Source organism: Ochlerotatus camptorhynchus, unplaced genomic scaffold, assembly GCF_037179485.1.
Source record: "Ochlerotatus camptorhynchus isolate MF236.1 unplaced genomic scaffold, CSIRO-AGI_Acam_v1.1 ptg000351l, whole genome shotgun sequence".
In the NCBI taxonomy this organism is placed as follows: Eukaryota; Metazoa; Arthropoda; class Insecta; order Diptera; family Culicidae; genus Ochlerotatus; species Ochlerotatus camptorhynchus.
The window spans coordinates 407,810-466,129 of NW_027040839.1; the positions used below are offsets into that span (position 1 = coordinate 407,810).

General features: G+C 40.8%; 2 protein-coding genes across 7 annotated transcripts; one reads left to right on the plus strand and one right to left on the minus strand.

Moving 5' to 3' along the window:
* Window positions 1-1,750: 1,750 nt before the first annotated feature.
* LOC135709140 (protein split ends-like) lies at window positions 1,751-57,561 on the plus strand. Of its 6 annotated transcripts, none has more exons than XM_065231344.1 (8): window positions 1,751-1,949; window positions 2,559-2,861; window positions 23,678-23,993; window positions 24,062-24,415; window positions 41,047-47,256; window positions 48,065-48,172; window positions 48,253-48,694; window positions 55,278-57,561. In XM_065231344.1, the coding sequence occupies exons 3-8, from the start codon at window positions 23,904-23,906 to the stop codon at window positions 55,391-55,393; spliced, it is 7,320 nt and encodes a 2,439-aa protein (XP_065087416.1). In that variant the 5' UTR covers window positions 1,751-1,949; window positions 2,559-2,861; window positions 23,678-23,903; the 3' UTR covers window positions 55,394-57,561. The 6 variants fall into 6 exon arrangements, with proteins under 6 accessions (XP_065087416.1, XP_065087417.1, XP_065087421.1 ...); XM_065231345.1 differs by having other exon boundaries at window positions 1,751-1,882; XM_065231347.1 differs by having other exon boundaries at window positions 1,756-1,846.
* Window positions 30,515-31,383, minus strand: LOC135709147 (uncharacterized). The gene is made up of 2 exons (XM_065231362.1): window positions 30,969-31,383; window positions 30,515-30,900 (listed from the first exon to the last, which is right to left on the minus strand). Exons 1-2 carry the CDS (start codon window positions 31,381-31,383, stop codon window positions 30,515-30,517), a joined length of 801 nt encoding a protein of 266 aa, XP_065087434.1.
* Window positions 57,562-58,320: the final 759 nt, after the last annotated feature.

Genomic DNA, 58,320 nt, shown 5'->3' on the forward strand with positions numbered 1-58,320 from the left:
TATCGACTTTAAAAAGAAATCAAAAAAAATAAACATCGCCTTGGGAAGGGAAGGGGTGGTATGTCTGTTACGGGTGAGTCCTTTTTTTACTGGTTACGGATTGAGATTCGATCCGGAACTTGTGAGAAATGTAGGCCAACTCCCCTGCACTCGATCTCCCTAGGTTACGTCTCCTTGGTGGTTGAACGTCGTTGATAAGTTAATGCATTCGACTGGAGAGAATCGCCCATGAAATATGCTTCCACCTGAGAGTTCCTTCCTGACATCTTCAAGTGGTGGAATTTTTTATTATTATTGTATGATTATTGACTGCGCGGAAAAGGTCTGCATTAAGCGGGATTTAGATGAGGCAGGTGAGTTGAATTCAACTCAAATCGATCTGGTCATAGGCGTTCAACTGACTTGGCAACGAATAGAGCAAGTCCGATATCGGTCAGATTTCTGAACGTTCATTTCGCAGTTCAAGTAATTGAACCATCTTAACCCAGCTTTAGAGAGGGTCTAGGATAAGAGATGAGCGGACGCGGACAGGCTGGTTTTGAGCCAAACGAACTGTGAAAGCCAAAGCCATACGAGCAGCGCCTATCTTGATTACATTGGCAGTGTTGCTGAACCCTCTCATAGTCTGCATGCTTCAATCAGATTTATTTTTATTGTTCGTGAAGTAACCCACAATGAAAACACACCAATATTTAATGTTACAAATTTTTTTATTGTAATAGAGTTGTTCATTATTGTTCATGATCGAATCATGTTAACAATAAATAAATGAAAAATACGATAAAAATCATTGTAACAACATTTTATTATGTACATTCATTGTACAGCTAGGTAGCAGTTTTGCCGTTTTCGGAAGTGTGCAACATTATAAAAATCATTTTTACTGTCGACAATAAATATTAATGTTAGAGCATTGTTTCCACTGAAAATTTCACTGTAATTTTTTTTTCGGGTGAGCCTCGTTCTGAGCCAGGAGGGATGTTTTGCCAAAGTATGTTTTACTGCAATAGAAAACTCGGCTGAGTCATAAAAACTTTCATCACCGACAAACCGACATGACAATTAATTCAGACTTATGCCAGAAAAACGTAGACGGCCGATTTAAATGTGCAGTGATCCGAACTATCAAAACCATAGGATTTTTTATTTAGATAAAAATAATTTGTCCAAAATAGATCAGACATGAAACAATTCATAACTTTTGCATGCGGTTTCATGTGGCATAGTTAAATATTTCCCGCGAACACGGAGCCAGATGTCAGTAGTGTGCTTTGGTCAGAACTTTTATTGTTGTTGCTAGGGTCATTCATGTCGGTTTGTTGGTGCTTTCATCGTTGAGTGTGCTGATTTTTGTCTTCAAGCTTAAAATTAAGAATGTGTTATGAAAAAGTTTGGATCATATTTATGATATTACAATGCTTGACGATAGATAAAACAGTAACTGCAATTAGGCTGCCGTTTGACAGTTCGCACTAGCTCCCAAGTGACAAGCACATTGAGTGAGTCCGCAGTACTTAGGATATTATAGAAAGTTTTATTTCCAAAAGCTAATAGGCCCTTTTCAATTTTTGGCCGAAATTTTTATAAGTAATTTTAAGTGGACCGAACACCAAGTGGCATATTTTGACAGATGCAGAACTTATCTAGATTAGAGATCAGGTTGCACACACACAACCACGATTTTTACGGAAAGGTTCCGCGATACTCCTCTTTTGATGAGTGGCAACGCCATTTTTGTAGACCTCACAAATTCGTCTCCTGTCACCAGCAGTAGCAGCAGAAGTGCTTACAAGCAATCGAAAAAGTTTTGATTTATCGGTGTGAAAAGTGTCGAGCGGTGCTCAAAGTAATTGAATTTTCTCGCCCGAATCCCGCCGTGTCGGTTAGTATCATTTTGTGACGGTTTTAATCGCGTTTCTCGAGTGTTTTTTTCCGTCGAAAGTTGGAAGGTAATTTTTCTTCACTCTGCCCCACAACCCGGTCGCGAAGATCGTGATTTTCTTCTTGTTCGGTGTTTCTTACTCCTACTCACACAAAGCAGAAAGAGAGGTTCTCTTTTTGTACGTCCGCACTCCGCATAGCAAATGACGACGACGACGACGGTTTGTGTGTATCAGTGAGGTGTTTCAGCCTTTTTGTTGGAAAGAATCGCAGTCCAAAAGTGAAGTGAAAACGCTTTCATCGACTGTTCTCCATAGAATCATTCCACTCAGGTTCCGTGTCGGAATATCAGGCTTGAATACGGGAATCGGTTCCGGACGATCCGTTTCTGTTTTCGAAGAAATCCTTCGATTCGAGTGCAAAAACAAAAAAAAAAAAGATCAAGCGCGTCTGTTGGTTGTGTGCGTGTACGTATCGTGTGTGTATAGATCAGAGCTAGTGGGTCGTGTTTCCGGTGGTGGTGCGGTGGAAGCACTCGCGTTTTTTTCTTTCCGTCTTTTTCGAAGGGGCAAGTGGAAAAGCGAAGAAGAGCTAAAGAAGAACCTTGCAAACGAGCAAAGATTTCCCGTTACGAAGCCTGAGTCCATAAAAATCTGAATCAGAAAATCATTTTCTAGCTCCAGATTTTTTAAGAGAAAACATCGGATTGATTGAAAATTCTAATTCCGTCGCAATCGTTGAGGGGCGGAGGAAAAGTTTCTGTGTAAAATTCATCGCCCGTATCTAGAGCAGCAGTAGCAGCAGCAGTCGTCTGAGGAGAGGCCAGTAGGAGTGAAAAGATTCCCATTGTCCGAAAAATCCGCAAACGTCATCTTTTGCTTTCGGAGAATCGTCTGCCGTCGTACGAACGGCAGTGAAAGGAGAAGTGTAAATCCCGGAAGCAACCGAAAGCGAACGCTTAATCAAGGACTTTGGAAAAAGTGAGTTTCGCGTTATTTTATTCAGATGTTATAGGTATTCTAGTACTCTAACTTTAGATTGGTGTAATGGTATACGATCAATGTATGCACTGGGGTTTTCCCAAGACTTGTAGATAATTGGTAATAATTGATCGGATTTGCTGTTTCTTGGGCTGCCATATAACATCAAGAAAGATTGACGATTTTCATCAAAGTATGGATTAAAAATTGAAATTCAAGATCGAGAACAAAGATGGGTGAATATAGGAAATCTGGGCCACCAGGTTTGTGGAGAATGTGTGGTCTAACAGAATCTTTTACACCTGTGATTTAGAGCGTTGTAGGAATAGGTGTGAGACAGTAAATATTAAATTCTAACTAATATCTTTGGCCATTGGAGAACCCGGAGAACCTAAAGGAACGCATCTTGCAACCAGGATCAGTGCATGAATCCACTGGAACTGTTACTGCACGGAAAAATAACCCAGACATCGCGGCCCAGTACAGTCTGTTTGTGAGCCTGGGAGATGGGAAACTCGGAGCACTAGCAGCTCGTCGTCAATAGGTGGCATGTGACCAATACTGGCAGGTTGAACTCAATGTTGAACAATGGTGTCTCACATATTATATTGCAAACTTGATCAGTATGCATTACATATTATTATCTTTAGGAAACTACCTTAAAATTGATTTGGTCCAGGGTTGATTTGGTAATGAGATCTTTGAGAATGTTAATTAAATTCCAAAGCTGAGAAAGTTTGGATTACAATGAAGATTTTGTTTTCCTCAGGAAAAGTTATAGATTTTTTTTTTAATTTCTATTCAATTTTTCTACAGATCGCTAAAAGTTTGGCAAATTAGGAAAGCTAAAATAATATTAAAAATCTGCAAAGAATAATTCCTGGTAGGGTTAACTACCCCATTTCCGGTCTATTAAGCACAACCCGCTCTTAGTCTTTCTTAATCTAGTGCAGTTTAGCAGAATGTTATTATTACTGATGGCTTCCAAATTTATTTACCTTTCCGTACGTACCAAAAGATTTGATAAAGAGAAACCAATCGTTGAGATATTGTCCAAAGTCTAACACTGCTTCTTGACGCTAAGCTCGGCCTACGGTTTCTAAACTCGGCCTAACACATTGAAACGCCAATGAATTCACTTCGGCCTATCGGAAGAAGATAAAAATTGATTCGGTCGGAGCGCTTCTTTAGTTTTGGGGAATAATGGGTGCAAACATTCATATCATTGACTTTGTTCGGAAGCTTTTTAACTAAAGTATCGTACCAAACGCATAATTGACTTGTTAACCCAAAATGGGCGATTAGGCCGAAGTAGTTCTCTACCCTAACAGTGCAAAAGACTTATTTTTAAGGAATTGTGTAAGGGTGTACTCGAATAACTTTCAACTTATTGAGGCGTTCTTTTATTTCTTAAACACGTTCAAGTACGTTTATAATTTATAAAGTCACTGACAGGTGCGATACTCGTGGGTTTTGCCGTAATGCACTGTCATATAGACAAAGCTAGTGACAGTCTAAAATACTTGTATTAAACAATTTAGGCAAACTACTAAAAAGTGCTCTCTTCAATTATGTGACGTACTTTTATTGTTATTTCGATGCCAACAGTTCATTAGGGCGAAACGTATTCTCGTTGGTTACTTTTGACACCTTGCCGAAGGTGGAAGGACTTAATATTATGCTGTATGCCTGCATGGGAGACCAAGAATTTGACCAGTAGTGAAAGTATCACATCAGGCATAACATTTGATAACGGCACAAAAGCATATTGGTTTGCGTGGGCGTACTTTGGTTCGCGTGTAAAGGGCCTTAGAAAGTTTGTTTACAAATGCTTTTGTGCCGTTATCAAATGTTATGCCTGACATATTCTGCTCTTTTATTTATTTGCCACGTCGTAGTTCTTTTATTTAAAGGCACTGACATCAGGTATGATACTGGCGGGTTTTGCCGCAATTCACACTTATATAGACGAACAAGATATTAATAATACTTTATAACAAATAATTTAGAGAAACGCCAAGAAGTGCACGTTTCAATTGCGTGACATTCATTGTTATGTATTCATTTATTATTATCGAATAAATAACCAAAATTTAATAATCTTATATATTATTATTAGCAACGACAACGGACAATGATTCGGACCAATATCATCTGGACTCAAAACTATACCTCGGCAACAAATAATGACTCGGACACGTATGAACGAAGATATCGACACAAGGAAAGCACGTACAAGGACACGGAAATGGACGAATAATGGCATTAACATTACAGCAACTACAAAGGAACAGGACACGGAACTCGACCACATGACCACGATTATTCAAAAGGACAGTAACATCGGTAGCATTAAAGAAAAATTCCCAACTCTGAAATATTAAAACTCTGTTATTATGAGGACTCCCTTCTGGAGCTACCGTCCATCCCCTAACTGCGTATCCTCAGGGTTCTCTTCTGGAACCTCACCTAATCTTCATATTAGCTTTATGGTGGAAATTGCCAACGGTTCGGGAAATTCCGAAATTATAATCCCGGAAATAAAACGACCGGTACTGGGGTGTTACTATCCAGTTGATTATTACTTTCTTGTAAATATCATTGGTTTTAACATGTTGTGATGTTTATATTTGTTTCAGACAAAACGGTCCGTGTTTGTACCTTATGTTATAAATGTTTTTTGTTCAAGTGCTCGGTGTCTGCTCATCATATCTTCAATCATGCATGAACTTACGTTTACTCCCCTTTTATGTGTTTCGTGTCCGTCAGCCTAGACAGTTCTTCTAGCTCTGGTCCTAATCGTCTGCTGTCGACTGTCTGGCAAATTTGTTCGTGCAATCACAACATTTGCTTATACTATTCAACCGTACTGTAATATATTAATTATTTAAAAAATAATAAATTAAGAGGGTTTAACTTACACTCTTTGCAATTTGTAGGCTTAGTTTTAGGTTAGGAATCTCGGGGAATTCACTTTGTAGGCATTAATCACTAAGTAAATAATGTTAGTTTAAGTATAATTCAATTTCAATCCATGTATGTTTTACCTAATAAATTCAATAGTATCAATAATCCACTAGTAGTTCTTTTATTTTAATTGTTCGAAATTGAAAACTAAATACAACACGGTGCTATGATTGATGTACTTTTCTACTTTCAATGTTATCTACTTTTCCTCTACCTTGTTTGTTTACTCTGTTTATCTTTAGTTTTCTATCCACTCACAACTACTGACATGACGATGTTCAGAGCGGTGCGCATTGGGTTGGTTGCACGATAGTCGAAGCCGAGCTGCAGTCGACCTACAGTAGCGGCGCGTTGGCGTGGACTCGCCAACAAGCTCTGTAATTAGGGGGACTCCCGTTAGAAGTCCCCACCCCTCGTTTTTAAGAGATGAACCAGCTCAAGGCTGAAAATCTCACTAATAAAGAAAAAAAAAACATATAGGGTTAACTACCCCATTTCCGGCCTATTAAGACAAATCCGCACTTAGTTTTTCTTTATCTAGCGCTAGATTTGATTTTGTTAGAGGAGAGAGTTAATACGACCGGTTGGGTTGAAACATGAGACTAAACTATACTTTATTGATGCAGTACTGACATTTATAGCATACTAGGATTATTATAATTTCACCGAGTTGCTTCGATCTCCTTCACTCCTCCTCAAGCTCGGTGAGTTGCTTCGATTACTCCTCCTCAAGCTCGGCGGGCTGTAGACCAATTTTCAGGCGCATCTTCTCCATCTTGACGCGAGCCAATGGTTTTGTTAGACCATCGGCAACCATTTGTTCACTGGGGCAATAGCGAACGTCCATCACACTATTGTTGACCAACTCCTTCACAAAATTATAGCGAGTGTCGATGTGCTTTGTTCGGTTGCTACCGCCGGCAGATTTCAGCATCGCAATACTGCTTTGGTTGCCTTCGTGTACAACTACAGGAGCCAGAATTGGTTCCCCGACGTCCTTCAGTAGCTTCATCAGCCACATCAGCTCGCGGCTGGCTTCGGAAAGCGCCACGTACTCCGCTTCGGTAGACGAAAGAGTTACGCATGGTTGTTTTCGGGCTGCCCAACTGATTGGTCCTCCAAGACAGAAGACGAAACCGGTGTTTAATTTCCGGTCTGTCTTGTCACCAGCCCAGTCTGCATCGACGTATGCTTCCAGCGGTCCGGATGAACCTAGACGTAGGCTCCAATCCACTGTTGACTGGAGATACCGGAGCGTCCGTTTTGCTTTGGTCCAGTCTGCTTTTGTTGGTCGACTCTCCTTGCGGCCCAGAATTGAGGCGCTTATGGCGATGTCCGCTCTCGTGTTGACCGCGATGTATAGAAGAGCACCCACCAGGCTCTGGAACTCGTCGTTTCTGGGCATGGGCTCAGAACTTCGATCTCCTTCAGATTTGACGAAAGAGACCAATCGTTGAGATCAATATAAAGTCTAACACTGCTTCTTGACGCCAAACTCGGCCTACGAATTCCAAACTCATTGGCATTGAAACGCCAACGAATTCACTTCGGTCTATCGGATTAAGAAAAAAAAAATTGATTCGGTCGGAGAACTTCTTTTGTTTGTGGGAATTATGGGTGCAAACCTTCATATCACGCGTTCTCATTGACTTCATTCGGTAGCTTATTAACTAAATTATCGTACCAAACGCCTAATTGACTTGTTAACTCTGAAATCATGGATTTATTTGAAGTTTCTGCTCGATAGGCCCAAAATCGGCGATTAGGCTGAAGTAGTTCTCTACCCTATTACTTAATTTTCGAATAGGGTCAAAGCCCAATAAGGAGTTAGAGAAAAATTAAAGCCTTTAGACTGAACTTATGAAAAATAGAAGGGGGGAGGGTTGTTTGCTTAGGGAGGCAAACAGTCTTGAAAGGTGTTGAATAAATCTTCCCATTTAGTTTATTTTTAATTTCAGTCAGTAGTAAGTGTTTCTACATTAGCAGGGTTTGTTGTTGTCGTTTCGTGATGAGTGTATAAGTGAAGACCACGATTTGTGTCGATTTCTTCAATCAAGGCGCTATGCACCATATCTGGAAACCACACAAGTGAATCGCGTTCTGATGGAAAAAGCTAAAAAAGCAGAGGATAAGGTGCTTTTTTTGTATTATAATTCTTGACTAGTTTTAAGATTTCTTGTATTTATTGAATTGAACAAGAAACCTCGGCTCTGTAAAGTTCTTTAGAGTGAGCCTAATCAAATGAAGTAATTAAAAAAAAAGCACTTTCGATTCAATTATCCACGGCCCATACAAATTTTAAAAATTGTTTGTGGACAATCGTCTAAGCCAGGGGGAGGGGTCAATAATCTCAAAAAACTGTCTACGTAGCTAATGAATAGTCCTTTACTAGGCCCTACGTAGTAATATCTTAGTTTTAGAACACTCCAAAGTCGTTGGAAAATCCCGGGATTATCGGAAGAAACCTACAAACCCGAGGAACTTAAAGATACATATTCGTCATACTTGGGGTTGAGACTATTTATAATGTATAAAATCTCTAGATATTCTTGCATTAGAGCCCCAGAAACCCCACTGTGGCAGAGTTAAGTGTGATATAAGAATTAGTATTTCATTCAAAAGTTCTATTCTCAAAGATTATCGTGGATTATCTTCAGTTCTCAGAGTTACTGGGGTTTTCTGGTGAACCCGAAATTGAAGCATTACCGTGATGTCCACAGGATAGTAGGGGAAGGAAGGGCGTAGTGAACAGATGGGGTATAGTGAGCTTCCTGTGCTTTAACCTTGGATTTATTATGGTGCGAAACAAGTGAATTGGTTTGGTCATGAATCATTGCAATGGTTCCTACTACCAATTAATTTGTTTCGAATAATTAGAGGCTTATGACTAGAGGGCGGAATGCTCATTATGCCCCACCTGTTCACTAGGAGGGGCACTCTTGCCTATTGTCCGTAAAAATTATCAAATTGTCAGCTTTTTTCCCGGTTTTGTCAGCCTGCAGATACTTGAACTTTTTGGTTTTTAAGCATGAATTCTCAAGCATTTTGCTTCAAATAACACTTAATTTGAGTGAACACCGAGAGTGAACACGGATTGTCGGAGAGGCAGTTCGGATTCCGAAAAGTAATTGCAACGGAGGATGCAATTCGGACAGTGGTCGAGAGAGCCGAGAATGCGTCGAAACAGAAGTGGTGAGGAGATCGATATTACGCCGTGATAACGATCGACGTAAAGAATGCGTTCAACAGCGCCAGCTGAGAGGCCGTCGCTACTTCCAGGCTTGGGTTCTGATCTACGAGACAAACATGGGACAGAGATCGATCACGGTGAGAATTTCACAAGGCTCCATCCTTGGTCCAACGCTCTGGAACGGTCAGCGGTCTAACGCTGAAGCTGTCCAAACGAGTTGAGATCGTTGGCTTTGCGGACGGTAACAGGTAATCGACATGATTGGAAACTGGCTACATGGAGCAAAGCTGCAGACAGCCCACAAGAAAAGCGACGTGGTATTGGTCAGTAACTTTTAAGCGGTGCAGCGGACACGCCATAAACACGAAGCGCGTGTTGAAATGCCTGGGAGTGATGATCGACTACCGTCTGGCTTCAATAGGCACGTAGAATAAGCCTGTGAAAACCATACCGAAAATGTCGGGACCAAGCAGTAGCAAGAAATGGCTTCTGGCTAGTTTATCTACTTTAATATTGAGATAAAGATGTCCAGCCTTGGTTGCAGCGCTGGAAACCAAGCAGAATTTAAGCAAACTGAACAGTACGTACCGGCTCAACAAACTGTACGCATACAGTTTTGCCTTTTCGAGACGTTTGGTGTGTACCCTTTGTTGTAAGAATAGTAAACATTTATTAGTAAGTCCATTACCAGTGGATAAATAATGGTTCATCTTGTTTTTAAAATCATTTTGATGGTTAAAATATTGAAAAAGCGAATTTCCCGATTTTGTCAAACTAAAATTTCAGATGGGGCTGACAAAATCGGGAAAGTACTGTGTAATCAATTTTGGGTTGTAGCTGTGATATTAGAATCATATTGTAATTGTAAAAGGTTTAGAGTTGTGACCTAAATAAAGACTCTGGAAATCAGTGGATTAGAAAACCTGGAATATCCGTACCATGCATGGCAGTTTGAAATTATTTATGTTAGCGTGGCGCTCTAAAGTGGCAAAATTCCGAAATCCCAAGATTTTTAAAAGTCCTGGTTTCTTTGAATTTTTTTTAATCAGGCTTACAACAAATTTAAAGATCCAATGCCAACATTTAAAAATAGGGTTGGTTGGGGCATGTGGTTAATTTTAGACATTATAGTTTGACGTGATAACCATGTTCCACTCACGTCCTGGAATGTGGTCTTGAGACTTGAGATCTGGGGCTTTCATAAGACCCCCTTCTGTCAAGCAAAATCCAAATGCCAACATTTCAAAATTCTGTCCCGATCTGTGAAAATATTTAAGCATCCCAGGCTTGGGAATATGTTACATTACATTTTTCGTAATTTTTAGAATTTGCAAAACCTGCACTGAATTCTTTTCATAATTTAAGGCTGAAGAGCTTTTAGAGTGGGTGGAGTAATTTCTTTTTAATTCCGTTGTAATTGCCTATATTTTGACAGATACGCGTATTTCGTCCACTACATGTAGACTTCCTCAGTGCCAAGTACTCAAGCACTCTCGCAAGCACCACTGTTCGAGCCGTGGGCTCTGTATTTGCCGGGATTCGGAGGTTTTTCTTCCCGTTCGTACCGCGAACGGCGCACAGAAACCAGAGGAGCACTTTAGCACCCGAAAAGTACTGCTGCTACTCCACCTTCCCAGTAGAAGATGTGAGTTAGCCAGTCAGTCACTTCCACTAACGTTGGAGTCCGCGATTTTCACGTTAATTACGCACGGACACACGATTGATCAAAACCTGATCACACTGACGCGATAACATCGATTTCGGATCACAAGCAAAATTTCGATTTCTACTTCACTTTCCTTTAATTTATTGCAACCGACGGATGGTTGACGATCGAGGAATAGAAATTAAAGAACACCGACAATAGATGTGGTTGTGCACGCTTGGGGTATCTATTTGCTACTACTCGTATTGTGTGTACAATTCGGTTCGTTTGGTCAAGTGCAATGATTGACCATTGGAATGAGATCATTCTCTCTCGTGAGAATCGGTGATCATCTTCATTAGACTGGTTCACAATGTTAATTCATGTTTATATAAATTTAGTTGTAGTTTAGTTTAAGATCACTAGTTTTAAGATTTGACTTTAGTTTTAGCCTTAAGATTAGGATTAGGTATATACAATATTTACAACACTAAAGATTTTATTATAATCAGTGGCTACTGATCAACCACTATTAAGACTCTAAATCTTAGAGGTTCGATATAATTGAAGTCTAAGGAGGTTTTTAATAAAAATGTGTGTATTCCTAATTGTATATTTGGGTTGTTAATTTATTTTTTTCTATTGCGTGAATTTGGCATCCTTACGCGGACGACCAAATATCGTGGCGTGGATTTTTCGGATTCAAAATAGAAATTTCTGTAACAACCCTGCATTAGGCAGGATAAAAGATAGTCATGTTTCGATCAGGACTTTGTAAAGTTTGGTAAAGGAAGAGTTCCGCAAAATGTTGAGGGTGAGTTTAGCTTTAGTTTGTTTCCGGTTGGGTGGTTTTAACGGTTGGTCTGAAATTTTATTTGAGCTGATAAGCTTATATTGGGTGATACAGTGACATTTTGTTCAACACGAAACGAAAATCAATTATTTTGTTCATGTGTATCTCTTATACATTGTTGACAAAACATCAGCCTTATCACATTCCATATGCAACCCACATAGGTCCTATAGGAATGCATAAACGGTATGCATGACCATTTATACATTTCATTTGACACGTGATCTTCATTAACTTTTATGCAAGGCTTATTAATTGACTTATACATTTTATGAATAATCAAGAAAGGTCTGAAAAAGGTAAGGTAATAGTTCTGCTAGAATACGGCAGTATGAAAATGGAATAGAAGTTGAAAATGAGCGAAGGACCACTAATGCGACAGTACTGGTCATACGCACACTTATTTACCTAACTCCAGTGGCGTCGCGTAACCTCACTTTTTACCTGTGCACCAACTTTCAAAACAAGATTTAATGCCATATTCATACTCGAATCGGTTGAAAAATACACTTAATCTTCTAGTTTACTCGATATCTATCCATTTGCAAGCTATAATTGTATGTTTTGAGAGTTGGTGCACAGGTAGATTGAGGTTAAGGAAACGACACTATCTAACTCATACATTAATGGATGAGGAGATTGAAGTATTTCTTCAAATACAGAAATACTTCAAGACTACAGCCTCATGCTCGTTCTTTCTACCTACCGGCTTGTTTTGTCTCTTTCGTTATCATCTTCTACATACCAAACCCGTTACTGTAAACATAGAGGAACTGGCTAAGTGGTTCCGGGGATAAGGACGGAACAAGATCCAAAATACACGGATTTAGGGAACTAAGTCGTGTTTCTCGGCAATCACTGAACTGAATTGGACGCAACAACCGCCAAATGGAAGGTATTGTGGTTTCATAAAACACTTGAATATTTTTGAAACCGGTTAACAGATTCCGGAGATACGGCCGGAACAAGTTCCGGTGAATACGGGTCGTGAATCTATAATCAGTCTTAATCGTTTTAAACACATCATAAGACACCTCAAATCACATGAGAATTTTAAAAGAAGATCAATGGACCAAATTGGCCACTTCCGGACATGTTCTGTGCACCCAAGGGAAGTGGACAGCTTCTGACTTGGATCAAAACCCGTCACACGACACCGCAAATCACATGAGAGTTCTAAAACAAGTGCAATTGTACCAAAACCCATCACGTGGCACCTTGAATCACATGATAGTTAAAAACAAAGTGTAATGGTGGTTATATCAAGATCCCAGGATCGCATTAGACATCCGAAAATGTTCCGGAAACACCAGTTCCTTTCAAGGGCCAAAACCCATCACACGAAAAATAAAATCAATACTTAAGAAGGGTAAGATCTCACTATTTCAGTATTTTTGTTTTTTCAGATGTTAATAAAATTCACAAATCTTGTAATGATATAGCAAATTCTTAATGCGCTTGTTCCCAATAGAGAACTTGTTGATTCGTTCCATCGAGACTTTCCATCAGTAACAAGCTCATGGCATGTCTGACGAACTGATTCGTAACGACAATGGAAAGAGCACAACCGGAAGTGATTATTAAATCAATAGCAATCAAACAATGACGTCCGCCTTGGTTCACCATAAAACGATGACCCACAACCCATGGGTGGCACCATCGAAAATAGAACGAATCCTGAACCAGTAACGCCGATGGCAAATAAAACAACTCAAGCACCCCCGAAACGCCTTCCATTGATAAGTAGACAATAGAGAGAGTAAAAAACAGCTCATTCATGAGAACTGTCCCATCTTTTTTACGCGGCTCGCTTGTATGGTGTTGCAAAAGGAAAATATATAGGTAGGTATAGGTACCTACTAATCGAATGACACCGAGTAAAACAAAAATCAAAACAGCCTGTTCTGTAGTTTCGCGAGCAGGTTGCGGAGACGCTCGTTAGCTTCGTCAGACATGCATTTTTTGCAAGCTAGGCAAAACATTAATATTAGGTTGTGCTTTTCAATATTTGCGAGTTCCATTTCACATTTGGTTGCTTCATTTTGGAAGAAAATTTCGAGTCACTTATTTTCGCGAGGAAGTGGCTTTCTGTCATATGTACCTAGTTGATTGAATTGCTCAATACAGAAATCAGTGCTGACGATTGGTGACGAGTTGTATCACTTGAAACTGCGTCAGTAGTTGTGAATCATCTTAGCGTAACAAAAGGAATGGTTCGTGTTGAATAAAGTATGTGCGAAGTTTGGTTATATAGGGATTGAAAATGAAGGCTATGAAGTTGAATAGGCAGCAATACCGAAATGAGTATATTCCTAGTAATGCCTTTTAGATTTGATGATATCAGCTTTAAAGTCTTTTTGAACATGATAATAAATACAGTCAACTCTCCCTTACTCGATATTTTCCCTAACTCGATGAAATTCAGCAAGCAATGCTCTCTCCCTAACTCGATACTTCTTTTAATCAATTGTTTTGATTCATGTTTCATATGTTTTCACCTCCCTGAGTCGATGTTATATTATTCTTTTGTTAATATTGTTTCACTCAATTGAAGAAACTTGGTTTTACGTTAAGCAATTGATAGAGTGGGTTTAGAGTTCTTTGTAGACACGCAAACAATAGTTAAATCACAACATTTGAATTCACTCGATGAATGTTCAGGAGCTGCCATTGTTTCTCGTTTGGTTTTTGAGACACAAAAATGAGAACAGTTTTTTTTTCCTTGATTTGTTTTCCGTGCTGAGCACCAATGCTACCGACGTCAGGAAGGCAGCACCCACAGCTAGACCCTACCTATCAACCCATAAACGCATGAACCGGGGACCAACGGCTTTACTTCCCTTGGACCGCGTGCTCAGAGATGTTATGTCTTAGAACATCCCGGCGGTGCCGACTGGGATTGTACCCAGGCCTGCTGGGGTGAGAGGTAATCACGCTTACCACTACACCACCGGTGCCGCTGAGAACAGCTTTTTGCGTAAACACAAATCTACTGTGTGTTACGTACCTATATAAAGCTAAAAATCTTTTCTATATATTGCTTTAAGAAGAGCCAAGTGAGTGCCGAATTATTAGCAAAAGAGTAATCTGTGCGAAAAATTGAGCATACCAACCCTGACAACAATTAAGTCTGAGATCTTTAAAAAATAGCAGTGTCTCAGAGTCTGATATTTTTAAAATGTTTATTAAATTCAATTCAAGACTTTTGACGTCACCGAAATGTATCCAGTTCTAGGATATGAATGTATGTTCATAGAGAATTATTCAAGTTTGAGATCTAACATTCCTTACTGTTACACTTTTGTTAAATTATTAGTCCCATTATCTTGAACAGTTTTCTAAAACCTGCATTTTATTTTTTCTCAATCAAAGTCTCAGAATCTTGTGAATTTCTGTTAATGTTGTTGCATCTTGAATTTCGTTGTACAGAATCTGGCAAATTTTTCAATGTTTTGATATTCATATATTGTGTGTTTGTATTTTTCAAGGATTTCCTTCGGATCATTCCGAAATGTTTTGAGAATAACTTTCAATTTTAGAATTCCCCTTAACAATTGTTTAGTTCTGTCTGTGTTCTCTAGAAATTTTCTCCATTACAGTTTTGAAATTTTGTGCAGAACACTTAAGGGATTCCCTCCAGAAAACTATTGAAATTTGCTCTACATTTAGCTTCGTATTATTAATAACTCAAAAGTAAAGTCTGTTCCAGTTAGTATTTGGCCACTTCTTTTTAATTACTGCAGCGTCTCTAGTTGTCGCAGCAAGAAACTAATGACAGCGTTTTGATCCAGAAGAATTGTATATTTAGTAGTGGATTCATATACTTGTTCAAAAGTTTTCGAAGATGGAACGTGACAGACGTGAAAAAATTCTGCACAATCACATTTTGATGGACGCTGAAGCTTACGTAAAAATGAACTTTGGACAAATCCCAGGCCAAAATTTTTACTTCGCTAAACGTAAGGGGGATGCTCCGGATAAATTCGCTCGCAAGTTGATGATTTGGCAAGGCATCTGCAGTTGCGGAAAGAAAACAAAAGTTTTCATCACTGGAGCGGCTATGAATGGACAACTTTACAAGGAGGAGTGTCTCCAGAACATAATTTGGCCGCTCATTCAACCACACTCTACACTTCTTCTGGGCTTTTCGACCGATTTGCGGTTTTTCTTGTATACTTTTAGAACACCCTTTTTTTTAAAGAAACAACAAAATGAAATTTCATATGGCGTCTTACGACGGAACCAAGAGTGACGGATGCACGAATCGGGGAAGGCTAGGGCTGCCTTTGCGCGTTTACGAGGCGTTTGGTGATCACACCAGATAGTTTTGCGCACCTGGGTCTGAGTTCTCAACTCGAGTGTGGGGTCTGTGTTGCTGTACGCCAGCGAGACATGGGGCACCCAGGGACTGGAGGTGTACTTCAACCATTGCCTGTGGTACATGATTCATGCCTGATAGCCTCACAACTAGATATCAGGTAGTGAGCTACGTTGTCGATGTCGATTCTGTATAACGACCCATTCAACCCTATAGCGATCGGCTAATTGACCTTCCATGACTCTGTTTCATTGTAGATTCTGGTGCTTTGAAATCATAAAAGGACTCGTGCTTGAAAAATATATTCAAATTGATACTAAGTATCAAAGTATCTAGAAAATAATGGAGATAAACTAGCCTAACAAAGAATAAATAAAAATCCAGAAAATAACAGCTGACATTCGAGAACGTGAGTGGAGGTAGGTCGGCCACACTCTGAGAGGGGAGGAGGCGTTTTCAAATACCGTGTAATAATCTGCATTTCAAAAGCTAAAAAATAAACTAATTTCATGTTTAATGCGCGTTTCGTATACAATCTGAACTAATAAAGACATTCGCATAAATTCCAAAAACTGCGTAAAAACCACAGATATTCCGAGACTGTGAAAACCGCGTATATTCTAAATTTCACAAAGACACTGATAATAGAAATTACAATGACAAACAATATGACAGGAACGCTGACTGATACTTATTCACAACAAGAAGGTTGTGAGAGCTGATTTCGATAGTCTGGTGTTTATTCGGATGATAATTTTTTTAAACCGACCCCGACTATTGCAATCCTATGGGGATAAAAAAAATGTTGGGCATTCGGGAAAAACCGGGAATTTAATTTCAGCGGCAACTCTGCAAATTAATACCTCACAGCCGGATTTCTGATCAAAACCCTAACTACAATCCTAAATAACGTATCGATACTTCCCTAGGAGAAGCCTCTGCATCCTAACCTTGCTACTCACCCTGTCCAATGAACCATTTAGTCGAGCTTCTGCATTCATTTTCTATCAGATGTCATTACTGTTTTTTGAGGTCACATCGATCCGAAATTACGCATAATCAATATTTTTTCCGTTAGTTGTTCACAGAGGACAGTGGAGTCAAAAAACCTATGAATCCCTTTCAAAGACAACAAAATACAGTACCTGACACTTCCAAACATGTCTGGTAACTCTATATATGCATTTAGATTAACAACCGAACACCCTCCTTTTTTTGCATACAAAAAATACGTTCTAAGCCCCGCCCCTAACAAGAATTCCCGCCGTTTTTTTATGAATGGACCGAGGCTAATAAAGTATCTTTTGTGCGTACTATATATACCTGTCATCTTTACAGTGTCAGGTACTCTATTTTGTAGTCTGTGAGAGGAAAATAAAAAATCGAGCGTCATCAAAATACGTGGTATGTTAAGAGATTGAGATATTTAATTTTTCTGGCTTGCTTTTTTATTTTTGTAGCTTATTTAACAATAATCTCCAGGATAAAAATTAACGAAAAAGTCGATGAATGATTTCTTTAGGTTGTTGTCAACTTTTGTTTGACCTATTTACAGTTTTCCAAATTTATACATGGGGATTTTGATTACTTACTACCAATGGAACAGTGCCATCTGTGTTAAAAATAGCCTTGACTAAATGGTTCATTCATACACTCTAAATAATCCACAAAAATGCTACGTGGAAAATTACGTAAGGTTTCAATTTTCCTACTTCTGCCTACTTTAGTGACTCTCCTAAAAATCATGCAATCCTGAATGCTAAAGAAATACTAATTATACCCATTTTATTTATCCAATGAAAATGACGTGATTATTCTATATGTGTTTCACGTAAGTTTTAAGTGAATTCCGAGGGGGGCGACACATCTAAATCTCAATTCTAGATGCTCAAAAAATCTCACACTAGCGAATCAATCTTCGAAAAATCATCTTTCATTTCTCGCATCTACTTGCATCGTGCGTCATCTTTTTGCAGGAAATCTTCAAAATCGACATAAATCTTCCTTCTATCTACTCAGCGTGCGTGCAGCTAGCCACAGCAAAACACAATCTTTTCTGCATCGTAGATAGAGTCGTCCCCCTCGGTGAATTCCACTAAAAGGGTTGAACGCGAAAAAATCCAGACACGCTTTTAGAGTTTTTAACGCTGCCATTAAGGCGAGGGGGCGACACATCCAAATCTCAATTCTAGATGCTAATAAAATCTCACACTAGCGAATAAATCTTCGAAAAATCTTATTTCATTTCTCGCATCTTTTTGCAGGAAATCTTCAAAATCGTGATAAATCTTCTTTCTATCTACTCAGCGTACGCGCAGCTAGCCACAGCAAAACACAATATTTCTTGCATCGCAGATAAAGTTGCCGCATTAAGGCATTTTTTGAGTAATTTTTTTCAAAAATTCACTGAATCAAGCTAAGAGTGTACAGAACCACAGTAGGCATTGGTTATCAGGATAAGTGCATTTGTTTACATTAAAGAGCCTGATGAATTTATAAAGAGACGACATGTCAAAATTGGAACAATCGATTGTCTGTCAAGGTCATTTCAATCGAGCAGAAACCTGTCAAATGGATAAGTTTACATCATGGCTTCACCGGAGCAAACACGTAGCGATTCGATCCTGCATGCTCGAAACGAAAATCCCGGTCTATCCGCTCCAGGCAATTTTCGATCAAATTACTGGACAGGAATTTTATACCTCTGTTGGCAAGCTCAAATTCCACCAAACAGTGGTACAGAGAAAATGGCGTCACAGTGGTTCCCAAGAAGATGAATCCGGCCAATCCTCCGGAACTAAGGCCAATTGAGGAATACTGGTCAATTGTAAAGCACATACAGAAGTAAAAGGGTGGAACTGCAATTGACCCGAAGGATTTCAAGCGGAAATTGAATTTTGCAGGTAAACAAGTGGGAATAGGGTTTTTGATCTAATTTCCGTCCTACTAAGCACAACCCGCGCTTTATCTCTCTTTTCTGAACGAGTTTAAACAAAAAATGGAATATTTCCATCAAAGATGACTTGCAAATTTATTCACCTTTCCATACGTACCGTTGGATTTGATAAAGAGTCACATATTGATGAGATATTGTCTAAAATCTAGCACTGCTTCTTGCTTCTAAATTCGTTCTACGAGTTTCAATTCCGTCCTAACGCATTGAAACGCCATTAGATTTTCTTCGTCCTATGGATAAACGTAGAAAAAGGGGATTCGCTAGGAGCGCTTCTTTTGTTTTGAGAACAATGAGCGTAAATATTCATATAATGCGCTCTAACAGGATTTATGTTGTAGCTAATGAACTAACGCATCGGAACAAACCCATTATTGATTTGTGCACGGTGAAATCATTGATATTATTGATCTTTTCTGATCGATAGAACGGAAATGGGCGATTACGACGAAGTAGCGCTCTACCCTAGGGCTCGTGCAAAATGTGATGGGCCGTGTACGAAGAAAAGTTCGAGCAATGGGCTATGGTAAGAAGGTAGACTGGAACAATGGTCTTACAATAAGCATTATACCTACTAGTGTATAGCTGTTACATTGAACTATGAAAATAAAACGCAAAAAAAAGAGATATTGATTATAGCAAATCCTTAATACAAAGAGAGGTTTTTTCGTTCGGCATATTTTCATCCATTTCTCTGTAGTTTTTTGAATATTTCTAAATCATTTTTGAAACGTTACATATTAAGATCATTGTTTAAGGGTACTTTCAGTCGTGGTCTTTAAATGTTCATACAAACCAGCCAACTTTGGCATGTTGCAACTATATTTTATTATGATCAATTGAGCTGAAATTTTACACAAAACTACAAATATGCTGAATTTTGCGTGTACGTAATATACAATTATTGGAAGCGCTTGCCGGAAATTGACGGGCTGGTTGAAAGTGGCCAACTAATTAGCACATTTATATTCGAAATTTCCGAAGTGTTATAGTTTTAAAATTTATAGCTGCTCATGCCACAGTTGGCTAGTTCCCTCCCCATGGACATGGAGATTGACGGTACTGAAGCAAAGGGTTATGTTTAATTTCTTTATATTTGCAACGATGATGATATCCCATAGTGACACATATCACCTTCTTAATGCTTCAGTATGCCTCAAACGATTAATTCTTGGTTGTTAATAGAACTTCCTTGATGAAATCGGCTGCTTCATGCAGACTGAGCAATTCTGATTATAGTATTAGATTTGTTCTGTATACAGAGGAACTGGGAGGGCTTATTAGAAACTTCTCACCAATAAAATAATGATCTTCTAGTAAATTTTGCATATCATTTTATTAAAATTTTATTTTATTTTAGCATATTATTTTTGTTACAGTCAATTGGCATTAGCATACGATAGAAATGATTTAATATTACTTGCTCGTTTTTGTGTAAAATAATCAATAATACCTTTGAAAGTTTTTTCAAGTTTTTGTGATCTGATAGATTTCCCAGTTTGGTTAGAAGTTTCGAAGCTAACGCATGTCCACAGGCATAATAGAAAGATAGGCAGAACAAGTGTATCATGAAGAATGGTTGCATGCAAGGTTGCTTCCACTCACTTGCTATAGATGAGTGATTTTCGGAGTTTTGAATTCGTTAGATGTTGTAATGGGGATTTGTGTTTGTTGGATACGGGAGGAGATTAGAAGGCGGGGGTTTGACGCATGGAGCCGTCAATTTCGCTATCAGAGTGTCGCAGTCGGCGGTTTTATGATTCGTGAGCGCTCGCGATTCGTAGAATCGTTGATTGTGGCTACGAGTGGATTTGACGGATTTTGTGTGTCGGACACTTGCCTTTTGGCCTATTCTTGTGTCTAGCATGCGCAAAGTATCATTATAGCGTCTAATGGTTTTCAGATTCCTGGTTGCGTAAAATACATTTGTGAGAATTTCTTTTGAGATTTTAGTAGTTTTGTAGTTTATATTTTATTTATTTCATGTAATTATCGTAAATAATAGTTATTCAATAATAGATAATTCATCCATATATTCAATGATAAATTTACGAATGACTATAATTTGGATACCTAACAATTGGACAGAATCACTAGCAATAATTGGTTGCGGAGTGTTCGCCTTCGAAAATATCGAAAGACATTAAATTGGAGGTGGATTCTTATGCGGAATTACAGGCTGCTGTTTTGAGCAACTTATCGCCATAAAATTAAAAATTACGTTTAGGTATTAGTCAACAAATGTGGATAGTAAGTTAGATATGTTATGGTATAAACTTTTTTTTTTTTGAGCGCAGGTAATACTAGGAGATGAGGAAGAAATATAATCATTTGGTGCAAAAACACACACACACACACACACACACACACACTGATACACAAACACATCATGACCTTAGACAAGAAAACCATCCAGACATTAAAAATGACGTACGAATGAGAAGAAGACATAGACAGCCCAGCGATTACCAAACCATAAAGATTTTCAAGAAGATTATGATTAATTAAGATCGTGAATCCGGTGTTTAATTGGTCACCATAGACTAATCCGTCCGGCATCGTAGTCACTTGAAAAATTTTCTCATCAACCCCGATCATTGCAATCCTATCAGGATAAAAAAAAAGTTGCTACATGCCACAGTTGGCTAGTTTGTATGAAAATCGGCCTATTGTGCTAATTTAAAGGCCACAACTGTAAGTGCACTGTATGTGCGGTTTTCAAATACATAGGATTTTTGATGTAAAATTTAAGTGTACCTATATTGCCCCGGGTGGCGATCTTGCCCCACCCTGCCCTATACATTTTTTTATTTTCTTCAGTTGATGCATCTATCCATCGGAATTTGAAACAACTACTGCAAGGGGCTGTAAAGTTGACCCACCATAATATTTATGCAAAAGCGAAAAATCAAACATAACATTTTTCTTCATAGCAGCGTCATACGTAGTGGTACAGTACGAAACGAAAATCAATTATTTTATTCATGTTTCACTTATACATTTTTGCCAAGACATCAGCCATATACATTCCATAAGACAAACCACATAGGTCATATAAGAATGCATTAAAGGTATGTGTGATCGCTTATGCATTTCATTTGACACATGATCTTCATTAACTTTTTGCAAGACGTCTGCTTATTAGTTCACTTATACATTTTTTGAATAATCAGCAATAGAAATTTGCCAAAAGGTATAAGGAGATTCCTATCCGTGTAGGTAGGGAAAAGTAGGCATGATGATTCTTAAATTCTCGATTACTTTTTCAAAGGGACGTATCAATGGCGTCAGTTAACCTCATTTTTTACCTGTTTACCGACGGCGCTGGGACGTATTTGCTTTTGTAAACAAAGATTCAAACATCAATAAGTCGAAACTCTGACCACTCCCACTTAAACTAATACCACCATCAGAGAGAGTAATGTTTCCCCAACAAGATATTATTGTTAGTTTGCGTGGGAGTTCTAAGAGTTTCGACAAATTGATATGTTGAATCTTTGATCACAAAAGCAGATACGTCTCTTTGAAAAAGTAATCGAGAATTGCTCAAAACAACTTAATTTATAGTAGGTTCAATATCAATATAATATTAAATCTAAACCAACAATTAATTTGTTTTTTAAGAATTAGAAATTTAAGACTAAAGTAAAAGATGCTCATTTTGTCCCAACTGTTCACTATGCCCCTCCTACCCCCGACTTGCAAATCAAAATATCCAAAACCATTTATTAAAAGTAGGTATAAACCTTTTTCTTTTCTTCAGTTGATGCATCTATCCATCAGTATTTGTAAAACTGGAACAATGTTCGTTATCGTTTAATGGAAGCGATTAGCTTCCAGTTTCGCTGGAAAAAGTGCAAGGTCGTGCGGTTTTAGCACTAGCTACACTTCTCTATTCAGATCTCGGGCCGAAGATTGAAAGCGCTCTGTCTTGCGTCTGATTGAAATGGCAGAGTGTTGGTGTGAATATATTAAAGGTACGTAGGTATATGGCAACTTTCTTTGTTGTCTCCCAAGTACTAATGACGTTGTATGATCTGTGCCACATACGTTTATTTATTCGGCTAGGTTGCAATTTCTTTATGCAATAATTGATATGTCGATACTGGTTGTCCATTTAGCACTGAAAACGTAAACTTTGTTGCTTTCTTCCAAAACTGTATTAGGGCAGGAACCAATCGACAAACTAAGGGACTAGCCATAAATGACGTTGCATATTTTGGTCAATTTAGAAACCCACCTCCCCCGTATTTTGCTATACCTAATATATGGCTCGTCACAACTTCTGAACTACTCCCTTGAAATGCTTCGTCATTTATACATGTTCCCTAATTAATCTTCTTCACTTCATCGATGAAGCGTGGGAGAAAGTGAAAATATTTTTATTTCAGCAAGTAAACGGTTGAGTCTGCCACAACGTTGGGTGTCTCGTTCAACTTCAAGCTTGTTCAACTGGGTTTGATTTGAGAAGGTGATAACAGATTGTGATACATACTGAGCATATCTGCACGCTATAACTGTTTATTAGGTGTGAGTTAAATGTTTATAGTTCCTAATATTTTATCTATTCTTAAATTTCATTTTGAAAATCAACAAATCAAACTGTTGTGAAATTATATTATATGTGTTTAGTCATGGTGTGAAGATTGTGTAATTTTTCTAGTACTTACAATTAACAGTCAGAGTACCATGACTGCAAACTGCGTGGTACAGCACGACTACAGTCGAGAAGCGAGCTTGCTCAGAGCATCGCTACCGTGAAAAGACCTAAAAGGGCAAATCAAATAATTACAATTATATAAATTTATGTTAATTGATATTATAATATTATTACATGATGTATCTACCCTATAATTTAATGTATCTATATTTTTTTCTTTGTAATTTTAGCGACATTATCACTGACACCAAAGCCACAGGAACTCCATCGCTGCACTGTTTACCTGAAATTGCTTATTGCATCTCAGGTATCAAAATCCTTAGTACTGCCATCTAACCGAAGCAAGGGCCGCCAACAAATAGAAGTATAAGGCGACACTGGGCGCGACAAATCAAGACTGGTTGAGGTGCGCAACAGGCTTCCACACTTTTTCGCTGATGAAGATTCTCTGGCAGCATGAATGCATTGGGGGGAACTAGGGGGGAGCGAAATGCAAAGCCCAAATTCGCAGCGTTAGATATCAACAAGCTCTACAGCACAAGTCGGGTAAGTAGCGAATAGGGCAACTGTTTGAAAGTAACTCGTTAATTTGGATAATATTCTTCTACCCACAGGGAGAATCTCTTGAACCATCCACTCAGAAAAGTGCAGCTCCTCGTAAACATGGAATGCAAAGTTTGGGAAAGGTTCCCTCGGCTCGTCGACCACCAGCAAACCTTCCGTCTCTGAAAGCTGAAATCTCTGTACCATCGGATCAGCAAGGAACCTGGATTAACGAGGCAGGAGACAACCAAAATAACAATTCTAGTATTACCACAACATCAGTAGCATCAGCAGCAGCAGCAGCCAGCGGAAGCAGCACAAACAACAACGCCTCGGTTGGTGCCGGAGGTGTTCACAATACTTCACACGTCAGCAATCAGCAGATTCCTCATTCGAACGCTTCATCCTCTTCACAATGGAGTTCGGTATGTATTTTTGTTTCTTTTTGCGATGCTTGTTTATTGGCCTTTTCCTTTTTTCGTTGTACCTGCTTATCCAATTTCATATCGAGGGTTGGGAAACCGATGGTTAGCCAATACTACATTAGCATTTTAAACTACGTATTAAATTCAACCGTTGCACATAATGTTTAATTACTTACTTAAGTATCAAGGGCATCTTCAGTGGTGCAAAGCGACAACGTAAAAGGCTTCGATCGTGGGCGGCTGCTTGCTTTTGCTCTGAACTGGGCCCAGGTCAAATTCTTATCGAATTGCTAGATTTGCTCGCTGAGGCTCCACCTCCATAAACCCTTGGGTCTGTTTCTGCTGCGATGTACTGCCGGGTTCCAATCCAGTGCTTGCTTGCAGATTTTTTACCCACCCCTTCGTAGTGTGTGGCTGACGTTCTGGATTTTTTGTTGATATCGGCTTCGACGATGGAGATCAGCATTAGAGATCTAGTTGTGAGGCCACCAGGCACAAATTATATACCATAGGCAACGGTTGATGATGGCTGGAAGCGGTTTTTTTTTCTTTTCTTTTTTTCTTTAATTTGTTTTCCGTCGATTTTGTTTTCCGTACTGAGTACCAATGCTATCGACGCCAAGGAGGCAGCTCCCACACCTGGTCCCTACTTATCGACCCATCAACTCATTCCCCGGTTCATCCAACGGTTTTACTTCCCGTGATCAGAGATGTTATGCCTCAGAACATCCCGGCGGCGCCGACTGGGATTGAACCCAGGCCTTTTGGCATGAGAGGCAATCACGTTAGTATCCAGGAAAATAGTGACTTAGTAACCAAATAGTTTAAAAAAATTGAATAAAACTGGCTGTTGTTCATAAACAACGTATACCGTTTTTAAGACGTTTTAGACAATCGCTCGTACAGTTTATTTTTTATTTTTATTTTATGGACCGTAGGCAATCGCCTCAATCGATCAATTCAGCCTAGTGCCCTTCCAATAATTTACATGTAGCTTAGATATCACAAATTCCGAAACTTTTAAGAATATTTCAAATTTCGGACTTCATAACATTTGCTAATCTATGGGGCAAAATTTGCAATCTTGAAACTAATTAGGCTTTCAAAATTTGGAAACAATTTTTCATTTTCAATAGAGGGGTGGTGGAGAGAACTTTTCTCCGGTTTTTTTGCATTTAACATAAAATGCAGTAACATTTTTGTTCAGTGAAATCAATTGCGAAAATTCCTTTTTTTGTTATTTTGCATAGGGCCAACGTGAAAGATTTCCATCCTGGGCGGCAGCTCGTTTTAGCCATGACCTTGGCTCAGGTCAGATTCATGTCGACTTACTTTATTTCCTTGTTGAGTCTCACTGCCATGAGCCCCTGTGACTGCGTCTGCTGCAACGTCCTGTCGGGTTTGAATTCAGCGCTTGCTTGCAGATTTCGTTTCCGCCCCTTCCTAGTGTGTGGACGATCCACCTCCATTTACGCTCCCGATTACACGTTTGAATTCAAAATTCGGATTTTGGTGCGTTCACTTTTCTGGTTAGATCTCCATACATTTTGTTAACTCGCAAAAGCAGCACTAGCCTTCTTGATTCGTGCACATATGACGCTATCTGGGTGCCAAGATATTGGAAACATTCGACTTTCTCCACTGCTTGCCCCGCTACCGTGAAGTTGGAAGGGCTGTGCGTGATGACATCCTACGGCTTTATCTTTTTGACGTTGATGATGAGATCCATCGCACTTACTCTGCATGTCAGCACCGTGTTGTCGTTGAAGTGCTCAATAGTGATAGGCTTCCAAAGCAGTTTGAATACCAAGTAGATGGCTCTTGGAATTCGTTGACGTGCTCCAGGATGATGCAGAGCGTGAGGCATAGAAACCTGCTAGAGAGTCGCGTCGATCTTCTCCTGTATCCAATTCAGCACAGAACTGTGAGAACAAAACACAGTCAGATCCCCCTTCTGAGGGGCCTTCACTAAGACGCCCTGCATCCATGAATGTTTCTTCCGAGCATGAAAAGTTCTATTATCCACCTATGATAACTACTTATTTAAGATCCAGTACAGCGTAAAACAAAACCCATCGTGCTTCTGGGATTTCGTGAAGAAACGGCATGCATTTACTCGCAAGCCATGCAACGTTAGCTTTAATTAGGCCTTGACTAATACAAATGTGGATGCCGCAAACCTTTTTGCCATGCTCTTCAAAAGCGTATTTAGCAAAGTGTCACATGTACCAAGGCGCGACTGTTTTGCTCACATTCATTCGCAGAACATCAACCTACCAGTTATTCAGTTTTCTGTAAAAGAAGTAGTAGAATTCATCGATGACCTTGACATCAAAAAAGGTCTTGGGCCGGAAGGTATAACACCCCTCTTTCTGAAAAACTTTTCCAGAGAAGTAGCGAACCCAATTGCACGCTTATTCAACCGATCGCTGCATGAAAGAACCTTTCCGACGGCTTGGAAAGCTGCTTATATCGTTCCTATTCACAAGTATGGCAACTGTAATCAGGTGACCCATTATCGCGGCGTATCTATACTTTGCTGTCTCAGCTAAGTGTTTGAAAGACTGGTGCACAACGTTATATACAACGTGGCGTCTCCTATAATTTGTTACGTCACCTCACTGTCCCGCGAAGTAGAAGAGAGGCGGCAGGTTGACGCGGTCGACACTATACCGCACATTCGATCGGGGAGAAACTGAAGCACATAGATTGGATTACAGAGTTTATATATTCGTACTTGTGCGATCGTACCGCATATGTTGCGGTCGACTCGGCTCGATCCCGCACTATCAACATCCCGTCTGGTATACCCCAAGGAAGCGTTCTTGGACAACTAATATTCAACATTTTTATAAATGACCTGTGTTTGCTACTTTCCTCGTTCAAGCTTTCATTCGCTGATGACCTAAAAATCTATCGTTTCATAGCTAGTGCTGTACCGAATATTCGGCCGAATTTAAAGCCTAACAAAATTTCACTCAAACGTTTTATCGGCAACTCATAAAACGACATATTCGGTGGAGCTCTAGTCATAGATTCTCGTCTGGATCGTACTGCCCTACAAGAAGATATTGATACTATGCTGGTATGGTGTGGCGATAATGGCATGCGGATTAATTGCAAGAAGTACAAAATTATTACCTTCGAGCTCTGCAATAATCCCATTCTTCATCAATACAGGATGAAAACACCATCATTAGAACATGTGTCGTCCATCTGTGACCTCGAAGTTACCATCGACTCGAAGTTCAGGTGCAACGAACACGTGAGCATTACGACTGCCAAAGCTTTGTGTGTGCTGAGATCAGTGCGGTAAAACTTCAAACTCAAACGAAAATAAACCACGAAAATGAGAAAGGCAACCTTTCATTATCAACACACCATGGATTAATCATTTGAGCTTCGTTAACATCTTCAATTGAGTCATGAAAGGTTCATTGTCAAACGAGAAACCCCTTCTTGTCGTTTGATTCATTAGTCATTTACATGCAATTGAAAACAAACCTGCCTCCTTCATTGACTCAGCTTGTGGTAGTGAACCATGAAATCGGTTCATTCGCTGTCAAATTTACATAAATGAACAGCGTCACGATAGTTGACAACAGGTCCGACTATGTAAACTGTCATCTCTTTCATCCCTATATGTCGTCAAAAGAAGCTTCGAGTTTGACGTCATATGTGCTGCTGTGTAAGTAAATCCGAAGAATGAAAGAAACATGAAATACATTTTGTCAAACCTGTATTTCATTCATTGACGCAAAGCAGTACACAAGAAACGAAAACAAAAACAATCGTATCAAAACAAAACGTCGATTTGCAAGCAGCTGAAAGTTTTGCAATTTGGTTGTATTTTGAGAGGTATTTTCTGCAATGTAATATAATACTGATTCTTCTATTAATTCTACTCACATTTTCAAATTACGGCAGAGAGCAATTATAAATCCGTTTCGTTTCGTCTGGCAAAGTTTTGCACACATTCATCCCAAATGATACTGCGTACTGTAGTGCTCCAAAATTACCGAAGGTATGATGTGGAACTTGTGGATCACTAAAGGATTTGCATGCAGAGCACCATTAAAAGCGATAAAACCATGCATCTGACATTGCGAGTGTTGCGAAGATTTCATCCAGCCAGAAATACATGCTGTGTTACGGATCCTGTTTTCTTGCTCTGCACTAACTGTTGGATAACGCGGATAAATTGAGGAGATAACAGTAAAGGAGAGTGTCCATACTTGATTCGAGGGGAGACTTGACCCTCATGATGGTTGTTCTCCCGAGCAAAGTCTGAGATCAAATTGAAATCTAAATTTGATGTTGTGATTTCGCTGATAATGATTACTCAGGTTGCTGTCGTTTTGGTCGTTTTAACGGTTAAAATATCAAAATTGAGAGCAAAAAATCTTCCTGTGACATCACATTGAAAACAATTTCTGCTATCAGTGAGAGCAAACTGAAAACTCAATTTGATATCAATTTTTCCTGTTGATAACAAAACAAGTATTCAATTTGATGTTATGATAAGGCATGAAAACAAACCCGCAACAACATATTTTTGAAGAGCAAATGTACAGCAAAATGAAAACAAAATTAGTCAATTGCATAAACTGAAATCAAATTAAGATTTCAGTTTGATGTTGATATCAAAACTTGATTTCAAATTGCTGTCATTTTGATGCTGTACTTTGCTCGGGCTGTAAATCTGGTGTATGCAGTAACAGAATCCAACTAGCTCAAATCTAGATTCAGCTAGAAAAATGGCCTAGAAGCTTTTGTAAACAAAGACTTCTCTCGATGATGCCTAGGAATTCGAGACACTCCCACGCAAACCAACATAACACCTGGGTTGGGGGCAGTCTTTCCCTACCCAATGGTTATGTGGGTTTACGTGGGTGAGTTTTTAGTTTCTGGAAATCATCTAGAGAAGGCATTGTTTTCAAAAACTGTTAGGCCCTTTTTCCAGTTCTACAGAAATAAACAAAACTTTTTAGCATTGGCTACGCATCTCATGAAAGTGGATCAAGCATACCCCGAATCAAGTATAGCCACCTACCTCTACAATTGTCATCACCATTTCTTAATAAATCGATTTTTTATGAATGGCCTTATTTGAATTATTGAAAAAATAACGACATTGAATTCCTTTTGGGTGAAGTGAGTTAGTCTGTCAGTGTACATAATTTTCAAATTGTCTACATGTAATTTAATCTTTCAAGAATGGTGAAGTGGTTACTAACTGAAGAATAAATTAATTAAATGAACATGAATAAGGAAGAGTTCACGAGCTATAGGAAAAGTGCTCACTGGTAAGGTGGTTGGTTTTTATGTGTTGATTATTGCCTGGGTGCCTATATGCTATAGCCATAAAGATTGAATAATTCTAGATAGAACTGGAAAAGGGCCTAACAACTTTTATCAACAATACCTTCTCTACATGATTTTTAGAAAATCAGACTTGCCCACGTAAACCAACATAACTTTCGGGTAGGGAAAGACTGCCCCTGTCTGGTGGTTATTTTGGTTTGCGTGAGCGTGTCTTAAATTCCTAGTCATCATTGAGAGAAGTCATCGTGTACAACAGGTGCTAGGCCCTTATTCTATTTGAATATATGTCCTTATTATCACTGATCATAGAAAAACAAGTAATCCCTCCATTTATGTGGCGGGTGGTGCCGTCCACCCACCTCTATTTTTCTGTCGTCTTTCAACCAATTGAGCCAAGAAACAGTTGAAACAAAGCAATTGATGAAAAATAAAAAATAAGAAAATCAGTTGATTCCGAAGATGCCGTCCTCAATAGTCGGCCAATGAATCCTTCCAATTGTATAGAGTAGGGATTATTTGTTCATAAACCTCCCGGTTTAGCTTTATCAGTAGGATGTTTTCCAATGTGCCCTCGCCTAATGTGGACCGATGGGGTGAAAGAACCAGTGCTAGAGCGCTGAACGCCCTTTCAACCATTGACTGCGTCGCTGGTACAGACATTACCACTGCAGCAACAGCAGATAGCTTACGGTGACTAGTCTTACGGTTCATCCAATGTTGCCACACGTTGTATGACGTAGGTTGACGTTGTTCCGCCTCAAGAGCCTTAACCTGCTACTGGAATGTGGAGTTTGAAGATGAAGCAACCAATGTTCCACCAAACATTTCCGTGATAAAATCATCCTTTTCGTTGGTTTCACTGTTGTCATTAGCCGAGGTAGTCGGTTCAACGGAATCGAAAGAAAGCCGCGGGTCCAGATATAATGCCATTTTAAACGCCATAGAGCCTTTGAGGTTTGTGAGTCTCCTTGTCAGCGATTCGACCAAAACTTTGGAAAACGGATTGTTTTCCAGCTGTCTCACCTCGCGTATTGTCATCAACCATTCAAGATAAAAATCGTTAAGTGACATGTGAGCTTCTTGGAATTTTTTTGTGCAAACGAATAATGGCCTGAATGCTTCAACATATTGCTCGACGAATTCCCAGTTGGATGAAAGATCTGTTATAAATAATGATGATGATTTGTGTTATCGTTATTTCTTTTGTAGAGTTCTAAATTTATCTTACATAGCTCAGGGAACTCCTGTCCCAGTTGGACAAAGAAGGATTTCTGCTCTAAAAAACTATCGAGCATCTTGAATATCCCACCCCATCTTGTCTGGCACCAAACTGGAGGATATGTGGCGTTGTGGTAATCGAAATTCGTTTTGTATTTCACGTTTTTACAGCGTTTGGCAACCTCAGTAACTTGCTTCACGTTAGGGTGGCTTTTATCCACGACATCGAGGATGGCCAGCTGTAGGGTGTGTACGGCACATCTCACCAGGTTTAAGTTCTCTCGTGCCTGGTCATGGAACTCATTTGTAATCTTCTCGGCCATTTCCTCAGCAATGCTGTTTGATGCTTCGTCGTCTTCTTCAGTCAACATAGGAATCAATGATGCCTCAAACTCATCCTTGAGCTGCCTGACACAAGCAAGCATGTTGGCTCCATTGTCGACCGTTATCGCAAAAATTTGATCAAGCTTGAGACCATATCGAGCCAGTATTTCGAGAACTTTTGATTTCAAAAAACCAGCAGTTTGACGGTCCTTGACCTCGATCATACCTATAGCAAATATGTTCTCAAAAAAAGTGTCAAAATTAATTATAGATCTTCTCACCTAGTGTTCTGGTTACAATTGTGTCACCCACAGCGAATTGCACTCCAATCCCCAGAACATGATGGTTAAGTCGAGAGGCTGAGTCGATCATTAAGCATAACAGTCTGGTTTTCATTTCGATTGCCATGGTTGTCCGGATTTTAGATGCTGCTTGCTCAATGTGTACTGTTGCGTTTGATCGGTTCAGCTTGATTCCCACAGCTGCTTCTAAGGGATCCAGTAGCTGTCTAAGGCCTTCCCACTGGAAACACGACAGTGGAAGATGATGGTAGGTTACGAGTTTTATGGCTGAATCCACGAGCAACTGTTTGTCAATTGGAACTGATTTTTTAGGGATAATGCGAGGTTTTTTCTTCGGCGTTGCATGTTCACTTATCAAACCGTGCTCTTTAGCCAGGTTTGTGTGACGAGTCCGAAAATGACGGATAAAGTTTCCGGCATCGTATTTTGATTGGATGTATGTGCACTTGTTGTTGCCTTCAATCCGGCAGTACACCCGTTCTCCGTCTTTTTGCACGAATTGGGCTGTGATTTCGGCAAAACTTTTAGAATTTTCAGTTTTTCTTTTTTGGCTTTCCATTCTTGGGATTCTACTTTGAACCAAATCTTAACGTTTAGCACTACCACGCGAAGATCAATTGAATCGTGATCAGTAAGTCAATTGATAGACTTGCCTTTTCATTTGACAAGAGTAAAACTCGAGGAACTGTATGAATGGTGATTCGAATGAATGAGGGTTCATTCAATTGAACAAAATAAAGACAGCGAAAAGCAACCCGCATGAATGAAGCACACCCATCTGTCAAATCGATTCATTGACATTGATGGTTCTGATGAATAGAAGAGTTATCAGAATCGACTGATTGTTCATGTTTGCTCGGATTCAAATGAATGATTTGAAAATTTGCAGCACTGGCTGAGATTCATCCGTCGTCACCCTTCTGAGTTCACCGACATCCACGCTTTAAAACGCTCTACTATTTGTTGGTTCGTAGCATGCTGGAGTACGCTGTTACGATTTGGTCCCCTTATAATGTAGCTCACGATAGAACGGGTGCAGAAAAGGTTCTTACGTTTTGCACTGAGACAACTTCCCTGGACCGATCCGACCAATCTTCCTTCTTATTCCGACCGATGCAAGCTCATAGGATTTGAGCCACCATCTGTCTATGCAGCGGTTATTTATTTTCGAAGTCATTGGAGGATCTAAACTTCTCGCACAGATCCCGCTAAACATATCTCCCCAACGGTTTCGGAACTCAGCTTTAATAGCAATCCCATACCACAGAACAAAAATAGGAATAGGATTAGTAGTTATCTTTAGTTTATTAATAAAATATTTCAGTAAAGGGTGTCCACGATGAAATTGCCACACACAAAATTGATTCGCAAAATTCGAGTTTTCATCCGATTGCCATCAAATTTTTAGGGATTGAGAAATAACTATTAAACTTCATTTTACCATTTTACTTGTATTTTATTTACAGTCCATACGCAAATGCCCGCACCTTGGCCTTAACCCCGGCCATAAGATTCTGCACAACCTGTGAATCAACCGTTTTTTGCATGTAAACCCATACTTTCTTCAGTTCCTCGACTGTCTTCACTACCTTAGGTCGTTTAAGAAGGTGCTGCTTCATAATCGCCCAGTACTTCTCGATGGGGCGGAGCTCCGGAGTGTTGGGAGGGTTGAACATTTTCGGCACGAAATTGACCTTATTGTCCGCATACCACTTCAGCACGTCCTTGGAGTAGTGGCATGAGGCCAAATCCGGCCAGAAGATTGTTGGGACGTTGTGGGCCTTCAGGAGAGGAAGCAGCCGCTTCTGGAGGCACTCTTTTATGTACACCTGTCCGTTCATCGTGTCCTGGGTCACGAAAGGTGCACTCCGCTTCCCGCACGTGCAGATGGCTTGCCAAACCAGGAATTTCTTCGCAAATTTGGACATCTTCTGAGTGCGGACATGCTCCGGAACGCTGAACTTATCCTTGGCCGTGAAAAACAGGTTGCCGGGGATCTGTTTGAAGTCGGCCTTCACATATGTTTCGTCGTCCATGATGCAGCATTCAACTTTCGTCAGCATGTTGAGATACAACTTCCTGGCACGGGTTTTGGCGGACTTGTTCTGCTTCTCGTCGCGATTAGGGGCCTTTTGTACCTTGAACGTTCGAAGCCCAGCCTTAGTTTTGGCCTTCTGGACAAAACTTCGGCTTAGGTGCAGCTTCTTAGCCACATCCCTAACGGAGGCGTTCGGATTTCGGTTGAAGGCCCCAACTACACGGTTGTGATTTTGGTGTTGTACGGAATACTTTTTCCTTCACTTCTGGGCTTCCGATCGGTGGTCAACCGTTCCTCGAACCGCTTAATCACTCGCGACACCGTGGAATTCGCGATTCCCAACGTTTTAGCGATGGAACGATGCGAGAGATCCTTGTTCTCGTGATGAATGCGCAAGATTTTATCACGCACGAGCTGTTCTTTCGACTCCATTTCCGCGAGTTTTGATCACAGGACTTTAAAACTTGCAGGATGTAAATAATGCACTATGAACTAAATCCACCCAAATTTTCATTAAATTCTACCCAACGGTTAAAAAGTTAGAGCAATTTCATAGTGTGGCAATTTCATCGTGGACACCCTTTATGTACAAGGAAAATCAAATAAAGATATGGATTCTACATTTCGCCACAAAAAAATTAAAAAAGTCCGGGGGCAAATTGATCACCGGGTGAAATTGGATGATTGGCGATAGATATAAAAAAATCTTGATAGCATTTTATTATGTCACCCCACTACAATGGTAGCTTTGGCGAGTTTCTCTTTACAAAAAAGTTTATTTTTCTAAATAATTTTCAATTTTGTTTGATTGACATTCAATAGCATTTAATACATATCTGTTTTAAACGGTCCGTATGTAGGGATCATAGAGATTGGGACCTCCCTTAGCTCCTGTCCGGTCTAGCAATTTTTCTGATTGGATTTTTTTTCGACTTCTCTGGGCATAGAGTTTTTTTTCTTCTTGACTTGTTTTCCGTCGATCTTGTTTTCCGTGCTGAGCACCAATGCTACCGACGCCAGGAAGGCAGCTTCTACACCCTACCTATCGACCCATCAATTCATGAACCGGGACCAACAGCTTTACTTCCCTTCCGAAAGGAAGGCGTGATCAGAGATGTTATGCCTCAGAACATCCCGACGGCGCCGACTGGGATTGAATCCAGGCCTGCTGGGGTGAGAGGCAATCACGCTTACCGCTACACTACCGGCGCCACTAGGGCATAGAGTTATGATTGTACTTGCCACACAATTATACTAATGCAGAAATGGTACAGGCATCGGAAGCTCTCAATTAATAACTGTGGAAGTGCATCTAAAACAGTTATTGAGAGCACGCTATAAACTAATATTCGATAAGCAATAAGCTTGAAATGCGAAGAAGAAAAAGAAGAATACGGGATTTGGGGACCCCAAATTTAATAAGAATATTTTATAGAAGCTATTCGAACGCCTTTTTAGGGGTTTATCAGTTACTCAATATCCTATATTTTCCTAAATGTCCAAAAACTAAATAAAACACTCAAAATAACAAGTAATCATGTGGAACGATTGCCTTTTGATTTTAATGCTATAAGTTTATCAATATTCTTTAATGTGAGAATTAATTTCCATATTTGCCCCCGTTCGATGTCCCCTTAATGTGCAATATCAAAGCTAATTTGCTGAAAGACCTTTTACCTCAACTCAACAGAAACTCAGAACTCAGAAGAACATAAAATTTACATTATTTGCTGTAGCAGAGAAAATATAACAAATTAAAAAATACAACAAATATTTACTCAGCTTTCATGGCGCAATCCACCCCCGAGAGCTAGCTGCTTCAATCTCATGCAGTGATGAAGCCTCGGAGTTGACGCGAGTGAATCGCCACACCCTTGGCGGATCATGCCGAGATGTTGATGGCTGGTTGGATGTCGAAACTAGAAGAAGTTGTTCGAAGTACTCAAACCAACGTTTCAGCTGGTCAGTGGGATCGGTAAGTAACTGTCCAGTCGCGTCTTTCACTGGCTTCTTCGGATTCATCCTTATTCCACTCAGGCGTCATGAGATATCGTAGGGGAAGCGAATATCGCCAGTTGTTGCGACTTTTTCTCCTTCGTCAGCCAGGGAGTTTAGAGATGAACTAGCCTAAGGCTAAAAATCTCTTTAATAAAGAATTAAAAAAAAAAAAATATATATATATAGGGAGTGTTCCGTTTGCAAGAGCGTTTGACTGCCTTCTCTAGAGCCGAATACCGTTGACGGGCATCATTCTTGGCTCCTTTGGTTCTCACCTGTTCTATCGCGGATTTTGTTTCTCTACGCTCCTTAGGTTTCATAAGTGATCCACTCTTTCCGCTCAGTACGCAGCTTACTCAGATTGTTCTCACTTGTCTCGATAAAGGTATTCTTGATGGCCGTCCACTGTTATTCTACGCTGCCACCTTCCGGAACTACCGTTGCTCGGGTCTCAAGTTCTTCAATGCACGATTTTTTCACAGCTGGAACTTCTAGTCGACGTGTTTTGAATCACCGCCCGAGCCTCTCCTCCGGCCGCTGGGTCCGTGCAATGCGTGGGCGGATCTCATCGAATAATAGGTGATGGTCAGACGCGATTTCGGCGCTGCGTTTATCCTGGATGTCAAGAAGGCTCCATCTCCATTACGGTTGAATGACTTTGTGCACTGGTGGATGAGGAAAGAGCGAGCCCCCGATCACCATGTCGTTATTGCCACAACATTCTGCGAACAGCTCACCGTTATCGCTCATGTCTCCGAGACCATGGCGTCCCATGACACGTTTATAGTCCGTGTTGTCGGAGCCGATCTGATCATTGAAGTCGCCAGTGTAGATCTTGATGTCACCCTTTGGAACTTTATCCACGATGGCATTCAGTTGTCTGTAGAAATTATCCTTGTTCTGTAGCTCGGCAGCATCGGTTGGCGCATGAGATTGGATTATGGTAGGGTTTCGAATCCGTGTTCTAAATCTGGCAACGATTATCCTCTGCCAGTGCCTGGTTGCTAAGTAGGAAACCAACTCCACGGTGCCGGGGAGCGTTTTCACCTCGAATATCAGAATATAACAGTACCTGTCTCTATGATAGTTTGTGATCTCCAAAGTTCGGCCGACGGACTTCACTCAGTCCTAGGATTTCAAGCAGCATGCGTCGTGCCTCGCTAGCAAATAATATAACAGTACCTGTCCCGAAGGAAGGTGTGGATCAAAGATTCTATGCCTCAGAAAATCCCGGCGGCACCGACTGCGATTGCACCCCGGCCCTTTGGGGTGAGAGGCAATCACGCTTACCACTATACCCTCGGCGCCGCTACGTTCCAATTCTTGTTCTTTGTTTTGCGCTATAAGTCGTTTCCGCAATATCAGTTCTTCATCTTTCTCTGTTGGTTTCTGTAACAATTTATAAATTTCGGAAACAGTAGGGTGTTGTTCCGGGGAAGAGCATTTCTTATTCAGCCACTAGAGCAGTACCTCCGTGATGGACAGACGCTCGGGTTGGCGAAGCATTTCCGTTACCGCCATGCAATATAGTCGCTATATTTACCATTAGTCTGGCGGATAGAATTTCGATCTATCAAAAAGCGGAACCACACTCCTAAAAATATGCACGTCCGATCTACATGAAAACATAGGTAGCTTTCGTCCATACTACTTTTCACGTAACATTTACGTTAATACCATGTAGCCAAAAATATTCCCATTTAGCGGTTGACGTGAACAGTAAGGTAAAAATAACGTGATTTCCACTTAAGTTGGAAGCGGTTATCGCGTAATGTTTAGTGATTTTGAAATGATATTTACTGGACAATATTGTTCATCTTATGTTTACTTTCCGTGGTTTCCACTATAATTGGAATGGATTTGCATGTAATGTTGACGTGATTTTGATGTGGTCTTTACCGGATCTAGCAAATACTGTTTTCCATTTTGTCCAAGAAAAGAATATTTAAACATTGTGAGCATTTTTTTTTATTAATACGTCAAGAATGTCATTGAAACGGTAATACTAATTATTTCGCTTTTCCAACACTTAATTGATCATGATAATTCAGATTTCGATTCAGATGCAATATCCATTTGCACTGTTTACTGCCGAGTCAGGCTAAATTGACCTTTGGAAAATACTCTTAAATTGTATCTTGTAATCCAGTCTCTGAAATCGAAATAAATTTATTTGGCAGTGTATTTTTTTTTCCTTTGGTTTGTTTTTTTCCGTCGATCTTGTTTTCCGTGCTGAGCACCAATGCTACCGACGTGCCAGGAAGGCAGCTCCCACACCTGGACCCTACCTATCGACCCATCAACTCATGAACCGGGGACCAACGGCTTTACTTCCCATCCGAAGGAAGGCGTGATCAGAGATGTTATGCCTCAGAACATCCCGGCGGCGCCGACTGGGATTGAACCCAGGCCTGCTGGGGTGAGAGGTAATCACGCTTACCACTACTCCACCGGCGCCGTTAATTGGCAGTGTTTGACGGATTTCAAATAAAGCAAAATAATATAAAAAATACCTTCAAACAGTTGCAGTATGCTGTTAAAGGAATCACTTCTTCCACTAATAAAATCGATGCCGCCATATTGCCATACGTAAACTCATTTTACGTAAGCACACCACAATCACACAACCGCACATAGAAGTTTGATTGAAAATGTTGTCACATTCATCATTAGCTCCAGTGCATGATATATTTATCAATTTTACTACCATCATGTAAACATGAAAGTTGAAGCATTCGAATGAGCTACGTGATTTTTCACGTAGATTGGATGCGTATATGTTGTAGAGTGTACATGATTATCATTTACTTTTTACGTGAAATTCCCTTAGCATCAACGAACATGAAAATCACGTAAATTTTATCAAAATTTAATTTGACATTGACGTGAGCCACGTGGAAATGATCGAAGTGGGGTGTTAAAGAGGTTACGTGATTTTTCACGTAGCATTAACGTGAAGATTTTTTAGAGTGCAGTTCAATATATTGTAGACAAACAATTGAAAAGGTACTATCAACTTTCAAAAACAAAACTTTGATTATTCTTTCCTCGCCAATCGAACGCAAATTACCAGCATCATCGGATAGGGGAAACTTTCTCCAACCCAAAGATGGTGTTAGTTTGTGTAGGCGAGCCTTGAGTCACGAGAAAAGGGTTTCCGAAGTTTTGTTCGCAATAGCTGATGTGCTCTTTTCTGTTGTTGGTCGTGATTTGCTCGATTGGCTCCGCTATTTGACACCTCAATTGGCTCCCGAGATTCTATCCGCCAGATTATGAATATAGCGACTATACCGTGTAATGGTTACCGCGTCAGTGTTCGAGTTGCAGCTTCTCTCTTTGCTATTGTCGTATTGACAACATTGCCCAGACTACGCCACCCAGCTGTGTCCAAGTTTCAGCTGGTCTTCTTCTTCTACTTCGCATTTCAAGCTTATTGTTTATCGCATATTAGTTTATTGCGTGCTCTCAGCTTAGTGTTCTAGATGCATTTCCACAGTTATTAATTGAGAGCTTTCGATGCCTGTACCATTTCTGCATTAGTGAAATTGAGTGGCAAGCACAACCATACTATATGCCCACGGAAGTCGAAAATTTTCCAACCCGAAAAAATTCTAGAATGGACCGGGAATCGAACCCAGCCACCTCCAGTATGGTTTTGCTTTGTAGCTGCACCTTTACTGACTGAACAAAGGGAGACCCCTAAGGGTTTGACATTGATCGCAGCACGGTTTGTTGGAGCAAAAGTCTGCAGTGTGACCTAGTTGCTTGAAGCGTACAGGTAGTCGAACGTTCCCAATTGTGACGTAGGTAGGTAACGAAGAACCTGAAAAGGTCACACGGAACGAGTCTGACCGGGAGTACGTTTTTTTCGTGCCTGTAATTGAATGCATTCCAGTACCTTGACTTTCGGTAGGACACGGTTTTTGAAAATTCCAATGGATTCGGCTTGCAGGAAATCTTCACAAATCAGACTTCTGTGACCACTCCTTCAATTTCTACGTCATAACTTTGAACGTAGAACGTATTCTATCGAAAAATGCTCGCAGACAGCAATCCGGTTTCCCTGTTTTCAGTCATCAACCGTAACGCGTCACTCTAAAGATATCGGTTACGGCCGAACAATGTTTTGTCCGATCCTTTGAGATCCGAGGAATATCCAAAGAAAGTTTGGGCCGGAAAAAACAACCCACGGACCTTTCGAGTCATCAGGGGTAAGCCTTGTAGCATAGTGGTGGTTGATGATTTAACCGTTGAACAATCCAATCTTCAGGATCGGCTGACATAGTTGCTTCCTCCGGGGAACGTATAACTTATAAAATATATTGCTACGGCGGAGAGCAGCGTAAAGAAAACTTGCTCTGTGGAACGTTCAACGACGAATGATCGGTTTGCTTTCATTTTGTTAACCGACTTTACTCGGGTTACTACAGTTCAGTTAAATAATTTTCTGAAATGTTTCCAATACTGCGTTGTAAAAGACTGTATTGGCTTTTAAAATCAACAGCAAACGCATCGAAAATCGATGAAGAAATCCACCATTGCAGATAGGCTCTTATGATTCTGAACGCTAGATTTGCATTTTGCAATTATTCCACAAATATTTATAAGGAAAAAAAATCATTCATGTCATGTTGTCGCCATCATGCCTGTGTGGTGAGCCCCACTCATATTTTCGACGTGGAATTAAGGCTATTGCGGACACGCACATATAATCTGAGTATGTGGAAATCCCGTAATTTTCATGAGATTAATTGTATTGGTTTAAGTAGGGATTTCTTTGAATATTCAAGTGGTATCCCATAGTCTACATTTTGAATTTCATCACACTCGATATCATGGTAACTGTAACTGATTGAATCAGTCATCTTAACTGCGCGTCAATTTATCAGAAACAACATTTCGCGGAATACCGTTTTCTACTAGATTCACATTTCCTAGTAAAGCTGCATGTTACTTAACCCTTTCCTTCCCTGAAGGTTTTTCGTTGTTTTGACATGCAAAAACGTTTTTTTGGAAAAAGTGCTAGAACAAAAGATGTTCCATACAGTCTAAAATTATCGAATCCAGTAAATAAAGTTTTTGTTTAAAATCAAAAGTGTTTTAATTGTATTTCTATGTTGAATTCTCAAGAATATTTATGGACGAGAATAATGAGCACACTGAGAATTTTTAATAAGTACTGATTATTCAATGGTAGATTGACAAACATAAGAAGGACTGACAAGTTATGGATCACCTGTCCTACCTGTTACCATGGGAAGGAAAGTGCTACCGGAAAATCGGTTTCCCTCAAAAAATATTCATTTCAGAAAACTGCGTTCCACGAAATGGCTTACAGCAGGTGTAGATATGATCATATGAAAAGGTCTTCCGGGTTTCTACTTTATAAAATAGACATTGAATATTTCTTTTCTTTCCATTTTCAGAACGAGTTCCCCTCCCTGGATGGCACTGGTCAGTATGGTCCGAGCAGCAAGCAGCAGCATCATCACCACCACGATGGCATCGACGGAAGACCGACGAGTCAGTATATGGAAGGTCCGCATGTCAGTTTGAGGCCACAAACGGATGCAGCGAGTTGGATGCAGCAACAACAGCAAGGCAGTGGAGTCGGAAACAGCGCCGGAGGTATGAACGGGCCAAACAGCAACCAACAGGGCCAGGGCCCCCAACAGCAACCGGCTGCTCCTCTGCCACCCCAGTTCCGTGCGCTGATGCCACCGTTCATGTATCGTGGCAACGGAGGCGGAGGTGGAAATTCTGTTACGCCACCGCCACCGAACGAGGATATCAATCGTGGCAATGGTGGCGGCGGTGGTGGAGGAGGAGGTGGAGGTGGCATGCGAAACAACAACAACAACAGCAACAACAGCAACAACAACAACAACAACAACAGCAGCAACAACGCTGGATACAACAGTATGCTACCAAGTTTTGCGGGCTCTTCGACGAATCATCATCAATCTCATGGATCAAATTATTCGCCAACGCAGTCGGGTGGTAGATATCGTGACTCGTATTCCGGTGGCCGTCGTGGACAGATGCAACCTCCTCGTCTTGCCAATAGACAACAACAACAGCAACAACAACAGCAACAACAACAACAGCAACAACAACAACAGCAACAGCAACAACAACAACAACAGCAGCAGCAACATCAGCATGATGATCACCGCTCGCAAACGGCTCCTTCCACGTATGCTGAACCGGACATACTTATTCAGAGGCCAATCATTCGAGATGAAGAACTACAGCGTATTGAGGCAATTTCTATGGATGAAGGCTGGGCCAAGGATGACGAAATTGATTACAACCAGAAATTGCAATTCTCTGATGATGAATTGGAACCGAGTCCACCGAAAGAGATTCCATTGCACGCAACGAAACAGGAAAAATCACCACCCCCACAGCAGCAGCAGCAGCAGCAGCAACAGCAACCAACACAGCAGCAGCAACAGCAGCCAACACAGCAGCAGCAACAACAGTCGCAACAGGAGGATGATAAGCGAATGGCTTGGAGTCGCGAGGTGGAACGAGAACAGGAGAGGCTTGAACAGGAACGAATGGAACGGATCGAACGTGAGCGACAGGAACGAGAACGAGAACAATCGTCCATGCGGCCAACTCAGCAAAATGGTCACATAGGTGGTCGAGGGTTGGATGCAGAAGCAAAAGAAAGGTTAAAGCAACGGCGGGAAGAGGATCAGAGACGGGAAATGGAACGGAAGCAAGCGGCAGCAAGAAAACTTCAGGAACTCGAACAGAAGTTGAGCCGAAAGAAGACAGAAGACACCGCAGCGGGACCTATCACTCCTTCGCCAATGACGACGAAAGACGATGAAGAGCGTGAGCAAACAGTGACTGGTTATAACGAATCCAGTGAAGTTAAGGAACGTAGCAGTTCGAGCGGCCGTGGAGGAGATCGAGAAAGGGTTGACTCGAAAGAATTTCGAGATCGTGATCGTGATCGTTTTGATTATGGAAGACATGAGAGAGACTATCGTGATCGAGATAGAGGAGATCGGGATAGAGTAGAGCGAGGAGATAGGACAGAAGTATGGGGAGAGGTACCGCCGTTCTCGAAGAATTTTCAATCCAATTTACCGCCTCGATTCCAGAAGCGTAAGCTTGAGCGCAACCCCTCGGGCAGCAGTTTGCAGGGTAGCGGAAACTACATCAGCAGAGACCAGAACAACGGTCGCAACAATAGCACTGCCAATCAAGGGCCAATAGCGTCGCAGTCGCAACAGCAAAGCGAGGGGAAGAATGTTCCATTCGCTCAGCAGTATGATCCACGTTTTATTCATAGTCAGCAGAATTATGGAAAGACTCAATCTTCCACCTCCTCCAGAAGGGGTGCTCCAGGGGACGATAATTCTCGCAGCCGCGATATGAGAGATCGTGGAGATGATCGTGATGGAGCAACTAAAGATAGGGATCAACAACGAGAGCGGGAAATGGTTCCCAGAGAAATAATGAAACGTCGTATCGATTCGGAGGAGGACGATCGTTTTAGTAGCAGTGGAAGAGAATCGTCAAGTAAGCTAAGCGGTGGTAGAACTACCCCACAATTGGTCAGAAGTGTGTCCGACACATCTCAAAGGAAAACTAGTGTGTCTAGTGACGATAATAATCGTCAGTTGGATCATCACCATCATAACAGTTCCAGAGAAATCATTGGTTCATGGGAATGTGAAACCGAGAAGGAGGACAGACGGCAGGCGGAAGCTGCTGCAGCTCTGGCTAAAGAAAATCAGCTGCAACAACTTCACCTGCAACAACAGCAGATGGAAAACCGTAGAATTTCTGAATCTTCAGTTCTATCTGAGGGTGAGCCAAAGCAGATTCTACAGAGAATCAAAGAATCTTCAGCTACGTTGCCTGAAGAACCATCGAAAGCCAACGCAAGGAGCGACGAATTTAAATCAAATGAACCCAAACTGCTGTCGAGAGCGTGGGAAGATACTGTCGAGGCTGCTGAAGAGGCTCAATTGAAGGCTTTGGAGCAGAGTTCGACTGTGGATGACAAAAAAGATGTATCTGGTGCAGAAGCGTCAAAAAGCGTTAGTGGAAAAGAGGGCGAACAGGAAGGCAAAATGAGCACTTCTCAGGGAAGTGTTGGCAGTGGCAAAGAGATGGATGACAGCAAATATGGATCGAAGAAACCGATGCATCCGAGAGGAACGGGAAGACACGAACCGCGAGGAGGAGGTCATCCGAGAGGAAGCGGTTATGGCGGTGGAGGAGGATATCATCGTGGTGGCAGCAGTTGGGGTCGTAGAGGTGGTGGTGGACCTAGAGTCGGACATGGCCGTAACTACAACCAAGACTATTGGAGCGAATCGGACTATTCTGATGATGGCGAAGAAGAGTTCAGAAAGGACGGAAAATACGAGCGTAAAGAAGGGAATCAGTATCGGCATGGCGGTTCATCGGTTGGTGGTCAGTCACAAAATATGAAAGAAGGGTTTGCACCACGAGGAGAACCATCTCGAAGAGGTCGTGGCGGTATGAGTACCGCTATGAGTGGTCCAGGTTTTCGTAAATCAACAGTTGGAAAGAAAATTGACGGGTATGGGCCGCCTAGTTCTAAGAGTCCTTTTGGAAGCAGCGAAGAGAAAGGCGACTCAAAGAATCAAACGGCACCAAAGGATAGCAAACCTGTTGATCAAACTTCGAACGCTGATGACCGAACAAAGCAGAAACAAGCTGCTTTGAGTGCTGGCCTCACAAACAAACCGGTTGGCGGGTCAAAGCCAAGTGGGTCACTGCCTCAAAGGAGTCCTTCTGGAAACATGAAACCTCCTGGTAAACCTGCAGAAGAGACACTTTCCGAGCAGGAAAAACTTAAGGCTTCCTTGGAGCAAATCCCTCGAAATGACAGTAAAACAGAATCTCACGATGAGAAGGTGAAGGAAAAAACCAAAACCGACAGCGAGAGTCATGATACGGATGATGTGAGCAAGGACAGCCAAAAAAGTACACAACTTCGAGCTAAACAGCAACAGCAGCAGCAACAACAGCAGCAACAACAACAACAACAACAGCAACCGCAGCTGCAACAACCAACAGTTATGAAAGCACCACAGCAGACAGCACCCGCAGCTTCCGGAAAGCCTTCAACGACCACAAAACCAATCACCGTTGGTCCACCAGGAGCAGCAGCTGCAGCAGGTCAAAAGGTGACAACAACTCCTGCTGCCCCAGGCATCCAGCAGGCTAAGCCTGTTCAAGATACGCGAAGTCAGGCCAGCGCTCGCTCGATGAACATTACTCCACGTTTGGTTAAACCCAAGGATCGACGTGATGGTGGATTCCAGGATGGTCAACAAAGTGGTAGCGAAACCAATGAGTCTGAATCAAACACTACGGCAAATTCTCAGCAACCAGCAGCGCAAGAGAAGGTAAGCACGTTGAACGTCAACTCTTCAAAGACTGATAATAGTAAGCAACATTTGGACGGAGCCACGCCACCCGTAAATACTATCATTTTCGAAAACACCAACTACAAGTCTTCGACAGCTGCCGTTGCTGCAGCAGTGCAACAGCACCACCATCAACAACAACAACAGCAGCAACAGACGCTGCAACAGCCACTCCAAATTCAAGTACAGCAACAGTTGCAGCAGCAGCAACAACAACAGCAACAACAACAGCAACAGCAACAGCAACAACAACAACAACAACAACAACAGCAGCAACAACAACAGCAACAACAACAACAGCAGATACCTCCATCAGCCCAAATCAAACGCCAACATTCTGGAGGACCTACTGGTCCACTTGGTGTTCTTCAACAACAGCATCAACAGCAACAACAACAACCACAACACCAACAGCAACAGCAGATGGCACAAATGTGCAAACAGGATCACCCGGTGAGACATCCATCGCAGGAGGAAGTATTCAAAGTGGTTGCTGGTGGTGCTACCGCTGGATCAATGCAAGATATTATGGAACAACAACCACAGCAACCGCAGAGACCGCAGTCAGCAAATGGACCACAACAACATCAACCGCTTCCGCAGCAGGCCCAGCAGCAACAAATGCAGCAACCGGTGACGCAACAACAACAACCGAGTTCTCAAACCGATGTTATTACAAGTGCTCTCCATAACATGACGTTTCAGAAGCCAGCGGATGCTGATTACGACAAGGAAATGAAGCCATTTTTTGATGCCGAAATTTCTCAACTGATCGAAGCTAAAAATAAAGCTGCCGGACTATGTCTTCCGAAGGCACAGAACATGATATCTCCATCGACGGCAGAACTCAACTTGAAGATTGCCAGCGTGAAGAAAGTATGGGAGATGCCAACTGTACCAGAACATGTCACCGAGGATCCCTCTAGTGCGGCTGCTGCAGCTGTTCAACTGGCAGCCAATTTTGCGGTAGTATCCTCTCAGCATCAACAACATCTTCATCAGTTCCAACACTCACACGGTAATCTGTCTCATACCCATCCTGCTCATTCATTGGCTGCTGCTGCCGCCGCAGGTCAGTCGTATGCGGGAGGGTTTGGCCAAGAACAGCAGTCTCTTGATCAGCATTTCAATAAAGCCAACAACGAAAGCGTAGTAATCGGAGGATCAGGTGGAAATGATGGCGATAACAATTATAGCAACCAACAGCATGCAGTTGTTGGGCAAGGAAATAACATTCAGCATCAAGCGGCAGCGAACATGAATATGAAACATGCGGCTGACGTGCTAGCCAACAATGTTAACGTATGCAAAGTGAAACCAACACAGCAAAATATGCATCAATCGACGGGCTTAGGTCTTTCGCCACCCCCGATGCAGCAAGGTACTATTCCATCCGCGCCGCAGACGTACTATCAACCATCGCAGTATGGAATGTCTGCCATCCCGTCGCCACCAGCCGTGATTTACAATTCTTCAGCAATGCCTTCTCAAGGAGGTCTCTACAATGCATTCCAAATCGAGGCAGCGGGTCGTTCGCAGTTTTCGCAATTCCCCGGTCACTATGGAACTACCGGAACTGGACCGTATAATGCGTACATGGCCACGCCCCCGAATCTGCAAACTGCCCCCACGCCGGACATATATCCGAGTATTACATCCCACTTTCGTATGGGCGGTGCCGTCCAAAGCCCTTACAATCCATCGCCATCGCAGCAATTGAATAATCCCAGCACAATGCTGATCTCATCGAGCACAAACTCGCTCATGTCTTCGTCGGTGAAACCTTCGTCCCAACAAATCGGTGCAATAGGCTCTAAGAGTGGTTCCGTTGGCCAGCCCTATGGTCAGCAATATATGGGTATGTTCCAACCGGCTCCACCACTGCAAAACAACAGCTTCTATTCAAACTCCGCTGGTGGCCAAAGTGCATTTTTCGGTGGAGCAGGCGCTACACAGAATTATGGCATTCAGGCGGCAGCTGCAGGTATGTTCGGTGGCCACGGGGCACAAACTCCTTCCAATGCCCCACCGCCACAGCAGCAGTTACCGAACTATGCCAACGCATCGCAGTTTTTGAGTTCACCGTTGGCACTAGCGGCAAATGCAGCGATTTCGCAGCAGTATCGAGGAGGTCCGACTACGAATCCACAATCAGCAGCTGCTGCGGCATACATGAAGGGAAACCAACCACAGTCACACATGCAGGATCCCGTGAGTTATCACCCGTTCAAACACTATAAGTAGTTTACTTCCTTGTGGTTTATGCTTTCTTTTTTTTGTGTCGTATTGTTTGTTTCATTTTGGTGGCAGCACGCAAACACTTAAGTATGAGTTTGAGGTGATTTTGAACACCTAGTGCAGGAATTTAGAGCATAATATACTATATTCCAGGTGAAAAGAAACATATTTGCTAAATACTAAAATGTATCGATAAAATAAAACCTAGACAAAATGCAAACCCATCTATTATTACTCATTTTCCGCTGAAAATATGTTCAAGTTCACCTCGTTTGGTGTGGGCAACGCACCGCTTTATTTAAGTTTCATTCCGTTAAGGTGATACGATCCAACGTTTCTTGGACACTATTGCGGTTTCAGGCATTAAATTTGCATTACCAATTTGGGGCTGTTCATTAACTACGTAGACTCCCCTCGCTATTTTTAAAATTTGTATGTCCCCCCCCACCTAAACTGTCTACGTAGTTACTGAACAGCCCTTTGTTTTCCGGGGGCAGATAATTATCGCTTGGAAAATGCGAAGTGGCATCAGAGCCCGGGCTTCTGGATCGTATCACCTAAATGTTTTCTACTAGAAAACTTCATTCCAATTTGCAAGGATTAATCATTTGTCATGTACCAGCTACTCACTGAATTTGAATTGGAATTTTCATACTTGATTGATGGTCACTAGTATAACTAATAAGGTGATGTTTTTGCAAAATTTGTATGTGTTTGTGTGAGTTCATATAGTCGTACGAATGAAAAATGAAACACTCTTCCCCTTTGTTAATCCTTGCAGAATGGTCGGCAGCTGAAAAGCCCTTTGAATTCTGATGGCATGAATAATTTAAAACAGATTCCACCTCAAGCGAGTCCACCTCACCATAAGGGTTACGCAACGACAGCAGTAAGTTTGTGCGCTTTCAAGCAATTGAAAAAGTGTTAATTTAACTTTTTTTCCGTTTATTTAAAATAATCTCTTATCAGTGGGAGCTACAAAATCAACTGATGCAGCAACAACAGCAACAACAGCAGCAGCAGAGTCAACAGTCCAATCCGCAGCAACAGCAACCACAACAGCCGAATCCGCAACAGCATCCACAGCAGCAGATGGCTCAGCCACCGCAGTCTCAGCAGCCCAACCCGAATCGTAATATGATGCCACCGAATCAGCAACCTCCGGCAGGACTAGGAGGTGCCGCTGGTGGAGTAGGAGGACGACCTCCGCAAGGCGTGCAGGGTGGTGGTATTCCTCAGCGGTACCCATCGCCGATTCAACGACCGACCAATTACTCGCAGCCACCAGTGCCGGGTATGCATCAGCAGCGACCGATCCGTCAGTCCGGTCATAATCCCGGTCAGCAGCAGCAAGCCAATATGGCACAAGCAATGGGTAATCCCAACAAACATTACTATGGAGGAAATCGAGGTTAGTAGAGATGGTTGCTCTCTATAAACTTAGCCATTCCAGTTTAACATCTGAGGGCACGTTGATCATCCGTACTGGTTTACGTTTTTTTCGTAAATGTTTCCAAATTATAGTTGGATGTGAAGATTGTACGACGTTTCTCTGAGCACAACAGTTTCCCCGATTGTAACGTTTCCCCGTTAAGTTGTTTTCCACAAACACACACACGCCTCACGTACGTTAGTTGAACATATTCAAGAATAACAATACGCTGTCTTCGAAGAATTTGTTAGGGACATACCTTAAGGCCTAAGCAATGGTCCTATTGAAGTTTAAGACCGACAGTTGATCTAGTTACAGTAAAATACGAAAAACACAGCTCCGTTAAAGCAAAGATCAAATTAATAATTATTGAATACCCCAAACAAAATTTTAGAATGGCCCGATGAATCTGAGAAAAAAAGGTAAACAATTCTTATCAATCTCAAAAAATGAACAGGGGCAATATAATTCCTAGCCTTATACCAGAAACTGCCCGGATAGGGTCATAGCTTCTTCGTAGTCAATAGATTCCAGATTCAGAAAGTCTTGGAATTCGTTGACCTGCTACCAAGATGACCAGAGAAGTTGCAGTGTCCCAGATTTTATAGAATAATTCATTTGTCATTTCCCAAGATACAGAACAACAATAGGTATGTGGAATATACATTTAAAATATTGATTCGTATACAAAGCAAAGATCTAACCAATTTTCATCATCCTCTTTGAAAACTTGGATAAAATCAGTTCTGGATCTCCTTGGAACCTTCTGGTTAGTTTAACTCATTTCCGCCCAGCATCCCAAAAATAAGACACTACTTGTCTTGTCCAATGTCCTAGGATTCAAACAAGATGGATGCTTTGACTTCGGAGTTGACCAACTAGGTGCTGTTAGCGCCTAGAAAAAAATAAAAGTTTAATTTATGAATTTTGGCAGAATTTGATCCTTATGATCCTGACCAAATATAATTGCGTGAGAATTTTAAGACGTAACCGCATTTTAATTCAAAACATTTTAGTCTCACATGGTGGCGCTAGTGAGCAAAGCAATATTGCTGGTACAGGTTTACTGATATGGGTTAAACCTGGTCTAAGGCTTAAGCGCGGCCAAAGAAACCAGCTCTATAAGATATACCCTAGGCCCTAATGATGTGGAATGTTCTCGTCATCGGCAAAGCTGTTCAGTCGAGTGATACTTTCAAGATGGCAGTTTGATTAGTTCGAAATTGGCACAGAAGATGGTGTTAGTGAGTAAACATATTATTATATACTGAGATCTCTTGATTGCGGCCATTTCGAAAACTCCCGAATTGCGCCAATTTTACAGATTTCACATTTAGTTCAAATTCATTAGGTGGTGCTAGTGAGCATATTTTTAAAAATAATATCTCTTGATCTATAGTTTAGGATTGGTTTACCACCTTAATAAAAATATTATTAGGGTAGAAGGCGCTATAAGTAACCTAACGTATTTTATATTCTTTCTTAGTTCCGTTTTCAAACGAAATGTTTTTTAACACATTTCTTACGGCAGATATCTATACGTTTCGCTTAGCTCAGGGGTTTAGCTCAGTCGGGAAAGGCGCAGCTATAAAACAAGACCATACTGAAGGCGGCTGGGTTCGATTCCCCGGTCCTGTTTAGGAATTTTTCGGGCTGGAAAATTTCTCGACTTCCCTGGGCAATAGAATACGATTGTACGGAACTTGCTACACAATATACTAATGCAAAAAGAGTACAGGCTTAGAAAGCTCTCAATTAACAAATGCGAAAGTACTCAAAGAACATTCAGTTAAGAGCCGGCGTAAAATCCCAACCCAAGAGAAAAAAAACTTTCGATCGAATACGGGAATATATTTTGTGATTGTATTTCAATATATTAACCAAGAAAGTTCCCAGCTTCAGCAATATAGTTTTCAGCACAATTCCATCCCATCTACTGCTGCAACGGCGATATTGACGAAATAGCTTTCGTCACTGGGGGAAGCCAATTTGGCATAAGATTGATCGGCATAAAGTAATTTGGCATAATCTTCGAAAAACTTAAAAATGACAAAGTGAATCGTTTGACATTACTGCCTTTGGCATAATCTCTTTTTTTAAACTTTATTCAAGTGATTTTTAGCCGGGGCTAGTTCATCACATCTTGGCTAACAAATGGCCAAACGACTTTATGCCAAATGGGCTTCCCCCGTTATAGTCAATTTGTTCAGTTACGACGTCAAAAATAGTGTTGTCAATATGTATTGCATAAAATCTTTCACCACTGATTTTATCGACGAGAGGCGGAGCGAACCATACGAATAAAAACAAGCTTATACCTATTCGACTTAAGACTCGTTTTTGAACCACCAAACTGTATAGCAGTAGAAGCAAAGTGAATAAATTAAAGTTGTTGGTCAAGTAGCAAAAGTGTTCTCATTCGTCGAGCCGATCATCCCGTATACAGTCCACTTGGCCTAGTCGATGATCCTGCATCTAAAAGGCATCGTTAATTCAAAGGGTTTTTCTAAAAACAAACCAGAGTAGGTACATTATTTCAGGACGATTGTCCTTCTGCTTATATTCCACTACTACGGAACAGTTGATACGACACGTAAAAAATCTCTAGATTTGTCCAATAAGACGACCAATATCAGCTATACAGTATATAGGGGTCAATGTCCCTAATGTCCCTAATATTGGACCCATGCTTAAATTCTGATGAGCATTTTGATAGATTGTCATTAGCATCAATTAGACAGTTGACCCTTGAGTCCTCTGATGTTGATTTATAGCCCGCAAGGCCTATGGAATTAACCTACCACATCCCTGTACTGCCCATAAAAGCATAACAGTCACATCCTTGCTTGATTTCCTATTCAAATGCGACTGTTATGCGTAGTGTAGTTGCCCCATAAGCACTTCAATTGATTCATATGATTTCTAAAGATCACTCATAAGGTCTCTGAACTTAATCCATAAAACTTACGAAGCTGATTACTAAAGTCTCTGAAATTCACTCATAAGACCTCAGGAGTTTCTTTCATAATCCCTTTTTTCCCTCTATACCACTATATACAGGTTCCACTTCCTACTACCCACTTACAAGTCTACTCAAATCCTTCCACCTGCTGTTACCACTATTATCGGGGCCTCTCAACTAATGTCGTTAACGTTTCTCTCTTACCTCTGCTGATTCATCTACATCTCATTGAGCCAGGGATGGACGTTATCTTGCACTTTTCTGGTTTTTCAACACTGCACTCTAATCACTTCACTTCCTCTCACTTCGCTTGCGCTTCGGCTTAGACTGCAGCTTCGGTGAACCTTTAAACCTGTCAACGCGAGGCTACCACCATTTCGTAGAAATGTTGACTTGTCTGGATTTGTGACGCGCACGGTGCGGCGATCGGAGATCAGGTTCGATCCGTACATACTACCGGCGTTTGGTGTGGACGATTCAATGCCGTCCAAGCTTAAGCACAACACTTACACTCCATTTCCCGGACCTTTCTGGCTTCCCGGGAAACGGGAAGCAGTTCATGGATCATCCCGGGAATTCTCGGGAACCGTTGGCAGTTATTAATCAAAATGTTTATTTTTTTAAAATTCTTCTTTCCTTTATTTAACGTCGGTCTCTGTTCCGCAATCTAGTGTCAATCACCGACGGACATCGATTGCCATCCATTGACGGCAATCGAATGTACAGGAAGGCAGCTTCCACACCTTCGTAGGATATCGCACCCATTCAACACACATGGGCCGGGACCAACGGCTTTACTTCCCTTCCGAAGGAAGACGTGACCAGAGATGTTTATGCCTCAGAAAAATCCCACCGACCTCGGCTGGGATTGAACCCAGACCCATCGGGGTGTTAGAAAGCAGTCACGCTTACCACTACACCACCGGCACCGGCTTAAAAATCCTATAGAACGATTTTCAAAATATGGAATAGTTTAACCACTTCATTTTAATATTGTTGCTTCCATCGGCATTTTTTTTTTGAGCTGCCTCCAATTTTTCATTTGACTTCTTCTGGATTTTATTTTGCAACTACCCTTGGGAGTTTCTTTTGAGTCAGAGAGCTGAAGTTTACCCACAAAATCTCTGCAGATTACTTATAAGACTCTGGAGTTAATTCAGGCGATATTTGAGATTGATTCAGAAGGTTTCTCGAATTGGTACGTATTAAGGCATTTGATCTCAACCCATAAGCGTACGGAATTGAAATTAATGGTCGTTAAAGATAACACACATGACCGATAGAGTTATGGGAAGTTAACTCATTCGGCCGCTGAAAAGTCTTTAACATTAATCTAAATCATAATTTCTTTAGACTTTGCTCTTACCAATCAGGGTACCCAAGTAACCATAAGCTCGTTATTTCGTATTTTTGGCTATATACAGCTGAACAACGGCTATACCAGTGTTTATACGTTCTGATGAGGCCGTGCCTATAGTTCCTTGGGTAAGGCTTGGATGTTCTTTGTTGTACCCAGAAGTCGTCTCCATGCAACTAGATCCATGCTTGTACGTCCACCTTGCCCGCTGCGCGCCTTTTCGTCTCGTTCCAGTCTGTTCGTTATCGAGAATAATTTTCACCGATCTATCGTCCGACATTGTTGCGACAAATCCAGCCCACCGTAGTCGCCCGATTTTTGCGGTTCTCCCAGCAGCTGGTGCAATTCATTCACCTCCTCCACGAACCGTCTTCCATCTGCACTTCACCGTAGATGACACGGAACACCTTCCGTTCAGAAACCACCACCAGGGTTGGTCCTCCACGACCATAGTCCAGGTCTCGTCGCTAATCAACATTTTGTAGATGGTCAACTACGTGCGGTGGCGAATTTTATTCGACACGGTTCCACGCCATAATGCGTCTTTGGATTTCTCTGCTGATGTCATTATCGGCGGTCACCATTGAGCCCAAATACACGAATTCGTCTGCTATCTTGATTTCATCATCGTCATTCCGTCAAGTTGATCAATAAAGCCTATTGATATTTACTATCCTCTATGTTCTGCCGACGCCGTGTTTGAGTGGTAAACAAGAATGATTTTCACCGCAGTGGGTGTGGTTGGGGCCTCCCTTAGCTTAGTCGGTAAAGGCGCAGCTACAAAGCAAGACCATGCTGGAGGTGGCTGGGTTCAATTCCCGGTCCGGTCTAGGAATTTTTCGGGTTGGAAAATTTCTCGACTTCCCTGGGCATAGAAGTATGATTGGACTTGCCACACAATTATACCAATGCAAAAATGGTACAGGCATCGAAAGCTCTCAATTAATAACTGTGGAAGTGCATCTAGAACACTAAGTTGAGAGCACGCAATAAGCTAATATGCGATATGCAATAAGCTTGAAATGCGAAGAAGAAGAAAGAAGAAGAAGGGTGTGGTTTCAGGGGCCTCAGATGGCCTAGTTAATTAAGATGTTTACTTGTTGTTGCCTTTTTCTTATCACACTTCGCAATTTCAAGAGCACACAAATCTTAAGATTTACCTTGTTATAAATCTATCAATTCAAAACCTTGCTTGCGTTCTCCACAGTAAACCACAAGTAGGTAGTAGTTTCAGCTACACGCATTCACAAAACTTTAATATTTAACTTGTGAAATTGCGAAGTGTAGTGCGAAAAAGGACGCTACAAGGAATCTCCTTAAGTGGGTTTTCGATTACTGGTCTAGAAAATCTTTCGAACTAGACACTTTCTCGACTTCCATGGGCTCCTGCGTAGAAGGAAGAGATGCAACGAACTCTTAGTTGAGAGAAGGCAAAACACTTGCGTAAGAAGCGTCAAAAGCCATAAAGAAGAAGGATGTGGGTTCAAACCGAAGCGAGATTGTTGGGGATTTTCTGAGGTGAACAATCACTGGTCACGTCATCGTTCGGTATCTAGGGTCCTGGTGCGGAGTCGCCTCCCTGGCGTGCGGAACAACGACTGACGGAAAATAAATAAAAATATCAAAAAACCTGTTTAGTCCGTAGGAACTCTGGGATTGACTCAAGAGGCGTCTTATAGTGATGCCGTCATTGATTGATAGCAGTTCAAAATTTCCGTTATCATGAAACTAAAATATTCTTAAGACGGTCTTAAGCAGCTTCCCACGTTCCTTTCTTAGGAAATTTTCCTATTCGGGAAAACACATACAGGTTTATTTTTTGAGGAAAATAAATTTCAGGGAAATTTACTCCGGGGAAACGAAAGTCGTACAATTGGATCTGAAACCTGACATCTAAAGTTTAGTTCTACAAAATAATAAAGGCTATTCAGCATGTTCATGACCTAGTCTTGTGTACCCTGTGAAACAATGCACATCAGCTTCTTAACTCATCTAACTTTTTTCAAGCCGCTTTTAATTGGGTGGTAAAGTGAATATTAACCATCTTCATGTTTGTCTATTTATTTATTTGCGGTATGAATATTGCTTACCACAAAAAATAAAATACTATTGAGAATTTTGTTAGTTCAATTCAAAACTCGAATCACATCAGTTGAGCCGGAACTTGCGGAACCACAAAAATTCACGTCAGTTTAATGTTGGACCATTCGAAGGGTATTGTTATCATCTTGTTTAATTTATAGGTGGCGGTCACGTCAGCGCAATGAATGATCAAAACCTTGGTGGAAAACCTGGCGGTGGAAATGAGAAACCAGTACTCGACGGAGATGTAAACAAGGATGATTCCAAGAAGAAGTGAACGAAAAATCAAGTTATCTTCAATGGAGCCTATATAGATGAAAATTGGTTACTTAGGGGCAACACAAACTAAAAAAAAAATACCTAGAAAAAGTGATGGGATATTAAACATACATTTTGGTCGTAAAGTACTGAGTTCTACTTACTGGAAGAGAGGAAAAGTATTCATTTTACAGTTATAACAAGAAACGGAAAATACATAACCAACACTAAAACAGAGGAAAGTGCTTAGACGATTCTGGAAGTCAATGTAGTCTATCGGAAAACATGTATTATTGGTAAACAAAAAAAAAATATCTATTTATTAATTCAAATAGTTAATGAAAATCATCGGAAATTGATTAACCACATACAGAAACTACGAAAAAACATGCGTTAATCGCGACAAATTAACAATTATCGTATCAAAACATATAAAAGTGCACCTATGAAAATTGCTGTTTTGGAGTGCAAACAGCTGTTACGTCTGGGATGCAAAGGACATTTATTTGTTTGACTTGATACAGGCAATGCTTATTATACACTCCCAAGCATCAGTGAAGTGCATCGGTTTGACTGACCTTCACTATAAACGCAAAACAAAAAGAATGAACTTTTAAAACCTACTTAATTAATAACCTGATCCGTGTTTATTACTTTAGCTGTTTTCTACCACACTACAATTGAAGCAGGGACGATTGGTACTGAATTAATTTCTGATTATTTCTATGAAAGAATGTCAGCAGACTAAAAACAATATGCACACATGGATGTTTCCTAAAGCATGTATCTTTCATTATGTATACACATTCAACGACACTTGATTGATGATTCGCCACAAGGTTGATCATTTTTGAAACTCAACTATTATATGAAGCTTCTTCCCTTTTACAAAGGAACTGCGGGAAGGAACTAATCGACATGGCGAAGAAAACGAAGAAAAATCAAAACTGGCAAAATGCTTGCTGCTGACACGGCAAATGGGATTCGACGAGAAAATGAAAAATCATAACTGCTACTACTGCTACTATACTTTCACACAACCGTTCACGTTTGCACGGCCGGCAAGTTTCCGTTACCTGCTCAGACAGCAATCCGGAATTTGCGGGAAGTTGGGCCGTCCTCCTTGATCGAAATTCCTCTGTCGCCAAGGACAGAGGTTTTCATGTGTAATGAAATCAAACCTTACATAAAAATTACCCTAAGCAAACAAATATTCAATGGAAGTAAACAAGTATGTCTACTCAGAAGACTATTAGCTTAATACAATTATAAGAAGAATAAACAAGAAACATATAATTAAATAATGCATAACAAAACAACTACATATAAATGATAAACAAACACAAGTTTCAAACGATTACACTAGTAACTCACTTTATTAATGATTATTCTTATTGATAACAGAAGTACGTGAAATATATTTGAATATAATCATTATTTTGTCGTAACATCATTGCGTATTTTGATCAAACTATAAAGCCAGATAGAAAGGATTATTCAACCGGCTTTGTTCATTATTATTATTCTAGAAATAAATGAATAAACCTACGTATTAATGATGAAGCATTATTATTCAACAAAAAAAAAATGAACGCAAAACCGCAACCTGTCAGGTGATCGAAAACAAGAAAGTGAAAAACAGAACACAATTGGACGGTATGGTCTCACAAAACATGAATGACCTGCATCAATGCTAATAAGATGAAAAATAGGAAAAAAAGCTGGCTAGTATGATTGATATGGATTTAAATTTGCAGAAATAAGCAAGCGAGTTTTAGTTTATGTTTAAAGGAAAAAATGTTTTATTTATTTTCTACATTAATGATTAATTCACAACTGAATTAAAAAAAAAGAGAGAGGTGTTAGCGAAAAATCACACAGACACATATACACACAAACACACACACAGACGCATATACACAGCAAAAAAACAATGTATGAGTAATACACACCTACACAATTAGAGGATTGGAGTGCATAGAAAGGAGTGAGGACTGGTTAAAAAAAAAGTTTGATCAGAAGGAAAGGATGAAGCAACATTAATAGATGAATGATTATGAAACATTGAGAAAAATGAATACATTCAAGTATCTAAAACAATTAAAAAAAAAGTTTATAAAATTCTGAAAATGGCATGAAAAAAATAATAAAAGTCGATAAAACGAAAATCTAGGAAAACTCCATGACTTCGTTGTTTTTTTTTTAATCTATATCCGAAATCGCCCATGATAACAGAGTATTTTCACTATACATTTGGTTGCCGATACAAGAAGAAACGACATTCAAAACTCACACCAGTATGTCTGGATTCTATCCTAGCCGAAGTCGTTGGAATTTTTTCTGAGGCAACAAAATCTCTGGTCACGTGTTCCTTCGGATGGGAAGTAAAGCCGTTGGCTTTGGCCCATGTGTTGATGGGTTCCATAGGTTTTCCAGGTGTGGAAGTCGCCTCCATGGCACTCGATTGCCGTCGGTAAGTAGCACTGGATTGCGGAACAGAGACCGGTTGAAAAGAAAAAAGGAAAATAATAATCAATTCTTGTGGTTTGTATTGATCATTTAGTGACCTGAATTTGCACATTTCTGTTTAGTAGCGGTGTATTGTTCATTGTTTTATTGTTGTTTTACATCAACAGGCTGGATGAAGCCCCAATGATGTTAACCTTATCAACTATGGTAAAAAAAATACATTCAAGCATGGTCATAACATGGTCATATCTTATAGTCAGGCCGGCGAAAAACAGAAAACAACTTTCGACGAAGCGCATCACGGGAGAGATGAAAGTTGAAAACAGATGCAACTCTGTTGTATGTTTTTTTATGCAAATCGCACCGTATGCTCTAGAGGTGGGCAACCCAACAAACAATTTTAGCTGCAGATTAGCTTATACAGCCAAAATTTGCCTTATGCAGCTAATTTTTGCCTGTATAAGCTAAGCTGCAGCT

Bases quoted from the DNA above. Each gene is read 5' to 3' on its own strand.
- LOC135709140 (XM_065231344.1), top strand. From the start codon at position 23,904: ATGAATGCATTGGGGGGAACTAGGGGGGAGCGAAATGCAAAGCCCAAA. The intron at 48,173-48,252 runs GTAAGTTTGTGC...ATCTCTTATCAG, and splicing joins AGGGTTACGCAACGACAGCA to TGGGAGCTACAAAATCAACT. The intron at 48,695-55,277 runs GTTAGTAGAGAT...TTTAATTTATAG, and splicing joins TTACTATGGAGGAAATCGAG to GTGGCGGTCACGTCAGCGCA.
- LOC135709147 (XM_065231362.1), bottom strand. From the start codon at position 31,383: ATGCTTGCTTGTGTCAGGCAGCTCAAGGATGAGTTTGAGGCATCATTG. The intron at 30,901-30,968 runs GTAAGATAAATT...TATTTATAACAG, and splicing joins ACAGGAGTTCCCTGAGCTAT to ATCTTTCATCCAACTGGGAA.